The sequence below is a fragment of the Cyanistes caeruleus genome, chromosome 2, assembly GCF_971803275.1.
Source record: "Cyanistes caeruleus chromosome 2, bCyaCae1.hap1.1, whole genome shotgun sequence".
NCBI lineage: Eukaryota > Metazoa > Chordata > Aves > Passeriformes > Paridae > Cyanistes > Cyanistes caeruleus.
In genome coordinates this window covers 59,836,948-59,909,036 of record NC_141702.1, presented here as the reverse complement: position 1 = coordinate 59,909,036, position 72,089 = coordinate 59,836,948, and the positions used below count along the sequence as shown (strand labels likewise).

Below are 72,089 nucleotides of genomic sequence, written 5' to 3'. Positions count from 1 at the left end.
ACTTTCATGCCCCTGTGCCTTGTGAGAAGATGCACTCCCAGAGCTAGGTGTGAAGGAGGCAGTTTGGAAGCTGACACACACCTCCTTACCTGTTGGCATGGTCTAATGTGCAATAGAACCATAGACTCATTAAGGCTGGAGCCCAAGTCCACCACTAAACCATGTTCCTAAGCACCACATCTACGTGTCTTTTAAATACCTCCAGGGATGGTGACTCAGCTTACTCTCTGGGCAGCCTGTTCCAATGTTGACAACCCATTCCGTGAAGAAACTTTTCCTAATACCCAATCTAAACCCACCCTGGGACAACTTGAAAACAGCAACTCTTGTCCTGTCATTTGTGACTCGGGAGAAGAGGCTGGCACCCATTTTGAAACAACCTCTTTTCAAGTAGTTGAAGAGAGTAATAAGTCTCCCCGGAACCTCCTTTTCACCAGGATAAACAACCCAAGAGGGATGGATGCTAAACAAATACGGGACAAAAATACACTGCTTTTACCAAAATGCTTATCCTTGAAGAACAGGTAAATACTGACAGATGAGAGATGCAAAGGGTTAATGGGGAAACATTCACCAAATTTAACTTAAGAGAGCTAGCTGTAGTGTGTGCTATCTGCCAATGTGCTAGTAACAGCTGCATCGATAGACCTTGCTGTCAGGCTCCTGTGGGGGCAGCTCAGAGAATTCCTAATCATCCCTCAAAGGATACTGTCTGTCTTTATGGATTAAACAGAGAAATCAGATTGCTAACATGGTGAATTGAATTTGGATGCTTAAAATTAAGTGATGTGAATATTACCTTTCCTCCACTCCCACTTCCCATCTTCTACTTGATGGTGGTCACTTGCAACAGTGTCAAAGGGCTTGTGAAGCTTCATTTGAAGGGAAGTGTTTTTAAGGTCAGATTTGAAGAAAGAGAAGAACGCAATTTTGTGACTGTGGCAGGGAGTTTATGTGAAATCATAAAGATTGGTGTTGAGAAGTGTAGTGAGTGGCTGATGGAGGCTGGCACCACCACAGCTATCCAAGGCATGATATGGAGTGGCTGTATGCTTTCAGGCCTACATCTCAGGCACAGTTCCAACCCTCCTTTGATTAGGTGCTGTCAGATGCCTCTTGGAAGTCTCTGCTCTTCTTGGGCTCAATCTGGATTGGTATTAAAACATGAGTTCACTCTGGCATCCTTTCTCAGGTGCCTGTTACAAGGAGCAAATTCATCATCTTGCAGTGAACTGCTTGGGGTGAGATTCTCACCACTCTGTAAGTCTAGTTCACCTTTGGTCTCAGTGATCTCAAGATCCAATGATTCAGATCTAAACATTTTCATCTTCTTATATAAATGGGCATCCCTGTTCCAGTGGTGGCCCTTCCCTTCCCTTCCCTTCCCTTCCCTTCCCTTCCCTTCCCTTCCCTTCCCTTCCCTTCCCTTCCCTTCCCTTCCCTTCCCTTCCCTTCCCTTCCCTTCCCTTCCCTTCCCTTCCCTTCCCTTCCCTTCCCTTCCCTTCCCTTCCCTTCCCTTCCCTTCCCTTCCCTTCCCTTCCCTTCCCTTCCCTTCCCTTCCCTTCCCTTCCCTTCCCTCACAGATGGGAAGGATGAGTCTGTCTGATTTCAGATTCTTTGCATCTGTTGAACATGACAGTTAAACTGCTTACAGTCCTCTCAGTTGTCCAGCTTCTATTTTCCTTTTATAACCGGAGGAGCTGCCATTCACAATCACTCTAGACCTGGGGCAAATATTTAAAACCTTTATAAAATTGTGGTCTGGGATGAGTAAGGATTTCTTGGACTCTTCCCATGAATTCACGGTGGGAAACAAAGCTGTCAGAAACATCTGCTATTAATGCCAGGAGAGTGTGCTTCTGCTTTATTTGTGTAATTTTATTCTGACACCTTAGTCCCATGCCATCTGTACTTTTGCCCCTAGGATCAACACTGGATTCTGTATTGGAAGTCGAGAGCAGGTATTTATTGTAGGCTTTGAGCCATACCTAAGTGATGTTTGATCTCAATGCCATTATCATAGCATAGCTGTTTCTTTCTTCTTTCCAATTTTCTTTCATTCATAAGGCTGAAAGACCTTTTAATCTTTATGCAATTTCCTCTGCAAGGTTTAAATCACCTTGATATTTGGCAACATTGATTCTGTCTTTCCCTTCTTGATTGCTCAATCTTAGAGAATTTCCTGAATAATAAAAATTATGTCCATATATGCAAATGTGGTCATAAGGTCTCTTTTGGCACCTTTTCTCTATTTATTATATCTAATTTATATAGGATTTGTATTAGTCCAAATGTGTTCTTTAGCAGGCCCGATCCAATTTCTGTTTAAGTCTATGGCACTTTCATGATAGATTTTAATGGTCGTGGGATTTAGCCCAAAGCCTGGTGTATTTAAGTCAGTTTTAATCTGAAGGGCCTGTAATAAAACCAATGACTTTGATCTTCTTTTCTGGGAGTTCAACTGAATCAGAGACTTTAATTTTTCTTTTTTAACCTCAAGTAACTGCATGTTAGCTGGGTGACTGTGAGGACAGTCCTGTTCTGCACAAGCTGTTCCTCTTGTTTAGAACAATGCATAGGACTTTGGACTATGAAGGAAATTATTTTCATTACAGGCAATACATTACATAGAAACTTTACTATAAAAATAATTGTCTATTTCTACTAAGGCCTAGTAATTATATGCATGTGTGTATACATCTGTATGTATCTGTATATATCTGTGTATATCTGTGTATATCTGTATATTTGCACATACATACAGGGGCTATATTGATGAATTAAGTTCAATTTTTATTTTCTAACAGGACACTAAAGCAGCACTTGTCCTTCTAACTCTTACTGGACTCTTTCTTGGGCTGCATCATGATGTCTTTTATAACCTGGCCTTCTCAAATAGCAGTTGTGATGAAATTTTTTTCCTGATACGCTCTTCTATCCAGTAGGAATTGACTGTAGATTGCCAAACTGTTACCAAGTAGTAACAGATGCTGTCAAGATTGGCTTGATATGAACTGGTGAGTTAGAGGTGAGGGAATAACTTACTAACCATTCTTTTGAAACACATATTCCCCAGCACTGACAGTTTAGCAGAATTGCCAGAATGCTCATCTATTATAATCAGAAATCAGATGCCCAACAACCTTAGTGTTTTAATCTTACTCTACCTTTGTTTCTCCCCTTGTTTTCTGTTTCCCCTCTGCCCCTAACACATACAAACACAGAGACTTTCTGCTTTTATAAATACAATGGATGTTGTTGTCAGTTCAGATAAGAGCAAATGCCAGATAGGATAGCAATATTTTCAGTCCTGGCAAATGCAATCATAAGTTCAGTTTATTAATATTGCAACAGTTGCACTAAATGAGATCACTTGGATAACAAAACATTTATCAACAAAACGCTGCCACCTACTGAAGTTTTGCAAACAGCCCAGATGATTGGATAAGATCACAAATTCACTCTGTCACAAGCTTATGGTCTTTGCTGAAATCATTCTGAGGGAAAAAAAGCAAGAATGATACCCAGCAGAACAAGACAAGACATCTCTTTCATGCAGTCTGTTCAGCAAGTGTCAGGGTAAATCCTGGAGAGCAACCTCCAAAGAGGAAAGGAGATTTGGCTCTTTGTGCTCAGTATGCTGTGGATTTTTCAAGCATTGTGGCTAGGGAATGCATCTTATCAAACACTTTGGCTTGCAGCCCATTATAAACTTCCAGTTTTCTTGTGCTGATGTTCAAAGCTTCTGTTCAGGCCCTACCAAACTGACACTGTAACTTGCCAGTTTTTTGTTGTGTTGCATCACCCTAGATTATAAAGGCTTTGTAAGTAAATATAAAGGAAGTCTTAGTGATTACAACAAATCTTGTGAATTGTCTGTTGCAAGATCTCAACCAATTAAAAATTATCATTATTTCAATATAGGAACCAGGCATGCCATGAAACAAGAAGTCCTGCACACCATAAAGATGTGTCAACCAGCAGATGATTAGACATGCAAGGGCTGACAAAAGGCTTTGGATAGGAATTGTGCCCACTTGAAACTGCAGACAGCACTTCTAGACTGCCATAACCTAAAAAGGCTTTTAGGCAAGAATCTCATTTCCTAGTGTCTTGGGAGAACTGCTTTGTGGGTTTAGCTGTTAGTTATTGGTAGAAGTATTTAAAGGAAATCCAAACAAAATTATTCATAGTGCAACTATTTTTTTACATTACAGGTAGAAAGGAATATTTATGTTAATCAAATAAAGCAAACTCAAAGAGTCAGGACAGCATAGTTTAGGAATTGCAGTCTTAGTGCCTTTACTTCATGCAATGGGTAACCTACCTTACCCTTGCAATAATATTCAGTTTGTGATTTGTAATGATCACAAAATTAATACTTCCCCTGGAACAGACAGACAACTTACAGGGCATGAAAAAATGTCTGCTTTTTAAGATGACTACAACAGAGCATTTAAACATGTGCATAACTTTAAGCATGGGAGTAATTCCATTGATATGAACAGGACTACTCAAACATTTCTGATTTTGCATGTGCTCTGCTAGCTTAGGGGCTAAGAATGGATATGCTTATTTAACACAGTGTTTATCTACTAAGCCTATGCTCAGCATTAGTGATTCCTTTCCCTTTCATCAGACAGATACACGGAGTTCTCAATTTTTCTAACCTCCTGGGTCAGTGTCTTGGGGTGACTGTATGATACTGTATCCCCTATGCTTTTTTTTTTCAACCATTTCTTCCTAATTATTCTCAAAACCGAGACAGACAGTTTCAAACTTTCTTCTGCCTTTCAATGCATTTGCATTTTATATCTGATGTAGAAAACAGCAGTTATAAACCCAAACCCTGAGTCCTGAGGGAGTAAAGTAGATGACTTGAAACACTCGGCAGTTAGTCTAGATTAGGGGATGTAGTTGATATTGGGCTGGGGTTGGCTCTTCCTGACCTAATTTTGGACATTTTTGCACTGGGAAACGGGATCTACTTTCTTTGGATTTAGCTCTGCAATTTCCCTTTGGTTCCCCTTCACAACTTGACTAACCCTGGATTCATTCTCTCTTCCTAATGCAGGAATTTCCTTACTCCTGTGATGCCAGGGTTGTTTCATGCAGGACATGAACATATATATTTACTACTGTTTTGGGAAATCCCAGCTAGTGGCAAGCCAGACCCAGAATCTTTAACTTGACTTGGCCACTATGTTTAACTCTTTTGCAGTAAAACCTACAACATTTTTTAGTCTTCAATGAGTTTTTAAACATGGATTGTTTATGATGGGTTAGTTATCCTGTTGTATTTGTTATGTGTATCCAGTGCCAGCTCCACCATCTTTCTTGCTGTGCAAGCAGGGCAAAACCTGAAATCCCCACTGTGGGCCACCTGGAACTGGTGTTACCAGATATAAACTCTGACTAGTTTAGGTACGCTTGGGCTTTAAGCTGTGCTTTGCTGTAGCTGCTATCCAGCACAAAGGAACTTTAAATGGTTTTGACTCCACCTGGGGACACTGCAGCCAACACATCTGCTAGCTGGGGAGCTGAAAGCAACTGTTTAATGCACACCCTTACCCTAACAAGTGCACAGGTGCAATTTCTGGCTGGAGATCTTCACATTGGTCTGTCTGTATTTAACTTCTGTCAGGATTTGTGGTTATTTCTGAGCCCAGAAATCCTGGCCTGTCACTCAGTGACACCATTCCTCTAATAGCAGCTAGAGATTAATTCTTACATGGGTATCTGCAGACTTCCCACAGTTGTACTGTACCTTGCCCTACATCCACATTAGTGAACAGCTGTGAGAAGCCTCTCCTTTTGTGATAGAAAATGGCTCAGAGAAGAGACATAAGAATGTCTAGAATGTTTAGGTTTCTAAAGACAAGCTATTCATAAAGCCAAGAAAGCATGGATTTAGGGCCAAACTCCCACTGCAACCTATTGAGGGCATGCTCACTCTGCCCAGGGCAGAGCCATGTCAGCTGCTCCCAGGAGCAAGACAGCTTGTCTGTGGGGCTTTCCAGCCCTCTGGTGACACACTGCTCATGGCAACTGTGCTTCATCATTAGAGGCTCCATGGGGATGTACAGGACCAATCTGAAGTACATGTGCCCACAAATAGGTCTGGCAGCCTATTTAAACAAGAGTGTACGCAGCCAGGCTTTCATGCGCAGTGTAGGGCTTGGCAGGTTTTGCCCTTACAGATCCTACGTGTCCTGTGAGTTGGGATGGGGGGACAGGGATAATTTTAATAAATAATTTTATTCTGGAGTCTGGGGTAGCACCAGGATGATGAAATGAGCTCTTATTCCCTGTTGTGAAAGAAGTCTCCAAGCTGTTAGAAGAAGTTGTGGCTCTCAAACACAATTTTTAACCTTATGATCACTGCTTTGCTTTCCAAACCACTGGTGGGGTGGAAGGAGAGATCTTGTGGAGCTCCCTACTAGGCAGCACTGTCCCATTTGGGTGGTGTCATGATAAAATGCCTATGAAAGATGCTAGCTCTCAGGCTGGAGAAAATAACTGCATTGGTATTTCTACAGTGGGAGATCTGCTATCCTTGATGTGTATCTTCTGGAAAAATCACTGTTCTCCAACTCTCGCTGCGCAAGCATGCTAACAAAATTTAACATCAAAAAATCCATTATGATTTTCAGTAGCTAGTCAAAACAGTGTATTTTAGTGTATTATTTCTATTCAGCATCAGTGGAAAGAATATTTTACTCCATCCATTTACAATTTTTGAAGGCACCACATCTAGAGGTTCTCTCTTGCGTATGATCTACCTGGATATTTTACAAGTAACACCTTTTATGCATTAGATTTTCTAGTTACACCTATCAAAGAAGTTGATCACTATGTCATTAAATTAGCAATGCTTGTTAGTTTGCATTTTTTTGGTCAATAAATCTTTACCCTTGAAGACCAGAGTATGATCTCATTTTTCATGTGGAAGTTTAGAGTGGAGCACACATGCAAATATTTTCTCTTTGTTTAGCATAGATTATCCTGAGCTATTCCAGAGTGGAGGCAGGGCTTGTGCTGGGGAGAGTTAGGCATGGCTTGTCTGATTGTTGCTGATGGGAATAGCTCATGGGTGGCTGTTACTTGCCCTCTGAGCAGATTAGCTATGAAATAAAGGACTGCTATCTTCAGTTCAAGGTTCTCACAAAATTGGCAAGTAGGTAAAGTTGCATGAAGGATTTTAAATCCAAGAGCACTGTGACACTGCCAGGGCATCCAGCTTCCATGTACCTTGCTAGGGCATCAGATCCTACTGGACTCTAAAGTGTCTCTATAAACTGGCTGTAGGAAATATGGCTTCTACAGAGAAAAAACTCCAACTGCCTGAGAAACCACCTGAGCTGAAGCAAAAAACAACTGACACAAACAACACTTTGATACACAAGATGGTGTGCCTGACAAGAGATGGGCTCCTAAGCAGTCCAGACATGTCACCTTTGTGTGTCTCACTGTCAGGAACTTCTTCTGGAGGTGACTACATCTTGATAATTGTTTTTTTAAACCCAGCATCCATTTTTTTCTGAAAAACAAACATGGATATTGATAACCAAAAGCCATTACAGGCAAGACATATACCTAATTTCTGGAATCACATTACACCACTATGAATTAATTCTTCATTTTTCCTAGAAAGAATAAGCAACCCAGTCCACATGATTGATTCAGTCACTCTAACAAAGTCATAGACATCCTTCTGCAGACTATCTATTCTTGTTCATTCAGATAGGTAATCCATAGCAGGTCAAGATCATGACTTGCCAAAAAGATATGAAATTTCCTAACTGTGGAGTAAAGTTGTTCCTCTGTGAGTGCAGAGGTCCACATTTGGAATGGAGCAGTGCTGTGCAATGGGATGAAGAGAGACTAGGGCATAACAAATATGTAGCTGTGAGGTCCTTCAGCTCCTCCTCCTCCTCTCTACAACACTGGGCAGCGGGTGGAGAGGAAGGCCTGCTGTTCTCTTGTTTTCCTCAGACAGTGCAGCAGTGCCCACCTTGCTGTGGAAGTTTTGCCAGGAGTAAATCAGCGCAGCACCCCAGGCATGACACTGATTTGCACTGCCCAGTGCACAGTGTGTATAGGGCTGTACCAGTGGTGAACCCAATCCTTTCAGCTGGATTTCCTGTCTCTTCTCACTACAGATGCTCCAGTTTAACTAAATCAACATTTATATTACTTCAATGAGGTTTTTAATTTATATGGAGCCCAGTGTTCTCCACTTGGCACCGCATGAGTTTGTTCCCATTTCATGAAGCCAGCATCTAAATAATCTGTAAGCCAGCATTGTAACTTCCCTGCTCTTTGGCATGTGTTTAAAAGCTGCACTACACAGATTTAAGGCTGGTGAATGGTAAAGAGATTAAATTTTCAAGTGCCAACTCATCACATCAGGTTGACACAATTCCCACTGTGTTGCTGAATTTACTTGAACCATTTATTATGGTGGGGCTAAGGGGAGTCTAAGAAAAATGGTTTCTTTACCAAGACAGCAAATAAGGAAATATATGTTTTAAAGTGCAAACACTTTATTCTGAAAAATTCAGCATTGTGTCCTGTGTGATGTATTCCCTGTCTGAAAATTGCATAACTATGAATGTAAACTATGTATATGTGTGTGTGTATTTGTGGTTTTATTAAAGGAAGCTCAGAGTGAGACCTTAGAGAGCTGGGCACCCACGGAATCTACTAGGTGGAAATAATGTTTGTGATCTTTCCTATTGATGAGTTAGTAAATCTCAAGAGTTCCAGGAGGTCATTAATAAGGCATTCTCAGACTGCATGCCATGAAGACAGGGAGAAAGACCTGCACTTTTGTAAATGTGCTCCTTTCTTCAAGTAATGGCCCATGAGATGGGAACACCCTTGTAACAGCTCAAGTCACCATTTCTGGCAACAACTAGCAGGTTTCAACTCATTTTCATGCTAGAAGCTTAAGTGATAAAAGCCCCAACAACCCAACCCTCCATCCCCTGCCTTCTCCTGCCAACAGCTTACTGCTGGGTCAGGGAAAGATGATTAAAATTATGGAGGTCCTCTGCTCCCAACTGGAAAGACATCTGCTTAGCCACAGGATGTCATATAGGGCTTTGACTGAGGAAAGCTGCCAGTCAGGTTTGGGTTCATAACTTGCAGATACCAAAGACACGTGTGCTAACAGATACTCCAGCTCCTGCTATATCGTTTACAGTATTTGCAAACAATGCAATATAATGCAGGTATATCCTGATCCTTCATTAATCAGGAAAAAACAACATTAGAGGAAGCACTGGGGGACCAGTTCTGCTTTCCAACATGTACGTACCTCAACCTCCATTAATTTCAGATGGAGTCACATGTGTGTATCCTGAGGGAGTAATTGCATCCTACATCAGCTACAAGTGACCGAGAAAGGGAAAATAATCGGCCTGATACTGGTCATTTGGACAATGTGTATTTGATGTGTCAGAATCGTTCCAACCTTCCAGTTACCAGATGTCCGTAAAAATTCATAGCAGGCTATTAAATTTAGCAGATCCCATCTTAATTAGATTAGCTTCTGCTCAGCATGACAGCAGAGTATTTCACTGATGGAGGATTTATAAAGATTTCTGGTGGGAATTCTTTATGGAAGATGTAGTCTTTTATCCAATGGGATTTACAAATGGAGAGGGGGGGAGGGAGGAGAGAAAGCCCTGATAAGGACACACAAACATTGTCATGGCATGTTAAAACATAAATGGGAGCTTTTATTTTATGGATGTTCTCTTTTTATTTCTCTTTCACAATACGGACAGGCAGCATGAGCATTTTTTGTGTCCTTGCATTATCAGGCCCAGCTAACATAATGGCATACGGGTGGTGGAAAACTACAAGCAAATTCTTGTTGTCAAATTCCCTCCTAAAACTAGCACCAAAGGAGTACTCAACGTTCAGTTGCCTGTCAGGTCATGAGTTATTTTTTCACCTACAGGAAACAGAACTGTACAGTTTGTCTTGGGCTGGTTTTATGTGCTGCAATCCAGCATCTATCCATCCATTGCCCTTCTTTCTTTAAGGTCATTGGGAAAAAAAAGACAGAACCCCCCCCACCCCCAACAACCAACAGGCCCACTTTCTTATTAATTCTGCCTCTGTCCCAGTGCCAGTGATTTTCTGGTTTTCTCTGCACAGGTTTTTATAGAAGATATATACCGTTAATGGTGACACTGGTGTCAGTAACAGAACGTGAGCAGCAGCAATGCCTGCGCTCTATTCCCAGAGTGTAGATAACTTCATAAAGAAAAAAGGTGGGTGGAGGGGAGGGGAGATCTGGATAATTTTTCTTGTCATTTGATTCACCACTGAAAAGGTCACTCCCTGTAAGAAGAGACAGTCTTCTCTCTGAGATGTCTGGGGGAGGAGCAGGAATGGCAGAGCCAAAATGGGGGGGACCCTTGCTACCATGCAGCTTTTGTGAGGTGGCAGAGCAGCCCTTCTGAGCACAAGGGCATGCAACGCCCAGAGTATGCATGCTGGCAGCTGATAAAAACAGAAAGGGTCCATCCCTTGCTCACGCTGCGGGCTGATAGCATTCACATCATACACCGTTTGTTACTAGGCAACTGATTAAATATACGTGCTGGTCCTTCAAGCAGTGCTTGCAATTAATTAACCAAACCATTTTCATTTTGACTGTCTTCCGTCCTCCCCTCCCCACCACCAACCACCTTCCCAAAAGCTGACATCTGACACAAGCGAGAGGGATTTGATGCTCCTACTGACCTGTGGTGTAATAAAACAAAGAATGGAATCTTTGCATAGTGGATGAGGTGTATATCTGGGCAGTGGACACCTCTGAGCACCACTGGTAGGTCCAGACAACAGTGGGCACAGGGAACAGACATTTTACTTTGCTTTGCCAGGGTCAATGTAAATTGAACTGTGAAAACCACAGGGCAGAGTCCAGAAGAAGTTCTGCTGGCAAATCTGTTTGAAGTGCAGTTGAATTTGAAGAAGGATGGAGGTTGGGCCTTCTTCCTTGGTTTTAAAATTGGTATTTCTTATCCCTAAAGTACTCATTCTCAAATTTAAAACCACTATGGAGCACATTTGCATGTGTACATATACAGACACACACATATATATAGTGATAAATATAAATATTTATACAGCTACTAATGTATGTGAGTGGTGTTAAAGTCCAGATGTCACCAACTCTAAGTGCACACTCATCTGTCATAGCTGTTACACTGGGACCCCAAAACCAGGCAGTCACTGCGCCACTGAGCTCACAGTATCTAAATTGCAATGACAGGCAAAGTGGAAGAAGGGATCTAGACATCAAAGGTTGTTCAAGGACATACAGGGGGTCAGTAGCAGGGCTGGGAATAGAAAATGGCTTTTGTTTTTGAGATCGTATTTTCTAATAAAAGAGAAAAAAAATCAGTGAGTCATCTCACCCCAAATCCTCCCTCTAATTTTGTAATACAGTTGTCATATTAAACTTGTATGAAATAGACTGGAATTACACATGGAAAATGGGTAACTACAAGGATCCTGGAAGATCTGACTGTTCCTATTACACTTGATCAAATGCAACTGTCAGCTGCTTTGGCAGAGATCACCTTTGATGATTAAAAGGAGAGGACTACATTACAAGAGGGTTTGAGCACGAAACCACTTGCTGCAATCCACAATTAAACAGGAGAGGCTATTGTTCTGTTTCTGACTGGGAACAGAGTTACAAATTTATTGGAGTTCACAGGCTTGCTGCAGAGCTTGTCTTTTAACAAATTGTAGCCCCATTCTGTATCAGAGCTTCCTACCCCGCTCAAAACCTCGAGTGCATTAAAGAAGCAATTTAGGGTTTATTTGAAGGGGGAAAAATAGAATGTCGAGTTGGGTTTCTTTCTTCCTTCCTCCCACTGGCTTTCTGCTGAGGAGGGAGGGATTTGAATCAGCAGATTCTCAATGGCACTGTCGCCTATCAGAGCTGGTATAGATTCAGTAGAAATGGGTAAGAAGCAAATAATGAAGCACAGACTAACTGACAATTTAAGGGTTTTTTTACACACTGGCCAGCAGCTGATTTGGTGTGAACCATCTGTGAAGCCACGCTGCTTTGTGCTGCCTGTGCCTTTGAGTCAGAACTGGAATGGTACCTCTGAAAAAAGCACTCTGGGTTTTTTACTCTTTTGAATGTGTCAAGGCCATTTTCCACTCCTGATGGGACTCAGTTACCTTGGCCTGCTTTACTTTGACTCTGGCCTCTCATTTTTTTGGCCCGTACTCCATTTTGAATTAAGTAGGGCTTGTGGCTTTTACCTGCCTTGCAAGAGCTGGGTAAATCTGCATGGTGGCAAAAGCAGACCCCCAGCTGCAACCCTCTCTGCCACACATGCTCACAGCCTGTGGTGGTGACAACTGGCACAGGTTATCCCTTATGAGATAGCAGATTAAGTCCCTGAACTCCAAAAAGGCATGGCTGCTTTCAGCAGCCCCTCCGAGTTGTGCACTCCTCCTCTTTCACTGTGGCTTTGCTGACCTTTGAATGAGAAAAACATTAGAAAAGAGCAATTTCATGCCCTCATAAAGAGTTATATGTTACTAGGCAATAATGGAAGCAAAAACCAACCTGACCAACAGTGTCTTTCCTCTGCTTTCTTTAATGGTGCTGCTGCATTTTTAATTTACTTTGAGCTCGTCAGCGGCTGGAAATCCCACCCAGATGATGTGAAGATGGTTCACAGTGCCAGTACAGGCCCTGCTCCTCAGCCCTGCTAACACACAGGGGTGGAGGGAGAAAGTCAGAGAACACCTGTATTTCTTGCAGGTTTCTGCATGCTACTCCTTTGCTCTTATCCTTATAATGATTTATATTTCATTGACTTGTAATTATACCCACTTTTTCTTTTTTTTTTTTCCCTGTTCTATCTCATCTTGGTTTTTCCATACCCATATATGGTCGGTCACCAGCCTCAATTTTTTTTCCACCACAATGAAGCAATAAATCCTGTGGGGCTGGACAGGAAGCCCAGCTTGCCAAGGAGAGACAGGATGAATATCTCCTAGAGACAGCCAGAGGTTTGAGTGTGTATTGTCCATACAGCATATTTCAAGGAGTGCCCAGGGCAAGCCTGGAAAAAGTTTTATGTCTGCAACAGTATCTCTTTATGGAAAAACAGATTTTAAAAAAAGCCCACTGTGTATTTTTTGCTCCTTTTATGTGTGTAGAATTCATGTTATATAGAAGTTGGTTCATCTCAAAATTTCAACTAAGACCTGTTTATAGTTGAAACAACTAAGACCTTTGTTTATAGGCAAAAGATAATTACATAGAAATGTCTTCTTTAGAAAATATGCATTTTCTGTCTCTTCAGCTATATGTGTGCATATTCCTCCAGTTGGAAACGACTTCTGGGATCTTACTGCTCCAAACACCTTCATTAAAAACACTGAGCAAGTTTTATTAATACTTTCTTGGGCTTCCAAGCATGTCTAGGCTCATTCATGTTTATGTTTCACTGCAAACATTGGTGAACTCTCTGATCACATGTTCCACCCAGCTGCTTGCTGCTTTAAAGACAGCAGAGATCCTGAGACACTGGGATATTGTAATGAAACTCAGATGAGCTCAAGAGAATGGTGGTAGATGCCATGCTAATGACACTGTGACTAATCTGCATGTTCTGTATGAAAATACATATTGTGGATCCCTTTTGAAGGAATCCTTTCAGTAAGACTCATGTGGTATTTGTAGTCCAGAAAATCCACTCCAGGTCTTGGAAAAATAGTACCTTGCAATAAGAATATGATGGTGTTCAGACAAAACACTAACTCTGCATGCAATGACATTGCTTTGCATCCTGACACAGTGGTGAAAAATTTCCATATTTGAGAAAGCACTGCTTTCAGATATGAAGAAGAGGATACCATTGTTGCTGCTAATGTAAGTTCAGGGGAAACAGAAGCAGAAGCATTTGTGCCCTATTATAGCTGGCTACATTAATCACTATGTCATTCAAATTAAGCCACTTACTGACATAGGAGCTGGTTTGTAAACACCAGGAAAAGATCTGGGTCTTTGGTCGTCAGTACATGGGCAAATAGAATTCCCAGATATACACAAGTCTGGGAGTACAGCATCACTTAACTGTGCTCTCTTGCTTGCACACATACACAGCCACACTCCTAAAGGGTTTGCCAGTGCAGTCTAGTGTTGAATTATACAGGCTAACGCTACAAGCTAGCTCTATAGGAATTAGCTTGGGGACCAGAATAAGTCTAACGGCAGCAGGATACATTAGTTCGCATGGCTGAGTTAGCTTGTCTGGCAACCACTATGATTAGAAGGCTTCTAGGATTAGATTGCTGGAGCTAAGTAATGCAAGCTACCTTGGGTCTTTCGGTGTGATATGGTGAATTGTGACCCCCTCCTCCCCTAGCCCCCACCCAGCAAAGAGCACTTTGCAGGACGCAGACTATACCTAGTGGCATTCAAGACCTGGATTCTTAACGGAATGAACTGGCCCAGCTTCACCATGGAAGTCAGTGGCAGAGCTACACTGATTTACACTGACAGACTTCTGGCCGAGATGTTTCAGTCTGTCAGTTGTACTTACCATGCTCTGCCAGTCTGAGGGGGCTAGTCATAGTCGTATTCCTTTTAATGATGATTCTGCTGCAGTTGTCTTTTTTTTGCTTGTTGCAGTTAAGGCCAACAGGCACTATTATGGTCTTCTAGCTTGGTCTTGCAATGATTTTAGCTTTAAGGGATAATTTTGAATAGCATTGCAGAAGCAGTAGCAGCTTCCTTACACTGCCAGACGTCAAGGCTCAATCCCTCAGTCTGCTTCCCCCATGTTTCAACCTGCAGAGTGTTATGCTAATTTTGCTTGCAGCTTCAAGTCAGCTGAATTTCCGGCTGGCTTCAACTTAAGCTGTTTTTATTTCAAATAAGGTAAATTACCCGCTTCAGCCCAGGGCTCAGTTTCCAAGCTTCCGTTATGCCGGTTTTCAGGCTTCACTTCCAGCAGCTCTGTATAATCCCTGCAGAAGGCATGTCCTCTGCTCCTCCTGTGCCAGGGACATGCTGCTTTGCTTGGCTGCTCCCAGGGCTGGAATCCTCCTCTTCCTCCTCCCTCTTCTCTCAGGACTTTTGGTCTGAAATCAACAGAAGTTATTTTTAACCTTTATTTAAGACACTTCTGCTAAGAGCAGCTTGCCAGTCCCTAGACCCTCCTCCCTGTTTGTCTCCAGACTTTGCAGAAGCTCCCATTGCAGAAATAGAAAGTGTGCTTGACAGTCATCCCCATTACTGGCTACAATTGTGCAGTACACCTGATGGAGCTGAGAGCTCCCTAGCAGGCCCATGGCTGCCAGCTTGCCTTTCCTGAGGCTTAGAGGGCTTGTGAAAAATTCAGTAGTAACAAGACTGTGATGGTGTGAAGGAAATCCTAATCTGATACTGTAGGAGAAAGTAAAACCAGGAGCATCTGTGGAGGCAAACTTTGGTGGTTTGCCATGGAACCCAACAGTACATCTAGTCAGATTCCTCTAGCCATGGAGCCACCATGCACTTCTTAATATATCAGAGGACAGCCATTTCTGCCATTGTGCCTAAAAATCCTGAGACAGTTTCTCTCTAAAGGGATTACATTCAAATAAACAATCCAGATAAGTGAAGGAAAGCAAAGTACAGAGCGATGGGGTGGCTTCTTGTGGCCACATGGCAGATCAAAGTAATATTGAGACTGAGATATCAGTCTCCCTCACTACACTGATCTCATCAAGTGTCATGGCCCTATGGAGCAGGTTAGTGTATGCTCCTGCTTCAAGAACTTCGGGAAACCAAATATAAATGTAGAAGAAAACTGCATGAGGCATCATATTATAGCATAATAGCATTTCTTTTCTTGTTTTGTAGAGAGCTGACATTTTATGTGTTGTGTGTTGGCATTTCCTGTGATATTGCCACAGGCACAGGACTCAGATGGATTGTTCAGGAGCACATTAAATATTGCTTCATAGATATAACTTTGCACACGAATCTCTTTTATGCATGTGGGATGGATAGGCAAACCATCATCTGAGACAGAGATTGTTAAAATCCAAAAAATATTATTGAGGTGCTCTGCAGAAACTCCCCTCAATAAGGGTAATCCAGCCCACATTTCTCTATGGTTCACTCAAACATATCCTTTTTGGTGATATTTTAATCCCATTTTACAATACTTACATTTGTTTTGGTTCACTCTTCATATGTGCAAACAGTTCATTTAGGAATCCAGGATAATAGCTATAGTGGTGGATTGATCCTGTCCAGCATCCAAGCTCCCACACAGCTGCTTACTCACCCTTTCCCCCCATAGCAGGATGGGGGACATAAGAGGAAAAAAAAAAAGTGAGAAAACTTGTTTTGGTTGGTGAAGGAAAGAGAAAGAGAAAACCACAAGCAGAACAACCAGTCTCCAAGCACTGAACACTTTGGAAGCCAAGAAGTTCCTTGATCTTTCCCTATCCCTGTTTTCATTGCAAAGCATTACACTTTATGGCATGCAGCATCCCTTTAGCCAGTTCAGGTCAGCTTTCATGATTGTGTCCCCTCCCAGCTGCTTGCTTCCCTGTTACCTATTTGCTCCAGGAAGTGGGGACAAAGTGGGAAAAAGCAAAATGTTTGATGCTGTGCAGGCACTTTCAGCAATAGCTTAAACATTCATATGCTATGAACACTGTTTTTAACACAAACCACAGCACCATCAGGATTGCCATGAAGGAAGTTAACTCCATCCCAGCCAGGATAAGCACAGGTAACATTTTAAAGATACTCTGCTTCAGAGAATGTTATAACCATCTCTGAATCAATAGATAGAGGCAACAGGAAACATAGGATTCATAGGCACCTCCAGAGAACAGTCCCTTGGGTATGGGTTTGTCTCCTTTCACTTCCAATGCCAAGCTTTTCATTTCAATACCAAGCTTTCAGATAGGTGAAGTGAATTGAGATGACCCCTATTCTTCAGTGATCAGCCATGAGACTTTCTCCTGTTCTCTCTCTCTCTCTTTTGTTATGCTATACCTATGTGGTTGTTATCTGTCCCACAACAGGTTTCATGTAGCTCATAATTTTACCTTTAAATACAGTAACTTAAGTTAAAAGTTTAAGTCCCTCTTTCTCATATTTCTCCTCAGAACTCGATCCCAGAGGTTAAAAACATATATTTTTCTTTTAGTAGTGTGTATTTTTACTAAGCATGTCTTATGAATACTTCTTTGACCCTGGATCCTACCTTCTCAAATGTAGAGTGCAGCTTCTTTGCCTAATGTTAAAAGTGACCAAAAACCTGAGACTGAGCAAAAATTCTCAACTGTGATAACTGTTACCCCCAAATAAATATTAATTTTTAAGGATCAATTCTTAACAAAGACAGCTGTCAAAGCCCAATAAACCAAATTACAGTGCAATAAAATATATTTCATGACTCTTTAAATATGTGCCAAAGCTTTTATTGTGTAACATGGAAAGAGAGAGATTCTATTCAGCCTTCTTGGTACAAGAGAGATATTCATTAAATTTATCAGATATATATTTTACCAATATAGCCTCTGATTTCTCAGGCCCCAGAGAACCTTAGCACGAAGAACAGAGGCAGAAGAAACACAGCATTATCAGACCTTTTGGCAGCTCCTTTTATTGCTTCTCCTTTGAGCAGGGTGGGCTGAACCTAAATTTGTCTGGTGACTGGCCTGGTGATAGCCAAGGCAAAAACAGGTCATGCCATCTGCTAATATGAAATCACAGGACTGTAGTCTTTTCTTTATTGATTTGTTGGGGTTTTTTTTGTTGTTTTTTTTTTTTTTTTAATTTAAAAAAACCCCTCTTTTTCATAAGTTTTTCAAAAAGACTGATGCTTTCTCAACCACCACTGCATGGTCAGGAGTCAGTTCCCTTGAGCTGACTGTACAGATGCATGATTTATTTGGGGATGTTTAAAAAAATTCAAAACCTGCCCACACACATAAGTAGTTTGTAGTGTTCTTTACAAAGTGTTCTTCTCCTGCGTGTGCTTAATTTCATTCACTATCTCAGTTCTCTTAATTTTTTCATCCTCTGCAATTTTCCATGACACAAACTTTGTCACCTTTGCTCTTCACCATGGCCTTCAAATCATTAATAAATATACCAGGCATGTGTCATATTTTTAATCTTGGGGGTACCCTACATGGAAGTCCTTTCCATGCTGAGATAGACCATTTGTTCCTTCTCTTTGTTTCCATTCCCTCAGCTGTGGGCTTTTTTTCTCCCCCTATCCATGCAGGACTTTACCTCTCACCTTGTGGTTACTAAGTTTCCTTTATAGCCTCTTCTCAGGAACTTTATCAAAAGCCTTTTGAAGGTCTAAATAAAACACAGACACTGGTTGTCCTTTATCCACTGTTTTGTTAACTCTTTTAAAGGTCCTGAAGAGGTTTGAGGTTTCTTCTAAGACAGAGGTCATGCTGGTTTGTCCCTACTGGATCACCCTCATCTACTGCTCCTGCTTTATAAGAATGTCTAATGACTCCCTTGCACCAGGAGTGCTGCTTAAGAACAGAAAGCAGAGGGAGATACTTGTCTGTGGAGACTTTTCCTTACAGTGTTCTAGCTGGTTGGTTTATGCAGCCTTTAAGCCCTGAGGTAAGGAAACAGGAAAACAGATTAATAGACATAGCAATCTCCCCCAAGATACTTCTAGATAAACACAGCCTTGGGCATTTAGAAAGTCGGATTTATTGCACCTTAAAAGAGGTTCCTGAAAACCACGGCTGTTTTATTTTAAAGTATGCAGCCAAAGGCATGCACTTCTTTAATCTTTGCCACTCTTTCCTGATAGACAACCAAAAGCACAGGTCCCAGGGTTTAGAAACAGTTGTGTATAAACTGGAAACAATCTCAGCAAGCCTTTAGAACAATGAAGATCTCTTTGGGGGCACTGAAGTGGATTTGAACTAAAGCCAAAACACATTTCCAGTGCGCAAGCTGTACAGAAACAGACACAAATGCACAATTGATATTGGTAGGGTAATATAATTGCCAACATTTTCCTGGAAAAATGAGAATGCAGACAGTGATGTTTGAAGGTAGGTGGTTTTTTATGCTCAAAACAGCACTGAAGAGCAAACCCAGGCCTCAGTGTTTGGCTGGCGCTGGAAGTCTGGGATCCCAGCTGTGACCCTTGTTGCCTGCAAAATGGCATTACCAGTGCACTCACTTCTCATCACTGGTTGAATGTACCCCAAGATCTCAACATCTACTTGCACTGTACTGTTGATACTGGGTGGGTTGCATATGCCCAGCTCAGTTGCATACACCCAGCTCAGTTTAAGTATTTACTTTTGGGGACCATTGGAATTTTTCATTCATTTCAGCTGAGCTACAAGTCTTTGAAAAGATGGCTTTTCCAGTCAGCATTCATATCTTCCTTTACCTACATAAAGGCAGGAACATGTATTTGTTGATTTGCTTTTGACATGCGAAGGAAAGGCTCATAGTCTGAGTTACTCTAATTTTGTCATTTTTTTCCCTCTGTGTGATCCCATTCCCTCCCTTCCCTCAGTTCCCAACAAACAGGTAAGTACTGTAATCGGAAATGCTCTGACTCCTCAAAAGTCTCCCTCCTCTTAGAGTTTGAGGTCTATAGCATTTTTTTAGCAAGATAAAGATAATAAGCACCCACCACCATGGGCTTATGCAAGAAGGGACTAATTTATACCAATAAATAAATAATTATTCCATGCCAGCTTTATAATTTACTAATGAAACTCTGCAGATTCTTTTACAGATCCTCTGACTTTTGTTGCTCCTTTTTGACCATGAGCATCTGTGAATTTTGGGTGCTCCCTTCCCCTTAAGGGTGGGACACCACAAAAGGTATTTTTTTTACTTGCTAAATGTAATTTTTGTTACTTGTGAAAAGAAGGATTAAGCTCAGGCCTCTGATGCTAAGCTGATCTGGATTTTAAAAAAATATTCCAATATCAATGAGGTTGATCTCAGTTCTGAAAGGAACTGCTGGTCCCTCTGCAGATGCTGAAGGCTGCTAGAAAACTATAAACCCAGCACTGCTCATAGTCATAACTGCTAAAATGAGTACTGTAGTTCTGGGACTAGAACATGGGTGTTATAAGATTATCTTTTTTTCAAACTGATTCCTGCCTCAGACACAACCACCTGCGCATGTAAAGGACACCCACACGTGCAGAAGAAACCTACTGATAATGTGTGCTAGGGATTGGGGCTAGCACTTAATAATATCTTTTGTCTTCCCTTACAGTGTGTCTTCACAAGCCTCCCTGGATACTCCTTGTCCCCAGCATTTGGATTTGGCTTTTTCTGCACTGCCTGAAGCACGGTTTGCTCACGCTTAGGTGATTTACTAAAGGCTGCATAACCACTTGGAAATATGCAAGGCTGTTTTTGGCAGTGCTGGTGTAGATATTTCAGTGCCCAGCCTCAGATTGATAGTGTTGTGCAGGGAAGAGAAGGCAGCTCTGGAAAACATTTGAGTTCAAAAGGAAGAAGAATCTCTGTAATCACTCAGGCTCTCAGGAAACCCAAGACTCAGTGGGACAGTTTCCTCACAGTTGGGACTGTCCCAGAAAATCAGTGGCATTTGAAAGCAAGATCACAGCCAAGGAAAGCGCAGCAGTGATGGAGAGGGCCCCAGCCAGTGAGTGAAATGGCTACTGCCTCTGCCACAGCCAACAACTGGCAGGGAGACTTGGGGTTCAGTATTCCAGAAAGAACAGCATATTTAGCAATGTCACCTTTTCTTTTTGAAATATCTGTGAGGGTTTGGATCATATAATCAGCTTTTAAAATGAGTGTGGCGCAAGGAACTATTTGAAGTCTCCTCAGATTAAATTCAGGGCCTGATCTGGCAATTTCTTGCTTTCTTTCTTCTCCTTCTCCACCTCTCTAAATATACATATCCTGACTGACTCCTATGAGATTAATTTAAACAGAGCAACTGCTGGATTAGACCTTAATCCCTTTTCCATCCCTTTAAATCATCCTGAACGGCGAGGGATTGCCGTGTGTTCCAGCGCTGGCCTAAGATTCATTTTATTCTGGCATCTTGTTGTTTTGCATCTGTTTTCTGTCTTTTATTTATTTTTTTTTTTTTTGGCAAATTCTGTGTCTTCAGTTGTATTTGTAACTTGCAATCGTACCAATATGGTCTGGCAATGGCATTTGTCTTGAGGGTACTACTTTTCCCCAGTCTTGCTCTGCAGCAGCCAGTTGATTCTTATGAAACATCCCTCTCCCATCCGCCTGCCTCTGCTCGGCAGCTTCACGGGGTGTGAACTTTGAAAGGCTCAGCTCAGATTATCCACATTTAAAACCGCTTCTTTTCCAGCAGAACCCCCTCCCCCCAACCAGCCACTAGCTGCCCAAATAGCGGAGGGTGGGCTACTACACAGAAACCTCTTTGATACTGGAGTTTCGGCTAGGGAAGCGGCCGTCACCTCCCAGTCCTCAATCTGGGAATCAAGTTCAACGGGAAGCACCTCCCCGCACAGCCTGAGCTGCGGCGGCGGGACGGGCACAACGCGGCGACACTCGGCCCCTCAGAGCAGGCAGCCCGGCTCCGTGCAGCCCCGCTCCGTGCAGCCCGGCTCCGCGCAGCCCGGCTCCGCGCAGCCCCGCTCCGGCCCCTGAGCACTGCGCAGGGGCGGATCCCCGCACGAGGGAGGCGGCGGGCGGTGCGGAGCCCCGGTGCCCACAGGGCCGCGCTGCCCGGGGAGCGGCCGGGGCAGGGCGGCGGCGGGGCCGGGCCCGCCCGCCCGAACGCGGGGTCGTGACGCCCTCTGGTGGGGGCGGCGCGGTGCGGCCGGGCGGGGAGCGGGGCCCAGCCCGGAGCCCGGGGCGCGGGCGCTGCCGGAGGCGCCTGTGCCCGTGCGGGGCGGGCAGAGACTGGGGCTGACGCGGGCTCACCTGTGGGTGCCGGTAGGGACGAGCGAACGCCGCCGCCTCCCAGCCCAGAGAGCCACCTCGTGTTTCAGCCCTGCGGATAATCCAGTGCCCCGTCGCTCTCGGCCCCCACAGCCTCTTGAGGTCCCTTGTGTGGGGAGTGGCGACTGGTGTAATTTTAAGAGGAAACGACTTGGCCGTCCCTGTTGGGATGTAAAGCAGCCCGTGGCAGCACTCAGTGAGAGTCCAAGCCCCAGCAGGGGAGCCAGAGTGGACTGATCGCTCCAGGAACATCAGGAACACGATACAGGTGCATCAGGCACTAGAGGTATAATCACTGCCTCTGGAGGGTCTGCCCTGGCCTTCTTACACTGCCAGGCTGGAGTGCCATGTGGCAGAGGAGAGGATATAATCATAGACTCGTTTAGGTTGGAAAGGGCCTTTTAGTCCAACAATTAATCATAAAGTTCAACAATTAATGCAGCACTGCAAAGTCCACCACTAGATCATGTCCCCAGGTTCCACATCTTCATGTTTTTACAATTCTTCCGGGATGGGAAACCCACTAGCTCCCTGGGCAGCCTGTTCCAGTGCTTGACAATCCTTTAAGTGAAGAATATTTTTCCTAATATCCAATCTAAAACTAGTAATAAATCTAATAATAAACCTAAAAATAAATCGGATAGGTGCCACCAAAAGCCTGGTAGCAGCAGCTTAGTGAGAGTGTATGCCTTAATTTTCTCTCTTCTTATCACACTCGCCCTGCCTGGCTTTGGTGTGCTTTTCTTTTGCTGCATCCTGCTTTTGTTTAGTTGCGTCCTCCTGAAGATTCCTGCCTGTTAAAAACTGAAAGATTTGAAATGATGGTTGAACCAGCTGAGAATTGTAGCTGGTACGGATGTGGTTCTTGTGACTTACTGAGCTAGGTTTGCTCATTCTTAGACACTGTTTTGCATCAACTAGATCAGGAGGAAACACCTATGTGTCGATGTTTGGGATAACTATAATGGACTTATTTTTGGGGGCCCCAGAAAACAGCAATGCGTTGGCCCTTCCAGCCGCATGGAAGAGATATTTGTGGATTTCAGAGCTGAAAGCCTTTCTAGCAACAAGCTCCTGAAGTAGGGAGGGTGCTCTTTGCTATCTGGCATCAAACATGTTTTGAAAGTGTTGTTTGCTCATTGTCATTGGTGCCAGCCCAGATCTCTGTTTGCCAGTGCTGGTGGCTTGGCATCACTGATCTAGAGTGAGATCAAACAAGGGGGAATATGGAGCCAGAGCCTCAGTTTATTTACCCTAGTGTGAGTGAATGGAGAAATGCCAGTGTTAAATGTAGGTAAGCAAATACATAATCTGTCACTTAGACTCATTTTGACACTTGGTAAGAATAACTTACAAAGCATCCTGTTGGACTACAGTAAAAAAGCAAAGACTGTGTGTATCTACTTTATCCATACGCTTCTTACTAAGGGAGAGGTTTGTAACCCAATCCATTAGCAAAATGAAACATGAATGTTGCCTAGCTCCATATACCTGTCACCCCATATAACTTGCATCTCTATAATTTCCCTTCTGTGGAATGTGTTTATTCCTTCAGCAGGAAGAATAACAACTAGTATATGAAATACTTTAATTCGCTTAAATTGCTTATAAGTGTCAAGTAGAGATTGAACATAACCAAATACCATCTCAAAATACATTTTAATACACCAGCTGAACTATTGAACAATATAGAATAGTCGAAGTCTATACATGTATTTTCAATATTCTTTTATTATATATAAGATGTTTTTGGTTGTTACATGCTGACAGGATTCTTAGTAGCTTGACACAACTGATTTATTTTTTTCCTGGGGAACATTTGTAGGGGGTAAAGGAGCAACTCAGTCCATCAGGGAAGTTGGGAGCACTGATCTTTTGCTCCTGATGAGTGTGGTCAAGGTATACTATATTTCACCATTTCCAATTTGTATGTGTAGAAGTAGTAGAATTAGTTTTAGCTTGTATCTGTGAATCACTCTTTTAGTGTGAATTTGAAGGTATGTCCTGTAAACTCTGCTGCAGGCACCTGACAACTGTGTTTTCAAATTGGGAAACATTTAACCCTCAGATAATGCTGTGTTTAAATTATTTAAGTAGTTTGTTTGATTATTCATGTTTTTTCTGCTGAGTTTCACAAATAGATTTTTGAATGAATTTACTACCAGCTATTGAAACAGTAGCATTTAAGTAAATTTAAGTAAATTAAGTAAATATCACACAGTATTTTTGCAAGGCTATTTTCTGTGTCTAAATATTGAAGCAGAGACTTGATTCAAAATGTCTCATTTAGCTAATCAAGGAAAAGAAATATCTGCTCTCTGTCTGGTATTCTGAGTTTTAGCATTCTTTTGATTAGTCTTGCAATGAATTACTGTGGACAACAAATAACTCAGACAATAATTTCAAATGAGTAACTGAGAAACAACAATGTCTGCAGATAAAAAAAAGACTTTTTAATTGAGCAAGTTATTCACTGTGAACTATCCACTCAGCCATTACCGTGCACTTACTCTTCTTCATGTGGGGCTTTGGAAAACATTAGCACCTTGCTCCTGTCCCTGCAGGATAGATATGGCTTATTGCATGTCAGACCAGTGGTTAGGTAAGACATCCACAGTGAATGGTTTCCAGGATTTTCCTTCTAGGCCAACAGTTTTTAAACACCTTTCAAAGTGCTGTGAAAGTGGTTCAATTTTTCATTGGCCTCTGAATAATAAGTTGCAGGAACCCTGTGATTCACAGTGTCTTCCTCAGTTCTTCTGAAGGTAAAGTCCAGGGTTGGAAGGCAGTTTCTTTTTGGATTTCCTTCATGGTTGAAATTTGTTAACAAGAACTTGATTACTGCAGTGGAAGTAACTTAGGAAGTAATGGCTACTTCTGGCTATTTACTGAAGCAATCAATTGCACTAATAGTGTAGCAGCAATCCCCTGCTGCTGCTTTAGGTGTTCTTCCAATTTCAATAGCATTTCTCCCCTGCAGAGTGAAGGATCTTGCAACAAAAGGCATTGCATGCTCCAGGCATTTTGTCAGGCTGTGGTTGGGTGACAACAGCTTTGTTACACCTCAAACAGACTCTATGGGAGATCTACAACCTTCCTCAACTTCAAAGCTGAATGGTAGCTACCTGCACATGTCCCTGACTCTTTGCTTGGTCTGGGATGCTCTCTTTGTGTATATCAGGAACATGTTGAATGCTATTGAGTGAGGTTGTGGCAAGTGTCTTTGTTGAAGGTAAAAAATTACACTTACATTTTTGAGAGTGTGATCAGACCACAGTCAGAAACAGGAATATATTTTTATGAGAAGTGTGTGAGTATGAAGCAAAAAGCTTACTTCATACTTCTTGCTGTGGTACAGTGGCTGTAGGCAATAGTAGTTGGTTCAAATGAAGGGCAAAGTGATGATAATCAAGATGACTTTTTATTTTAAAGCGTGTCTTTCAGTTGGGTAATCCTATGCACTATTTTTTTCAATTGTGTTTAATTTTCTCCTTTATATTCTGCAGAGATTGTGTAGAACAAATTGTTACATTTCTTTCTCACCTTTCAGGTGCTGCCAAAGGCAAATTACCTTCATCCCAGCATTTTTACATGGTGAGCTTTGTCTGGAATTGAAGAAAAGAAAAAACTGAAATGAACAGCTCACTGTGACCATGCAGCTTGAGTCACTTGAACCATGTCAGATGGGAAACTATTCTTAGTGGTCTTTCTGTGCAGTTGGCTTATCTTCCAAGGAGAAAAGAAACCATTTTTTTTGGGTGGGCGCTTCACCTTTCACCAGAAGATTTGCTTGACCTCTTTTGCTGCTCTAATGCACTTGTTCTCTCATGTTTTTCATGTTATCTGTGCCAATAAAAGTGCTGGATTTCACAGAATGAAGACAGGCAAACAAGGTAATCACTGAGGCCTTTATCAGTCAGTTCCTCAAAATTAAACTGAGCAACATTTATCTAGGAAAACATAGCATTGCTCTGCCTGGCGAATTTCCATTACTCTTGCATAATGTGGATACATTTGGCATAGACATACCATGAGGTTCAAGTCTCGGGAAAGGATGCCAAGTAGTCACATCTGCTGGCTTGGGTGCCAGAGCAAACACTCCGCGTTGCCTGAGTCAGGGCTTATGCTTCTTTTGGAGTTCAGAAGAATAGTGGAGGGAAAATTGTCTGTGTAAAGGAATTTCAGCTGAATGTTTATATAGCTCTCAGATTTCTTTGTGCTGCTCTGAGGTCTCAGCACTGATTATCACCTAGATAACTGCTCCCCCAACACCAAGATGGCTCTTTCAAGATCAGTGAGACAATATGCTCGGAAAGCACTAGGCTGATAATTTAATGTGACTTTTATGACACAAAGATGTGGAATTCTGTGTTGTATTACTTGCAAGATCCCACCTATTTGTAAGTCATGGTGCATGCAAGTGATTGCTCTGAAATCCAAAGAAGCTAAATTTCCTCATAGTTCCAAGAACACTGCTGCAGTGGGAGGAAATGCTGGTAGTTTTCTCTCATTCACAATTGCCTGGTTAAGCTCATGTACAGTCATATCACAAGCAAAACTACTTTTTTATTTTTTAATTCTTCCTAGGGAGCAAGAATTGGACACAACCAATCATTTGTTAACTAAATTCCCCATTTGATTTCATAACTCCTGAGAAACGGCTTAAATGGCTTGCCTTACAGATAGTGGGGACTCACATATGTCCTGACTATTGTTGAATGCAAAAGTGTAATTACACAGTTCAGTATGATAAACTTGGTGCAAACAGCTGACATTGAGAAATCAGCTGTTTTCTTTGCCAGTGGAAGTAAAAGATATACAGTGAGAGGGTTTAAAAAAGTCAGTATAGAACTTATACATCTCCTATGCCAACAGCAACAACAAAAAAGCGTGCAGGTGTATGGCTGGAGGAAAGGTAAGGCTGGAGAAGTTGTCACAGTTCAAAACTAAGTATAGAAGATTCCCACAACTATCTCAAGGTATGTGTATCTGAGATTAATTGCTCAGATCTGTTGCACTCCTGTAGGCCTTCTGAAAACTGAACCAGCTGTAGGAGAATTACCAGGTAGATACTACCCAGCATCACTTCACTATAGCAGGGCTGCCTTAAGATGATAATTTTACAAGAATGAAATAGAGCATGCACCACATCACAAGCAGCAGCATCATGTAGATTTTGAGGGGAAGAGTCAAGGAACATTTGAGATGTTTTCCCTTAGGAGGACTTCCCTAGAACATTTTGTGGATCATAAGCTGCAGTTTTACTTCTTCAGACCTACTTCTGCAACATTTCCTTTATCAGTTAAAGGCACAGATGTTCATGAAGCTTAAATTTCAGAATGACAGGCACACATTTTTCTTAAACAGCCTGAAATAGGTATGTCCAAGTGTTTCTGGCAAAAATGGCTGATAGCCTTGGAACTGGAAATGAACCATGCCCCCTGAGTCAGACATATCCAGCAACTTCTGTGAGAGCTGGATTTAACACTTGGAAAGAACATTTTGGCAGTGACACATGGGGTTTGTGTCTCATACAAAAATAATTAATTTATTCAGATATTTGATGGTAGACTTTACTAGAAGCAAGCATAGATTCCATCCATGTGATACTTCATTTGCTGCAAGCAATTTACGCAGATGTTATTCTTCACCTCAAAAGGGAAGTTCAGCCAGTGTCTTCTGTGGGATATACTTTGTTGTAACTCTTTTCAGCAGGGATCAGCACAGATCTGTGATAAAGAGAGGCATTTGACTGTTTAATTCAGGTTTTGTCTGAACTAGAGGAGATGACAGACATGGTCAATGTTTAGAGGCAGATGCAGCTCAGTCTTGGTGGGTGGGTAGAGGAACAATGCAAGTCCTATTTGTCCCACAGACAAGTAAGCTTGTCTGTGCTGGGTGCTTTAAGCAGAATTAATGGAAGGGGCTATGTTACTTTTCTGAATCCCTGTACTTATTTATTTCTCAGTAAGCAGATCTGTGGATGTTGTCAGGAGTTTACTCTCCTTGGCTGACTTCTTCCAAATGTGATCTGGATCTGTGAGGAGACCTTCCCTTTGCCCCCCGAAGTAAATCCACGCTAGCTCTGTCGAATGGAGGGGTCAGAGAGGCTCCTCGAGACCGAGAAAAGACCAAAAGGGTGCTGCTTCTCCCTCCGGGGGATCAGAAGATGTTTATTCTGGCTAGCTGCCAGAGAGAGAAGAGGCCGGGTTACTCTTTCCCGGACTCTTTCAAACCTCGGGAGAGGGGCGGGGGGATATATAGCACCAACCAATGGGGTAACGTTTCAGGGATAAGGGAGGGGAGGGGAAAAACACGTCACAGAGAAACACAGTAACTCCCAGAAATATGCACTACCACAGATCTGAAGCATTCAGCTTCCTCCTGAAATTAAATACATGCTTTTTAATACTGAAACCTGAATAAGCTGTTTAAATAGAAGTTTGTATATTAGTTCTCAGTAGGCAAGTTAAGTTTGCAATGAGCTCAGACCAGGCTGCTCAGGGCTTTTTCTGGTTGGACCTTGAAAACTTCAAAGCATGGAGACTGCACAGCCTCTTCACTTTCATGGAGAAAGGACACTTTCCATAGTTCAGTTTGCTACCATCAAAGGTAGAAGCTCCACACACCTTCAGCCAGGCTACATCCTCTTTCTGACAAATGTAGAGTTTCCTCTTCATTACTGAGATTGTAGTTTTTCAAGATGCTTTGTCACAGGAAACAGATCCAGTAAAGCCAAGTAGAAGTTCTAAGAGAATTGTGAGCAGTTTTAGCATCAAAATCCTAAATACTAAAACTGTACCACTGAATTGTGCCACCATACCTGTGGACAGGTGAACCTAGCAATCCAGCTCCTTGTGTCATGATTTTAAAAGTCTCTAGATGTTAGCATGAGGTATTGTGGACTGTGTTTAGAAACTTGGAGTTTTCTGCTCATTCCAAAAATGTTCCACCTTGCTCATGTCCTGCAGAAACGGTGCAAATTCCCATACTTGCAAATGATCTTTAAAATCAAAATTTTGTTTTAATCCAGCAGCAATGATGGTACATTTGTATTTACTATGTTTTGTTAGGATTTAGGTTATTTCACATATCCAGAATTGCTACAAGTGGTCTACCAGACACAAGCCCCTTGCGGCAGGACTATTTTATGACATGGATAGTTGTAGAGAAAGGGCAAACACAATCCACCTGCAAAGCTCCATTCTAAAAATAATCTTGCAATAAGTTACATTATAAAAGAGTAGCCCTTAAAGCAAAAGCCCCCACATGGACAGTTCCTCAATTATTTCTCTGCCACCAGCTTCCTGAGTATGAAATGCCATCATGACTGACCACAGGGAAGTGATTTATAACTAAAATGAACCCTGCAATGACTAAAGGTCTACATGAGACTGGAGAGTTTATTTGCTGAATTACTATGCAAATTTAACAATTAAATCTTCTTTCAGCTCCTAAGGGAATAAGGGGGATTACTAAAGAGAAGGAATTTGACATGGTTTTAAAAAAAAGAGTTGGAATTGGAAGGATTCTCTGCAGTTGATCAGTTCTGCCTTGCACAGTAGGTATCACAGCAGTTAGTAGGAGTTACTACAGAGATTTCCAGGAAGATTTGTACAAAGCAGAGAAAGTACAATGAGGAAATATAAAATCTCCACTGCGTAAGTCAACTTTTATTTGTTTGTCTGTTTGCAAAACTGAACTATGAATTTATCTTTAAGACCTCAAGTGAACTCCACATTTCTTGCTTCTATATTCAACCAACTCAAAACAACCAGATAACTTCAGAAAAGAGAGAAAAAAAAATAAGTCAACCAAGAAACAACAACTCTCTTTGGTTTGACTGATCTGAGCCTTTCTAAACTTTATTTATTTATTTATTTATTTATTTATTTATTTATTTACATTATCCCCTTTTCTAAGCTTGGTAGTTTGAACAAGAGACTTCTGTTTTGACAGCCTGTCTCCTGGGTTCCCCACTGAAAAGGCCAAAGCTCCCAGCGAAGCAGCAGTAGCTGCCTTTAAACAGGAGCTGAGCGCTTCTTGTTTTCCTGTGCTGCATGCAAATGGAGAGGCTCAGTGTTACCCAGCTCGGCCGAGCTTCCCCCTGATGTGCCTTCTGCAAGGCAATGGCCACTACAAGTGATCATCCGGCGTGTCTGTGAGCGTGTTAATGTCCCTGACCCCGGTGCACTGCTCGCCCGCTGCGGCAGGGGACTCATCTGCACAAACAGCGTCTGCAGAGCCCGCAGCCTCCCGGCTGTACGTGACAGGGAGCTCTGCTTTATGCTCTGCCTGTTCAGCAGAGCTCAGTGAAGGGCAGCTGCCCCTTCCATGCTCGTAAGTAACACTTCCATGACAACACCTTCGGCTCATTAGTTTTGTTTGTTTCTTGCTAGAATGGCAGTATATTTTCCAGGGTTTTTTAAAGTGTGCTAAAGAATGGGCCATCATATCTGTTACTAAGCTACCCACGGGGTAATTCAGGAAAAGGCTGAAGGCTTTATAAACAGAGGAGAGATGATCACACGGCAGAAACTATATTTACTCCTTCAGCCCCCACCTCACCACCTGATCCTCTGCTGCAGTGCCAGTACCAGAGCCCGATACATACATTTGTAGTCACACGTGCATGAAAATGTGTTTAATAAAGTGAGAAACTCAAACCCCCAAATTGTCAGAATCTAAAGCTAAGGTAGTCATGATGCTGCCCTCTTCTACCTTGCTGTTTGTTCATTTCTCTGATGGAGGAAAAAGTGACGCTGCCTTCCCTCTGCCAAAGGGAAACCAAGTACCCAAGTAGCTCCAGAAAGGCCAGAGAGGGTTGGACTAATAAGGGATAGGGAAGCAGTGGGTTATCTGGGTGTTTGTGAAAGTAGATGTTTGAGTTGACGTGTAGTAGTTTTCTTGGGGCCACACAGCAGCTCTGGGCTGACAAGCCACAGGCCATGATTCACACCTCAATTTTGACCTGGCTGTGCCCCCCCCAGTCAGGGATTTGAAGCTGTAAAATCTTTGCCAGTATGAGATTTCAGTGCCATAGCTTGGGAAAAACTTAGTTGGCACCATGAAACATGCCCTAAATTGACACCCTAGACATGAAAAGAAGACAGAAACAGAAACGTGTGAAATCTCAATTTAATCATGTAAAATCCTTTGCTCATTGCCCCCTCATCCCCCCCCAAAAAAGTAATCTTATCATTATATATGGAAGTTTACTTTCCTCCCTAAACCTCACATAATCTGGTTAAATCTGTAAGTCTAAGCAACGATTTTTGCTGAATTTCACAGCACAAATATTTCAAAGTGCTTCTGTGCAGAAGGTCATGCATGTGCAGTGGATATTCCAATATTTTTTGTTCTTTTCTGCTAAATCTGAATGGCCCCTTTTTGATCCTGCTAGAAAGACTACACCCTAACTGGAGCATGTGGGCACAGATGAAGAACAGCAACACAATTGTTTTTCTTTTTTCTGCACACACCTACCCACAATGACTACAGCCAATTCTCATTGCTGCTATGAGCTGTGCACATGAGCAGATACAGCAGGCCAGGGATAAGGATTCATACAGCAGAAAATAAAGTAGGATTAGTGCAGGGGTGAAGGAGAGAGGCAGCAGTGTACCTCAGCTAGCCCTCAGTTAAAAGAGAGAGGAAAGGGTGCACAATATGCTGCTCCCTTGAAAGATATTGAGCAGAAAGGGGAGAGCTTTTCTTGACCACTGGTTAAAAAAAACAAAACACAAAGAAGAGAAAATGTCACCTTCAGGGAGGAGGTGGTTCTGTAAGTGCTGATTCAGGTGTTGTCTGAACCAAGGCAGAGAGATATTGAAATAAAAAGGCTTCTGTTTACTTTAAAAAATTGCTGTGCAATGATTATCTACTTGGGTCTCTGCCACTTTCTTCCCAGCAGTTTCTGCCTCCTATAACCCAGTGTTTCTTATTTGCAGTGGCAGTTTGGCTCACAAGCTGTTCTCTACTAGCTCACCTGCTACCCCAGCCAGCTTTCACAGTAGCCACAAATCCTCCACTGCTTCTTTTGCTGACAGCACTTTCTGGTGTAAATATGATCTAGTAGCTCAACTTTAAAGCCCACAAGATGTGGCATGCATCAGACCACACTTCCTTTGTTGTCACCAGTGTTCTCCATGTCAGGATGGGAATAAGAAGAAAAGACACAATTGTGACTGAGGTATGCTAAGCCTTTGTTTCCTAATTGCTGTAAGCCAGAATGCCCATTCTTTAGTTTTATAAGCATCAGTTTAACTCACAAAATTAGGTAAAAGGAAAAAAAAATTACACCTTGAGGCAAATTTTCTCATTCAAGTTAAACATTTTTCTCTTGAACAGCAGGGTCTATAAAGGAAACGCTGATACAACCTTAACCTTGGCAGCACAAGCACTGGGGCAGTGTTAATCAATGTAAAGAGCAGGATCAGTGCTTCAAGCATTAGTAAGAATCACCGAGATCTCTGCATAGATTGGTACAAAAAAAAAACAAAACCAAGTCACAACTCAACAAAAAAGGCTTAGAATTTTCTATTCCTCTGCTGAGGTTCAAAGGCTTCTTTCTCTATTTCTGATATGAAAACAATATGAAAATAAAGTGTCATTTATGCATAGTCTTAAAGATGAAGATAAGTCCTATCTGCAACAGATCTTGACAGCTCTGGCCAAAAGAAAGTAGCCACACATTATTACATATGTAGAAGCTGTGTGCATGTGGCAGAACAGTTGCGACAGGGACAGCCTGTTACTAGGAAGCAGATATGCTGAGTTTCAGGTTCATGTTACCAGGAGACTCGAAAAAGTTGAAACTCAGCCTAACCAGGCTGCCAATGGCCTCTAATGAAAATTTCCATTTGGAAAGGCTTGATGTTGACTTGGCATGACACCAAACAAGCAGCCTGCTGCAAAATTTTACACCAATTGTATTTCTCCTAATTAAACCCCGTCTGACCTCAGCATTAAGAAACAATTTGTTTCAGGATATAACCAGCACACATAAGCAATTACATTCTGTTTGCCCTATTAACATTTTTTGGCTTCTATGCTTTCCATTGCTTCTACTGTTTCAAATGCTGCGTGGGAGCCAGAGGTATAGAAAGTGTGGAGTGTCTAAAATTTTTTGTTGGGTAGAGAGGTAAGGGAGGAGAGAAACAGAAGCTTGAACTGAAAGTATCATCAACTTTTAATCATATGATAGGCACCCAGAAGTAGTGATCAGATGGTGCCTTCAAGTTTATTCAGGGACGATAAAAGACATGAAGTGTCTTTTAAAAGATAAAAGAAATGAAGTGATTTATGCAAACCACTGAGAACATATCCATCAATATCCTACAATTAAAAAAAAATTTAAAAAAAAGTGATAATAAAATTATTCTCTCTCCTAACTTGTTATTTTTCATTCAGTTCTCTATCTTGTGCTTTTCACCAGTCAGTTAGAAATACTAGAAAGGACAGCCTTTGGTGCCCTGGCTGTGAAATGCTACCCCTAGCAGGAGACAGGATGCACTTGTCTCTGTCTTTCTGAGGGTCAGGGAAAAGTAGCTGTCGGAAGACAAATGATTTAAAGGTGAAGGTGGGGCCATGCTGCACCTCTAATACTGAGGGGTATCTGTGGGGAATTTTCCAGTTCCTTAAGAGTCTTTCTCACTGACAACTTCAGTACCCCTCAGGCACAAAGAGGGTTGTTTTTTAATACTATGTAGGATGTAAGAATATAGAAATAATTTGTGCATCATGGTTTCTTCACAAGCCAATGCTCTGAAGACCTCTGTCCCCTGCATCTAGGTTGGTGCTCAAGGACCTACCTTAAGTGGTGAGAAATCTGGAGGAAGGAGGGAAAGGAGAAGGGGGTGGCCTGTTGACCACGCTTTCTGCAACATACACAGGATGGGTAAAATGTAAAAGACAATTGGAGACAGCAGAGGAAAGAGAGGAATGAAACAACCAAATGAGGTGTGTCCTGAATAGGACAAATCAGCTACAGTTTGGAGATTTCAGTAATTTTAGTCTACAGTGGGATAGCGCTAAAAGCTAGATTAGACCTTTCTGCATTTCTTTGCCATTATGAGACTGAAGAAGACTTTCTAGTATTCAGATATTCAAGGAACTGTCTGGAAAATAGCAGCAAGATGTGTTCGTGCCAAGGCCATTAACCCTCTATTCTTGCCAACATCAAATTAAATAAACTGAGAAAACAATTTGCATAACACTGTCACAGCGATATACAGTCAAGGCAACCTTTTGGAAGACTGAGCTTATGAAGAGGTTTAGTAGAGTAGACACAGTCAATGACTACGTGGTAAGACCTGGGAGTGACCAAGTGTGACTTTTGGAAACAGGCTCTGCATGTCTATGCACAGCTCTCACATACGGATATATTGGACTCCTGCGCGGCTCTTATGGGCCACTAAGTGCAGCCTTCTGCTTTGACCTCTGTGCAAACTGCTGGCAGGTTTCCCTGGTGGTCTTCTAGTGGCTGGTGAGATCCAGAAATGTACATAAATATGTGAGCCATTTGAAAGCAACAAGAGAACAGAAAACAAGAGTCTGTGGTCACTGGAGGACATGGAGTCAGCTTGTGCAAAAATGTCTAAAACAATCACTTCTGTCATTGTCTGACTTTTCTTGCTCTTTACAAGCAGTTGAACCTTGAGTTCTCTTTCAGCAGAACAGCAGCAGCCACTTCCCTGCCCTGCTTTCACTTGAACTAAGCACATGATACAATTCCGTACCAGATTTGTGTCCTGGCTATTTGATATGTTCACATGACAGCAAATGGAGTAGCAGGATGTGCAATCCAGAACACAAGATCTGAAACTCTGAGATGGGACACAAAACAATATAAGGCACATCTGGAGTCTGAAATCTTTATGCTAACCAGTTTCAGCTATTTACAGTTGCTTCAGATTTGCTATGTATTAGCAAAAAGAAATAAAAATGTATGTATGGGTAATTATCAAAGTATGCTTTAACTTGAGAGATTCTTTCAACTCTCAAGAAAGCATTTAAAACTGAGTAAATGAAAATGTGCATTTTACACATTGTCTAACTATGCACATTCTTTTCAATGTATTTGCATATTTAAACAATTGTCTGTAAAGAATGTGTTGTTCAATCCCACAGATAAGCCCAAGAGAGCATGGCTAAAATCTATGCTAACTCATTGAAAGCATAAATCTTAATTTTATTTAAATATCAACTCGTGTAGTTTAATTTTCTTTCTTGTTCTGACTTTGTTCTCCCATCTCAGTCTCATCAAAAACCAAACAACCACTCAAATACCTATCTTAGCATCTTGAAAAGCTAAGGAAAAACCCTATGGAAAGGGAAGCCCTCTAAGCTTTCTCTTGGAGCTGTCTGGGAGCACATACAACATTTTCTTTACAGTCAATTGTGTAAATATGAAAATACCTGGAAATGGAATATATTTAGGCAAGTTTTAAAATGCATAATATTTATTCAACTCTAATAGCTTTTTATTAGGAGTCAATAGGGTCTATCAACTAAATGGGTATTTCTACCATTTTCAATAGACACATTATTTGCTCAATAGACCATAATGATTCTGAAGGAGGCATTAGGGCCTATTATGCAAATCTCTATGTATTGTAGGTGTATTCAAAAATAGTGAAATTTTGACCCTGGCTCTTCTACAGATCCTGATGCCATCGCTCTTTAGAAAGCAAATTGTGTAAAACTAGTTTGAATGAAATAGAAAGGTTAGAGGTAGCTCAGCAGAAAGAATACATTTTTTTTTGGTTGGGCTGCAGAGCAAAGAATATAAAAAAGTTTTAGTTCAACTTGAATCAATCTTTTTCTTCAACAAAATATATTTTTTAAAAAAGGAAAAAACAATCGTGTCTTAGAAGAAACATTTAATTTCCCACACAATATTTTCACTCCTTTTTGACCCAGTAGCTACACAAATAAATTCATTGCATTTTTGGCTGATTAAAACATTCTCCCAGGAGACCTGCAATGAATAACCTGCTTGACACTGGATGTGAGCAGGAAGTATTTGAACAAGAATTTGGACCTTTTTTAAGATGGCAATGCCAGTCACCCAGCACTCTGGTTGGTCAGTCCTCTAATTTCTTTCCAGCTATACTGCGGACAAATTGTTATAGGCTGACTGAGAGCAAATTAAAAAAAAAATAAATTAATGCATGTAAAAGACCTATAGAAATGGCCCATCTGTAATGGTATGGGGAAATCCTAATAGCACTTGGTAGGTGGCCTGATTCAAAATAGGTAATAATGGAGATGTTTCATACAGTTTCAGTGGGGTTTGGCTCTGTGTTCCTTGTTGCATGCCAGACACAAATAGATTTCTTTAGGATTACTTATTACAATTTTAGAGGACACATATAACCAGAAAAGATACTTCTGACTCACATAAATGGCATGAAACTCCCTCAAATTCAGCTGCAATTGTCAAACAGGTGTTTTCATTCTTATCAAATATTGAAAAAACTAATTTTTGAAATTAAAAAAAATATAAAAATAGGTCCATACGCAACAATTCAACATAGAGCAATGAATCCTGGACTAAGACAGCCAGACTAATTCAAGGACCACAGATAATATTTTAAAAGTTTGGACAAAATATTTTGCACATGTGTCCTTATAGCTTGTGTAAAGTGTTTAGGTACTGGGTGGATGCTACTGCCTGGTCCTTTGGCTCTCCTACGTGTCTTTATAGAATAGAAAATAGCATAAACATGACATTAAAAAAATACCAAATTGACATTCCTTAATTTGCAGTGTACTGCAAAGTTCTTTTGATTTGAAGGGCTGCTTTTATTTCTTTTTATTTTAAATGCTGAAATATTCAAAGCCAAACAAATGACCAAATGACTGGGTCTGCTGCTGTCAGGAGCAGATACACAGAACACCTGCAGAAAAACTTACGTGTGACTTACATGCAGCAACAACAATGACTTAGTTACATTCTTTATCTGTGCATAATTAAGTCTAATCAGTGTTTTTAAGAAAGGGCACAGTCTCTGGTGAGGCAGGGTTTGTAGAAAGAAGCAATATTTTGTATGAAATCATACTGTTTGGAATTATGTGCACAGAATGAATGGACATACATTCTCGGTTGTGTACAGCTGGTGTATTTGGAGAAAACCAGATGGACTTCTGCGTTCAGACCCTTCATCATGTTCTGTTCATCAGAATTAATTTGCAATTACAGCCTGGAGGATGACCAAGATTATACAACTATGTTACATTGTATGGTGTACTCGTCATATCCTTCCCTGAGGACCACATGAGGTGAGTTTGCCACATCGACACTTGTAGCTTCCTTAGTTTTACTAGTGGCTGCAAGTAGGTTTTCTTCACAGAATAAGGTTGCTAACTAAGAGCTGACACTAAGAGCAGTGTGAGCCAAATGGCCATCCCATGACAGTAGCTGGGCAGATGTTCTTGCTGGCCCGGAGCTTAGAGGAGTGAATGTGAGGTAAAAATGGACAGTGCATAATGATCAACCAGAAATGAAGGTGAAGATTTGAGTAACTTGACAAAAGAACCCCAACCTTGCTATGCTTATCTAGATCTTATTTGTGCTTTATGATCTCATACCAGCAACAACAAAACTTCCATTTTCTTTTTTTTTTTTTTTTCTTTTTTTTTGTTTTACTCTGTCTTGTGAGAAAGAGTTATTGAAATGAGTTTTGGGGCTGATAAATGCCCTGGAGATGCTTTGGCCCATTGCTTTCTTCTAGACCATTTGCCTTTAACTCTCACTTGAGCTTCTGTTCGACAAAGTTAATAGCTGCAAATTCTTCAGGGATGGTTTGTTAAATCATGTCCAAGAAAATAAATATAATGAATGAACAATCTCAGGAGAAAGCCCTGACATTTAAAAAAAAAAGTAAATGAGTCTCAGAAGTATCAAGCCATGGAATAGACAAAGTACATTAGCAAAAATGAGGTATGTTTTAAAGCAATTAGAGGAGGAGATAAAGTCTTCTCCAGGGGAATGCACCTGAGTTCTTGAAAACTCAACCTAAAGCTAGTTGTGTACTGCATCCTGGCATCTAACAGGTCAGACATGAACTTTGCTCGTAGCTTCCCTCCCACTCTCCCAGCATTTCAATGTGCTTCATCTGCCACTGCATCAATGGACTTTGATATGAGGAATCTGGAGTATAGCTTTGAACTCCACTGAACCCAATTACAGCTGGTCATTTCAGACAGCTGTGGTGGTGCAACTCTGAACTAGAAGGCAGAGAGTTCACGACAGACTCAAGCACTGCAGATGGAGCAGCAAATTCATCTGGTGCTGGGGTATTGCAGGTTTTGTGCTCCAGGAAAGAACTGGCAATCTGAGCTAAGTGCTGCATTAATTAAAAGGAAGGTATTTTTGCAACTAGTGCTTGGTATGTGCTGGGGTTAATGCCTTTTAACTGCCATGGCACAAGTGGTAGGTTTAATCTCTGTGTGCTGCTGGAGGTGCGTAGGGGATTTAAGTCACTTACTAAAAGGGGCAGAATTCAGCTTTTCCCCCGCTACCAATATAGAGCATAACTCTTGTCGTTGGCAATGGCCCTTGTCGTTTAATGCTCGAGAGAGGATAAGCATAGAGGGGATCTCTAATTTCCTAGAGATATAGGGAATACCACATCAAAATGATATTAGAAAGCAGACTTAGTTTTGCCCTTGGCTTGTGTAATTAAAACCTAGTCTGGTGACAAGGTACTGCTACACATAGTGATAAAGACACCCTTGGGCAGAGGACTACTGAAGTCTTATGCATTGCTAAAGTCCTATTAAAGCCTTTTTTGCTTGGCTTTATTAAAACCAATTTAATTTCTCAGCCCTGAAAATGTACCTGTGAAATGTTTCCGTAGGCCTTCCCCAGTATTGATAGCTTTCAAATGCTTATTGCAGATTCTGCTCTCACAAAGACAGCGAACCAATCCTGATCTCCATTGCGTTAAGCAAGAGCGGCTTCTCCTTGGTTCTCATGCCTGCTAGCCATTTCCCTCAAGAAAAGAGGACCAAGAAAGCTTGCCTTTCCAGTTCTTTCTCAGGTGGAAAGAAAGAAATTGCATACCATGCTCATGTGCACAAATGCACAGTCCTTTTTCCCATTAAAAAGAAGTAAAAAATTGTGGCAATGTCTAGCCCTTCCACTCCAAAATTTAGTTACAGGTAAAGCTTTACATTAGATACAGAAGAGATCTGACATCAGCTCTTGTTTTGTGGTCACATAACTGGAGTTTGGCATTACCCAAATCTCTTGCTAAACCTGTATTTTTCTTATGCTTACTATAGCTACTGTCTAAGAGGTTTGGGCTCCTTTTCTTTCCCCCTTTCAATTGCTGGATTTTTTTTTCACTCTGTCTAAATATAATTTTAAATGCAGGAAAAATATTCTTGGGATGGACTCTTACCAATGCCCACTGGAATTTAAGCCAACTGTATTATTCTATCATATGGATTTGCAGTTCTGATTACTCCTTGTACTCCATATGAAAAGCTGCCACTAAATAATAGCAAAAAATGAACTTTCCCATGTTAAAATTGTGCTGAAAAGAAATCTGTGGTAAGAATAGTGAAATTCCCAGGTTTCTAATCACTCCCTTGCTCTTGAAAGGATCATTTTTAGGTAGTCAGACTGAAAGTGGGAAGGGACCGATTTAAAAAGAATATGATCAGGAGACATTCCAAATTTTTAAGCTGTAAAACTCAGCCAAGTTAATAGTTATTATTAGCTGAGAAAAAATTATTGGAAAGTAATTGTAACAGAATTAAGAGAAAATAGTTCTGCCCTAAAAAATCTCAGTATACAGAAGAAAACTGTACCCAAATGGTACTAATAGTCATAAAGGTTCTATCTAAGGGCTCCATCTTGCTTGGCATTTAAGGTAATGTGAAAGATACTGATTTTTAAAAAAATATAAATAACATTTAAGACAGAAAAAGTAGCAAGCAGAGAACAAAACCAAAAAATACCTATTGTCTTTCCTCCAGAATTGCCAGTAAAAATAATCTGTGTGCTCTTCAGGTGCTAAAGGATGATTTTTCTGCCTTAATATAATTTTACTAAAAATTTCTGTTATTTCTAATAACTCTCTTACACCTTGCTCTTTTAAAGACATCTCATGCACAAACAATTTGTGGTATTCATCTAAGAAAAGTGTACAATAGCCAGAAGCAGAAGTCAACTACAAGGAGTATGAACTGAACTTTCATAGCAATATGAAAATACAAGCAATATGAAACTGAGTCTTCCATATGTCTTAGGCTATGTACATATTTAAAGATTCCCAAGACCAAAACTTCATTTTTTTTTTGCCTGAAGAAATGTCATCTGCAATACTACAAAGATCAGGTGAATGTTGAAGATGAGAAGGTATTTTATGTCTTCTTTATGTCTTCTGATATAAGGAAGTTAATTTAATTGCTTTAATCAAGGCAAAATGCAATCCTCAACAGAGTATTAATCACATCAGTCTCAGCAGAAAGACATTTGGTCATGTAAAGTGGGATTTCTTCTGGATCATAGACAAACCCGACTCCAAAGTAATGTCAGATGCTGAATTTTTCTGTCTGTAGTGATAACGTTCAGTGTAGCAACAAATTAAATTCCAGGAAGGAGGAAACAGATCTGGTTGGCATTTTTATGCTCAAGCTGCAGATGCTTGATTATATCTACAAATATTCTGAAAGGGAATTGAATTTTTCTATTCTTTTTTTTTTTTAAACTATAGGATCACTTCTAAACATTCGAGTACATTATACTTATATTGCCCTTTTGGTCTGGAAGACATATGTGTAGTCCTGTAGAAGTCCACATAGTCACAGAATGCCACAGAACATGCCATTTTCTCATTAAGAAAAAATCTGTGATTTTTTTCATGTGTCTGGCTCTTCTCTCCAGTTGATAAAACCAATTACAACTCATTCAATTTTTGATCTACTACAGTTAGAGTTGACACAGTCAGAGGACAAAACTCCCACAGGGTATAAATGCTCTGAAATCAGCATATTAAGGGTATCATTTCAGAATGGTGAAGACCAAGAATTCCCACTGAGAACAATGGAAAATAATGTTTTCTTGTTTAATTGTCTTCTCTGATGCCTGAACAGGCTGTGTAGTCCCAAGGACTTATGAAAACAAGCTTCAGGTTCTAGCCTGGGAGCACGTATTGTGAGGGATCTTGTTTCCTGCCATATGGTCATGTGAGAAGGTCTTTTAATTTCCCTTCTACAAGCAAGATCTAACACCAGCTTCACTAACCTCACTTCTTTCTTCTCAGTCTGTGACTAGACTCACAAAACCTGTATCTTTTGTTTGCAATAAGTAAAAAAGAAAAATATTGTGGGTGGTCTTCTTCAGGTAATTACTGACAATAGATACATAACGATTCTGTTATAAAACTGACAGTTTTTCTCAGCCAGCTGTCTTAATCACTTGACAATGATTGGTCAAAGGACTGCTGTGGTCTTGCTTCTTTTAAACTGCTATTTTCTCTTTGCTTTTTGTTTGTTTGTTTGTTTTTAAAAGGGGCCCCTTTTGGATAAGGCAGCTGTTGCCCCCCTGCTGGGAGTTGTGTTTCTGACTGGATACTTGAGCTTCAGCACATGGTCATGAGTTGGTGGTGATTCCCTTCTCGAGGCATCTCTCATGCTCTTCAGTGGCCTTTTTTTTAGAGGCAGAGCAGTTTCACGGCTGACTTCAGGTGTGCTCTTTGAATACCACTTTTCCAGCTGCTCCATGGTTCAAATGAGTTCATCCATCCCTGACACTTGCACAGAAACACTCTAGAAATGTATTATTTAAAGCCTGCCTTCCTTGGTGTTTCTGAAATAAAGGTGTAAACTTTCTTTAGAGGCCTGAGAAAAGAAATATTTCCTTTGCACTTGTAGGAAGAAGTGAAAGGCCAGGCTTTGAGCCTCATGAGTATCCCCAGAGGGCCCTTATGGCAGGAGATGTGTGAATTTCCGGAGATGATATTGTTCTCTTCCTCATCTGAGGATGCTGAAGCCACCGAGGAGCATTGTGCTGACACCTTGCCACTACTGTCACCAGAAGGATGCTGTGATGTTACCGGAGCAATTAACGTGTCCTGTGTCATACCTTCACCTGGGCTGGGGAGGTAGGATCTGCTCTAAAAGGTAAAGGTCTCTTATAGATTTATGATGCTTCCATGCTTTCTGTTATTGCCTGTTTGTCTAGTTGCTCAAGATAGAAAGGAAAACAAGGAGTCTAAAATGAACACTATATGGTAAACATATTTTGAAGGGCCTTGTGAAGGGCTGGGGTCTGGAGACTTAGCATAAGGAGTATGAGGAGGAATGACTGGATCTTACTGGTATTTTCATTAAATATGCTTTTTCATTTTCTTATAAATGCTTTGTTGGGGATGCCCAGTTGAATAAGAAAAGCACTTTTCAGGGTCAAAGTTCCTTGTTCTAGGATATAAAATTCTCCAGTTTTCTAAGCCAGAGTTGGGGGTTGTCTTCTGCAAGTTAACATTTTTGCATAATATAAGCCTGTGAAGGCTCTTAATACATGGGCTTTTCACTCTGTTACAGAATGAAAACAAGTTTAAAAGCTTAGGAACTGGAATTGCTGGTCTCCTGGTAGCAGTACATGGTGAGCATTTCCCTTGCAAAAAAAAAAATCAGATAAAAACTCCAGAATATTGCAATAGCAATCCCAAGTAGAGCTGTAAAACCAATGTACAGAGGATGTGTTGGAGCAGAATGGTGACAAACCGCAGCAGGTTCAGGGAAGCATCTGTGTGTGTGGTGGTGTGGAGAACAGAGGCAGTTGGTGTGTCACATGCAGGCAGTACCTCTCATTGGAGCACGTCTCTGTAAAGCAATAGAAAGGAGCTGAGCTTTTTGAAGCATGGTATGTAAGAACATCTGCCCTTCAAAATGACAGTAATGCATCAGGTAAATGGAGGTGAGCTAGAGCTTCATGCTGCATCTGACATAATTAAAGGTGATGAAAAAGTACTGCTGTGGTAATGGAGGGGATATGGTTTAATACATCTGTCATAAAGAATGCATTGTAAGAAGAGCAGAAACAGAAATAAAGATGCACCAGCTTTGTACAAGCAACAGAATTTCCCAGCACAATTTCTGCAGCTTTCATCAGGCGCTTGGTAGCATCTTTGCAAAATTATTGTTATCTCTGGCCTTGTTTGAAGTGTTATGCTACCCTTCCATGGACTCTGTCAGGTTACATCTTGTTGCAAGGGACAAGTCCTGTGCAATGGCTTAGCCCTCCAACTTATGTTCTTAGATTAAATCTTTGGGTAACTCTCCGGACAGTATGAGAAGTGACAGCCTTAGATCAGTTCAGGAGACAAGGGTCTTGTAGTAATAGCCCCACATTCTGTGCTCATACAGTAGTTTCCTTCTCAAACACTATAATAAAATAGTTTAAATAAAACAAGACCTGTATCAAAATTTTAAATGGAATATGCAAAATAAGAATAATAAAAAAGGGGTGACCCAAGTAACAAGAGTTTCATGAGGAGATTGTGAAACACAAAACAGCAATAACCAGCAAACAAATAAACAAAAAAAATAAGGTTGGGAGATGACTGCACAGATTGCAATTTAGATAGAATAAATGCATTAAGACCAGCAAGAAGCCCATTTAAATATTCAAGCTGAGTAAGAACCAAAGCATGCACCACAGTTTTGGTTGCCTTAGTCCTTAACCAAGCACAGATTTTAAAGATGTTCAATAAAGGGAATGGACAGTTCTTTACAACAGTTAATATGGAATGAAATGACAAATTAGAGTAAAAGGTCATACCCAATTGCTGTGTTGTGGCCAAAGAAATATGTTGTGGTGATATTCAGGAAGAAAAAGGAAAAAAAATAAATGGAAAGGAGGCAAGTTAAGAGACAGGGCATATATAAATCTTTTGCCTTATCCACATAACTAGAAACAAAAATTAGCATCCATTGGGAGATGTCACTGAAGCAATGCAAAGCACAAGGAAAAGCATCCTTCAAAGAATAAAGGGGCAGCACCCACTGGGTATTTTAATGTAAAAGGTAGCAGATTTACTATAAATGTAGACTCCCAGCCAGCTCCTGGGTGAAATCCTTGGCTCAGTGCCATGGCTGACAAGTCATGGGACAAGCTAACTTTAGCACCCTCTCTGTCCAGGAGGGAAGGACTTGATAATACCTACTCAAAGCCCACAGTGAATCAGCTCCACTGTTGGCAACATTTGTGTCCTTCTTAAGCTGAAAATTTCCTAAGATGCTTTCTTAGTGGTCCCTGCTCCTCCCCACTCCACCAAAATTTAGACACGATTAAGCCTGCTATGTCCTTCAGACTTCCTTGGGCATTATTGGGTCCCTGTTGGTGGATGAGCAGTGCCGTGAAGAACCATGGTGTACCAGAACTTAGGGAATGGCATGAACAACTCGTTGGTGCAAGCAGAGAGGTTCCTGGCTGAAGCCTGCTGTTGAGAGGGCAGGAGTCTCACAAGAACTGTTGGCTCTGTGCCGTGGAGAGGGAGCTTCCAGCCAGCAGGGCTTGGATGGTGAGGTCCCCAGGTAGGGTAGCAGATCTGGAAATTCCTGAAGGAGAATAACATAACAATCTTTGCTGATGCTATCGCTTTTGATGCATTCAGGAAAATGAGTCTTCAGGTGCATTTTTTCCTCTGTTTTTGAAGGGGGATAAAATAAGCAAAATTTTTTTTAAGATTATACCAAGATTACAGTTGACTTACACTGCTGATTTCTTATGTAAATACTCTGTAAGAAACTCTGCAAGGCTTTGAAACTTTGGCTAATCATTCAGCCAAAATTGCTACTCTATATTAATAATAAAGACAGCTATTGATGATTATGTTCTGGATTTACTAATCCAATCACAAATGCCTTTTCTCTGTAGTTTTTTTGTACTCATATTTCTTACTCTTTTTTTTAAAATATAAAAATAATTGGAAAAACCTCAATAAATAGATTACAGGAACAGAGAGGAATTCCATTACTATACACGTTCTTCCCCTTTCAGAGTTTGCATGTTAATTATTTAATAGCAGAATACAATTAGGGCAACTAGAGAAAAGTGCATTCTCTCAACTGGACTTTCCATTGTGTGATATCAGCCTTATTTGCCAGTACTGTGGGTGCACAAATGACCCACAAAGATTTCACTTGAAAATCCAGATTGGACACTGGTGCAGGTGTTACATCAGGACCTTTTGTGAATAGAAATGCATGTCTTAGAGCTGTTCCCTGCTCTTTTTCTCCTCAAAAGAGAGAGATGAACTGAGATCGGCTGTTTTATTTTTTATTTTCCCTAGCTATTTTACAGACAGGATTATTTGTAATCCAGTTTTCTGGAAAGAACTACTTCATGCTCAGCTATTTATAAGTTTCCTGCTCCTTTTCCTTCCAAAACTGCTGTGCTGCTTTCTACACACAGCCCTCTGCTCTCGCCTCTCCCTGTGCTGCCTTCTCTTGTCAGGGTCTTCTGGTTTTCAGCTGGTGTAGCATTATGGATACCTTCTCCTGATACTTTCAGTTCCATAGAGGAGAAGTTATCACTTGACAAGAAAATGTAACACTGGCCAGAAAATATGTTGTTCCAAATCTTATTAATCAGATACAGAGGACATCTGTCAGGTAATTGAGGATAAAATAGTAATGGTCTGGAAACAATAGAAATGGGTAATTTCTGCTATGTCTGCCCCACCTCATTATCTCCTCCCATCTCCCTTCCAGACTATCACCTATATATCTACCATGTCTCTGCTGAGCTCAAGGTGCATCCTGGTGTTACCACACATCTCCATCCTCCCTTCCATTGCTTTTCATTTTATACTATTCAAGACACATCAGGAGGTCTTCTGGTCTTTTCTAGATAAGGGACAGACCAGCTGTGCTGCAGATGTAGAAAAGTGAAGCTTGCTACAGCCTTGTGACATCCAACAGGGTTGTTCAGACACAGGGCTGTCAGTTTCCTTTTCCTTATTTCCGCTTTTATTTTGTTTTTTTAGGGTTTTTTTTGTTTGTTTTTTACTGCTGAAATCCTTTTTCAGAGGGATACTATTTTGCAAAAATTTAGTCTCATGAGCTGTATTTCTCAACTGGGCAAATTTTTGCTATATTCATGTGATAAGATTATTTATAAGATCTTTAACAAGTACTATTCATTTCACAGATTATGACTGCAGCCTCCACACAATGGATAGTGTTGGCAGGGGAAACATAATTCAGTCAGAAGGCTCAAGAAATAATCTATCATGTACAAGGAAAAACTTAGTAGAGAGGTTTCTGGAAGACTAAAGTTTATGGTTTTGTGTGCATATGTTATGGAGTGCTGGTGGCAGTGGTGAAAATGAGGTTGGACAAAAGCAAAAAATGCTCAACTTTTTTTCACTTTGCTTTTGTGACAGTCTTTTCAACAGTGTGGCACTTCATCTTTTAGCAAAGAAGTTTATGGTTTTGTGGGAAGTAATTTCATATAGGCAGTAGTCTAGTCATACAAGTGTTGGGGTTGCCAAAGGACTTGGATTCTAGCAGTCTCCCCTTTTCTCATGCCTCTAAGGAAAGATGTGCCCTGCATTATCAAAAGGTGAATTTCAATGTCCTGCAAAGCCATCCCACAACCTCTAGTATTGTTTAAAGATGAATACTGCTGGTGAAACAAAAGCAGGTTGTTTGCCCTCTGCTGTTCCGGAAAACAACCCCGGTCCATATTCTTGTCTTTAGGGACCAGAGCCTCCCTGTGACTCTGCTTCAGTCCTTCTCTGCAGTGCAGTAGCATCAGCCTTCATACTTTCCTTCCTTGCTCCCTGCTGTCATTCCTGGGAAACATTTAGATCACTGCTGGCCCTGCTGTGAGTCAGAGCAGAGGCAGGGGTGCAGCAGGGGCACTGCATGGGCCAGAGGTTTCCCCTAGTGCCTCAGGGGAGCTTGCAATTGTCCAGATGCTTGTGAGCAAAGGAGGAAGAAAGGAAAGCATGTGGGATTGAAGTGGTGACTCTGCACATCCCACAGCTCCCAGGCTTTCTAGCTCCCAACTGCTGAAGGGCACTGGGCAGTGCAGACAAGATACTTTCTCCTCAGATAGCATGTGCAGAGGTCAATGGCAGTAGCTTAATGCTTATTATTTTTGCCTATAACTGGTATTGGTAATATTCAGGAGGAAAATGTGACTCATAACTTCTGGTTGCTTTCACTCTCTTTTTTAGGGTACACATATTTTTATGCCAGTTCCATCAGTTAAATAGCAACCAATCCAAGTACATTTACAGTCTGCCTTTAAGATGCCAGTTCCATATTGTACTTTCCAATTAAGCATGAGCAGATAAATGGGATGCATTGTTCTCTTGGGTTAACTCTACCATATTGTCATTAGGTGGATACGCCCTCATGAATCCAAGTTTTCTTTCTGTGAAAGGAAAAGAAAGTGCTCAAAAAGTAGGGCAATTTCTACCAAGCAGAATCAGCTGAGAGGAAGAAGAGAAGACAGTTCCCTCCCTCCTATTTTTTTATTTCAGTTGTTGTTTAATTGTTTCTTCGACCCAGTGGTTTAGTGATTTCACATCTATTTAATTAACAGAGAAATGGATAGGGTGCACTGAAAAACAAGAAAGGAAGATCAGATAGACAAATGGTCTCTGTAAGTTCACAGTTCTTAAAACAGATGTTCACCTCCGCTGGCTATGGTATATCATTATCTCCAGGAACCCTGAAGAGAAAGCAAAATCCTTCATTACTTGTAGGAAAATTAGAACAGTCTTACAGGACTTAACACCAACCCATTTCATCAGATCTCATCTCACTGCTGTTGTACTGCTCACAAGTGAACAAGTGTGTGTGTCTGGGGAAACTGAGACTGCAGATAAACATTGCAGATGTCTGTGGAATGAGGGACTGTGGAGATGTGATGATGAGGTGGTGTCTAAAGCAGAAGCAACAAAATTATGGGAGGCTGTGGCAATTCCTCTGTTACTCATTTGGTGTAAAGGCAAGATGTCAATTTTCTCTTGGACCTCTTACTTGCTTTTTGAACATGGTCAGCTTATTATTGAAGTAGGGCTGCCTGACTATTACCTCTAGCTGCCCGAGCCTCTGAAGGGTTAGGGAGTGTGTGGGAAAGCATGTTGCCTCTTGCTTTCTTTTTTCTTTTTTCATTATACATTTCAGACATAAATAAGTAAAATATCAGTCCAATGCTAAAAAGTCTTTATCTTTCTAAAAAAAATCAATAATTATGGCAATTCCTCCTCCTGTCCTAGGGAGATAGACAAGAAATAGACAGAAGAAGTTTGCCCATGCAGTCAAATGCATATGCAATACATGCACAGACCCACCTGTGCAGACTCCCTGGCCTTGAATCTGGTTTCCCCACCTGTGGGGCAAGGAGTGCTAGGTTCTGCTGTGTAAGCAGTTGGGATGGCAACCATGAAAGAGCCCCTTGGAAAATGTGCCCCAAAGACTTTGATTACCAGTGCCCCAGATTTAGTATGCCTTGTGATTATGTTTTATCACTCTTACTGTCTCCACTAACTTTTAATCACAGCTGAGTATTTTCCAATCTGACTGCCATTTCTGACGTCAAGTATATTAAAGGAGTAGTCAAACTCCCAAATAACAAGTGTGTGGATTTGCTAGGCAGGAGGCACTAGAGGGACCCCCTCTGCTTCCCCTCTAGCTCTCACCCTTCCCCCTTACATCAGAGCCCTGGTAGTAGAAAAGAAATGTTGAAATCAATATAAGAATAAATTGCCACGTGGTCCTTATTGTGGAGGCAAGGTTTCTACAGAAAATCCTTGTAATCAGAAAAGAAGGAAGATGAGATTAAACTGATTAAACTGAGAAAGTCAAAAAAGGACAACTTGAAAGATTAGCTTGAGGACGACTGAAAAGCATAATCCTCCATGCATGTTAAGTAGAACAGTCCCTCTCTGTTATCAGCCCCTTCATCTGGTGACCTTCTGTTGCATTAGCACAGAGCTACTTGATCCAAGGCAAATAGTGAAAATTGAAAAGCCAGAATGCCAGTGATTACAACAGGTATCAATATTACTGCAGTGATGTTTTGTTATCATTAGGGAGCTCCATCAGAGCTGATTCTGGAAGCAAAAAGAACAGAAAATCACAAGTCATTACACTTGTGGCAGGCAATAGAAGAAAAGACCTTGTGTTACAGTGGAAAAGCTTTTTTCATCTGTTTCAACCTCTAAAATTACAGCGTCAGAACAGGAAAAGAGGTGGGGGGAAGCAATACAGGAGCTCACCTGTGTTTCTCTCCCTGGGAACAGCTGAGCCTCAGTAGGTTGCACACAGCCAGTGCGTGCTACCCTTTTCTTCTGGAGTGTGAGGAAACAAAAGGCCTGCATCAGTTTTACTGGTTCAATGATTTTTTTTTGCCTCACACCCCCAATTTTATAGCAAATCTGTTCCCATGTGGTCCCAGGAGTAGCAGCAACAAGGCTTGCACCTCTACAGCCTTACAGCTCCACATTTCAGGGGTGCATGTCTGAGGCTGGTGTGGTGCTGTTCGAGGGCAGCATCTCCCTTCTGCTTCAGAGATATAGGAAGGTCTGGAAGAAGAAAGAAAGCAAGCCTGCTCTAGCCAAGGTTTGTTGAGCTCAGGTATATCACATATCCCATCTTAACTTATCATTCCTGATTAGACTGACAGTTTGTGGTTTGGAAATGCGCTTAGTACCACATTGGCATAGAAACATTTTTAGAAGATTATTTCGTTGTATTTTCTTTTAAGTTGGCAGAGACCACAGAAGCTGAGTGGAGAGTAACACAGGTTTGTGACTGTTTACTTCACCAGTTATATTAGCTAAAATGCTTCACATTTGTGCCTGTTTTTTCCTTTTCTTTGTTCCCCCTGCCCCCCAGATTCTGTCTTTTTGCCCCACTATTGCCCAAAAACATGTTATACTTGGGCACTCTTTTCTTTGTCAAAAGCCTGGAAGTCTACAGTGCTATTAATCTTTGTTGTAATGTTGCTGATGTAAATGGAGAAGCATGACTCTGAATCATTTAAATGTTTTGACTGAATCCTAGATTTGTCACTGAGTTGCTATTTCATTTTTTTCAACTTGCTGCAAGTCAGTGCTGCTGTTTCCTCTGCTGCCTTTGTTGGTCTCTAAGTTAGGCAGGATGGCTTTGTAGGTCAGAATGGTTTCTTACTGGGCATTTGTCAAGAGAATGTGACTCCAGTTAAAAATTGACAAAAAATAATGTGGTCAGCTGTCATTAATGGAAAAAGACTATCTATTCTTAGATATTTTTTCATCATTTTTAAACCCACAAAAGTTCACATTAAAAAAGCACAAAGCATTAGTGTAACAACATTAGGCTTAAACATTTTGAAAAATCTGGGGCAGAAAAAAAGGCCCTGGTACTAGTGAAATTTAATCTACCTCCAAAATCCAGAGAACAGACTCATTTCTGGCAATGCTCTTTATTACTCATTTGAAGGATCTTATCTGCATATAACACTAATGTCAGTAAGGGCAACTCAGTGGCATAGTCTTGCCTTGCCTTTCTTTACTGGTGAAGTAAGGATCCCACTACACTTTTGTTCCCAAAAAGCTTCTGCCCTTTTGTCAGTAGGTTGGGACAAACCTAATCTAGGTAGGATGAAGCAGTACTGTTGCCTTGGGAGAGTTCCTTCTTCTATCATGTCTGAATTTGTCCTCAGTTTGCTTAAAGAGGTTTTCAGTTCAGGAGGTAAAGGGATTCATTAGATCTCATTCCCAGAAATGTCTACCTGATTGAGAAAGAGTCCCCTCAGGGGTAATGCTCATAAGCAGGCAGAGGCTGAGGGGCTGAAAAATGACCCATTTTCAAGTTTATCTAATTAGCTTCAAATATATAAGTTAGGTGTTTTGCTAGATGGATTAGCGTAATTATCTTAGTGCACCTATTCATGCTAGGAATGTCAGAAAACCTGAGAACAGAGGAGCTCAGAAAAAAATCACAGAGGCTCAGCCTGTTGACTGCCCTGACTCACGTGTAATTGTGCTGCAGAGGAAAGAGAGAAAGCTGAGAAAAACACAAGGTGAGAGGAGCTGCTTCAAAGACAAAATATTGACAGCTGACCTACAAATAAATTGACAGGGATCTACCTCGGCCCAAGTTCCTTACATACAACTACTACAGAAAAATCATCCCAGGTGCTTGCAGTCATTGCATAAAGGCAGTATATTTATTTTCACACCAGCAATTTGATCTGAGGTACTCACTGTAAACTCTGTATCTTTAGTTTGGCCTCCATCACTGAGCCATATTTAAAATGAATGAAAGGCTTTTTCTTCATCTTGAAAGTTCCTCTTGTGACGGAGAGTGGATTACTATTTTATTGTTTGGTTACAGACATTTTTTTCCTACCCATTGATAACGTAGGTCCTGCACATCTTGTGAGATCAGTTAAAAATTCCCTTGAAAGACAGTTGACAGCTCTGAAATAGGTTTTCCCTAAAAGGGTTTTCATTTCTTTTTTGGAGGAAGGGGAAGGGGAATTAAAAAAAAAGAAAAAAAAGAGAAGAAAGACAAAAAAATAAAAAAGAAAACAAACATAGAAGTAGGGTCAGCTTCTGTATTACTAAGCTTGTTTTTGTTAGGAGTTTTTTGGGTTTTTTTTAGGTACACATCTGCCATGATGTATAGAAGCAGACTGGAGAAAAGAACAGCATTGCCAAGAAAACCTGAGACCAATCAATGGCTCTTCCAATCATTTCTTTTTAAACAGTCAGTGCTCCAGTTGTAAAGTTTGTTCCACCCATAGAAATTATACTGCAAATCTTGGGCTGATGGCCTGACTGCTTTAGTGCCACACAAAATCCAGTGGCAGCTGGATTTATTCACCTACCTTGTTGAACACCCTCTTTTGCTCCTAATTCACGCTGTCTCCATGCCCCCATTCTGTAGGATTAGCTGAGTTTCCAGTTAATGGCAATTCCAAGTGTATCAAGTGTGCAGCATTAATTTCCCCAGCATCTCATTGACTTTCTTGTCAATATTGCCGTGATCCTTTCAGAGCCACTCTTGTGTTCGAAATATTGTAAATGAGTTTAATCACTGGAATGACCTGGTTTTCCAGCAGGGTTGTGCACCCTTGGTAACCATGCAGTCACCAGGTGACCAGCACCCCCTCTGCCCCCTGATTCACCAGGGCTTTGAGTCACGTAGAGGATAACACCATGATTAAAACACCCTTAAGAGTGTTCAAAATAATCAGTTTCCACAATAAGTTATTTTTTTGAGTTGGAAAGGCCTGTTTTAACAAAATCTAAATTTTTCATGTGAAAAAAGTTAATTATTACCTTTTTGTCGTGAAAGTACATCTAAGGTCTAAGCCACAGATAGAGATCTTAACTGGGCCCAACCACTTAATTGCTTCATGAAACTTATCTGATTTAATTTGATGTATCATTTATAACAGAGCAAGTCACCTTTAGCATTACAGCTTCCTGTTATGTTTCCATAGTGTGAAATTGAAAGGATTAAAATCAGACATGATATTTTAATTTTAATAAAATTGAATGGTTGTGATTTAATAATCACAACTTGAAATAATCATTGTTCTTTTTCCTGTAATATTTTCCATCTGGAATTTGGAATGAAAATAAACTTCACAATGTGTCAGTTTCAGACAGTTTGAAACTTTCGAGTGACAACCAGCTTTATCTGCCTGTTTGTGCTGAAGTTATTTTACAGGTTTATGAACTTTCTCCCTTTGTAGATTTTTTTCTTGCTGCTTTAAAGGCAAACATTTGTCCTTGAGTCACAGCAGAGGGCAATCAAATGAATTGAAGACCCGAGTTCTGCCCCTAGCCTTTATTTTTGGCAGAGCAGGGAAAGTAGAGGGAGATGTGTTCTGACATCTGTGGCATGTGGTGGCTGGTGAACTTGCAACTTCACAGCTATGCTCCTTCCTCATATGTGCTCCTCTCCTGTCAGCTCCACTCCGCATCCCAGAAAAGTAACTGCTGGCACCTGGAGAAGGAGGGCTCGCCCTGGCTACAGAGGGACATTTGTTCTGAAGGAGTGGATTGGTGTAAACATTTTTATGTGCACGCACTGATGAGGGAAGAACTCGGAAAGAGAGACCCCAAGAGGCAAAAGGAGAAGAGAGTAGCTAGGAATTAAGTGGCTGGAAAGGAAAAAAGAAATCCAGACCCTGCAATTATATGTGCTTTTTAAGCCTGCTAGAAATTTCTGGGAGGTGTTATGAAAAAGATTTAGAAGGTTCCCACGAACAAGCAGGCTGCTTGCACTGCCAGCTCATGGCTTAGGGCCAGACTCCTATCCAGCTGCCACTGCCATTATGCCCTGCAGGATACCTTAACTGTTATACCTCTGGATGGGTTCACCTCTGGTTAAACCCCTTTGTTTCCTTAGTGGTTCTGCTTCAGAATGTGGTTTTGATTTGGGAAATTAGGGACAACTGTCACTTTTAGTGAGATTTCAGATGTCTATTTGACATGATTTATGCCATCTATTTAAGACATCATAGAAATCCTTTCAGCATGTTCCTATTTGAACATGGATGTGACATTTTAAGAGCCTTGCTTGTTGGTGCACTATGTTTATGGTCTACACATAAACTTTTTGGCTAAACACTAACAAATGTAGCTGTAGAAATAAGATGTGAAAAAAATGGTAACTACTGGAGAAGTAGTATCAAGCCAAGGGCAAGGTGATGAGTTCATGTTCTGAGGAAACTGGTGAAGAAGAGCTACTTTAAAAAACAATTAGGTGCTTTTAAGGACAGGTGGGCACAGGCGAGGTATATTTGGAATGCCCTGATATTCTTCATGATGCATAGACAACTCAAAAAAGTAAGAACATCTCTTCCTGTTATTACTAAGTTATTACTTACATTTAATTAGCACATTGTACCCTCTGAGGGCTGACCTTCAAAATCACACAAGCTGAATTCATACAGAGTTTTGTTTGACTTGACTTGATAGATCATAAAAGACCAGCCCTTATCAGCAATCAAGTCCTCTGTTAGCACTGCCTTTTGTGCATCTTCAGTTGTGTCCCTGCTACTCTAGCAGGAAACTAGCTTGAGAACACTCTTCTCATTTACTGCACACATCTCCTCAGGTCTGGGCTATTTCTCTTTCAGTTGACACTTTCCCCAGGGTACAGAGGTCTGTGTTTCTCCTATTTCCATTCCTTTGCAGATGGAGTGCCTGTTTGCTCCCGCCTTCTGAACAGACACGAATCTGAACTTTTCACATTTTAGGTGACAGTCAGAAGGATAGTATTGTTAGGGATCTGAGCTGAGGCTATTTTTGATTTAGCAGTTGAAACTCTTAAACTTTCAGAAATTTGAAGAAGCTAGTTTCACAGTCTGAGGTAATGTAGTCACGTGACACATAGGAGAATAAGACTTAATCCACTCTGTTTTGTTTAGCACTTGGTTACCTGTAAAGTACCTCTCATTTTAAGAACAGCCTGCTTTTGGTCCTGTTGGCATTGCCTATGTTTTTGAGAAGTTTTGTGTCAGCCATCTGTGTCATAGAAGCTGCAGGTGGATGCATGATGCCAGCAGGAGCTGTGCCAGACCTTTCCTCATACAGCACAAGAGCAGTAGTACTGATGCTGTGGGAATTAGTATTATTGTCAGTCACTTCTTGTTTAACTCGGTTTGAAATGAGCTCGCTAAAGCTGAAGAATGGCTTAATAGTTAACTGCAATTTGGCTGAATGTCAGGTAGTGCCTTTGGGTCTGTAAAAATTTGCAGTGATTAAACCACCTTCTTAAGAAACCTGTTTTGCTGAGCACTTTGAATTTGTGTTTTTATTGTGCCTTTGGTGTACATCATGAGTACAGGGCACAAGATGGAGGCAGTGTTGTTCTTTGAAAACAATGAACTAGATACATAAAAGATTAAGTGAAAGACTATTGACTTGTAGATCCATAATGTGCCTCACAGAGCTGGGGTATTCAAAATACTTATTTTGAGGATGGTGAGAATGGTTCCAAAAGAACACAGCACACTTACCACACTTACCAAACCCAGTGAATTTTACTTACTGCATGTTAATGTCTGCACTGGTTCAGTGTTGAGGATTAAAAACTAATTAATTTGCTACTAAAAACACAGAAAATGTTAAATGGTTGGAGCCTTGGAAGGAACTAAGCAGCAATTGCTGATCTTTGGGCTGGCATGTTTTCCCTCCTTGTGCCTTTGTTTGCTGGCCTGAGACATGCTTGCAGTCTGGAGGGAGATTTGCCTGTTTGCTCCCAAAATCCAGAATATGTGAGATCATCTGCGTTTTTGAAGGAATACATGATTTGAACCACTGTGGGTTCCTTAGCTATTGTGTGTCACTCACCACCACATTTTACAGTTACAGAGACAACATGGAGGGTCTGGTAGGACTGGTGCTGCTTCACTCTTCCTTTTAATGCGTCTCAATAAGGTTATCAAGATAATATCAATTAAAAATAGAGACCTCAGTAAAATTTTCTTTCAAAACTCTGAAAAAAATTACCTAAATGACCCTAGGCTAGAACTTCAGAATTTTATCTGATGTAATATAAAGTAGTTCATTGGGGGTTTATGAGTTGGACTAGATCTCCAATCATCCATTCCAACCCTAACAGTTCTGTGATTTATAGTGGCTGAAGATGTTTTCCAATGCTAGAAAACTGCATTCTTCATATCAATAGTTGCCACAGCTGTTTTTGTCCCCATACTGTACAAAGTAAATCTTTGTAATTGTTGCCCTGGAAAAAGCTGCAACTTTAAATTAAATGCTGGCAAAACATGTAAACATCAGCAGGTATTTCCAGATGTCTACGAATGAGTAAGTGCAAGAATAATGAGGCTGCGGCTGCTGATGATACTGCTGTGCATAAATGTGACCAGGAACCCTTGTTCTGGACTTAGCCCTCCTCTGTTACCTGCCATTCAATAACAGAGCAAAAAGATTATTTGAACAGCCTTTTGGACAGAGACCAAGTTTTGCATTTTCTGTTCTGGAGAAACATGTGAGTGTGAATAAAGGCAAATACACTGTTTGCTCCCAGCTACTGTGTACGTCTTGCGTACTGCAGGTTGGATAAGCATGTGCCATTTTCTGTCAGCACAGGTCTGTCTGCACAGAAAGGAGTTCTGTCACATGCAGATGTAGCCAGGGAAAACCTTTTGTTTGTACAAGAGGCTTACTGACACTAATTAAATATTTTCTTTATTTGGAAAGCAAAAAATTCGTGACTACCTACATGCTCCCAGATTTACACAAATAGTTGCTTACAAACCTCTTATGTTCTGGAAGACTGAGAGGGGATTCCTATTTTAGCCCTGCTGAAAATGACAGAGGTAGGCAATTCAAGTAATGGCCTGTTAGTCAGTTATTAAATATTGCTCTTCAGCAAAATTGCTAATGATGATGGTCTTTCTATGCTACCTTTAGAAGAGTGCAGAGTATATTGTGAAGAGAGATTATCTTGGATATAGAAGGCCACTAGCTTGAATGCTGTCCAAATCAACCAATTATCTGTGACAATCAGCTAGCTCTGCCAGGCCACACAGAGATTAGTTGCTATATAAAGTTCTGTGCTTTAAATTAAATGGCTAACGGTAGAAAGGTGAAATTGTTCAGAGGATGAGACTTGATTTTTAGAGGAAGGATAAATTTTTAGCAGAGGTGGGCTGCCTCCTGTGGGTATAAGGACCATTGTTCTGAGTGTCTTCATCATCCTTTACAAGCTGTTCATAAAAACTGTACAGGTATAGCTAATCTAAAATCCTTCAGCCAACATCGTGCTGTGCAGGTGTATGCTGCTGTGTGCAGGGAGGTGAGTGTTGTGGGACAGGTATGAGGTGCAGCAGAAGCTGGTCCTGTTGGGAGAGAGAAGCAGTAGGGCTGACTTTGGATGACATATTGTGCTAGCTTTGGCTGGGGTAGAGTTAATTTTCTTTTCTCTGGCTGGTATGGGGCTGTGTTTTGGATTTGTGGTGAACACAGAATTAATAATATAGATTTTTTTATTTTTTTACTGCTGAGCAGAGCTTACACAGAGCCAAGGCCTTTTCTGCTTTTCGTACCCACGTGCTGTTGAGGAGACTGGGGGTGCTTGGACAGCTGGATAGAGACACAGCCAGGACAGGTGATCCAAACTGACAAAAGGGATATTTCAGACCATGTTACATCATGCTCAGAACATAAAGTGAGGCGAAGGAGGAAAGAGTGGACATTTGAAGTGATGGTGTTTGTCTTCCCAAATAACCATTACATGTGATAGGGCCCTGCACTCCAGGAGATGGCTGAACACCTGCCTACCCATGGGAAAAAGGAAATTAATGCCTTGTTTTACTTTGCTTGTGTCCATAGCCTTTGCTTTCCCTATTGAATTGTCTTTATCTCATTCTGAGTTTTCTACCTTTTACCCTTCCAATTCTCTCCCCAGTCCTGCTGCTGGGGAAGTGAATGAGTGGTTGTGTGGTACTTGGTGGCTGTCTGGAATTAAATCAATACATATATTCAGAACAGAAAAAAAGGAGAAAAGCACATCTCATTCTTTACACATCATAAAAAACTAAACTACTGGTCAAGCACATGAGCATTAGCTATGATTGCTAGAAACATTTAGTTCTGTCCTTGCTAACAAAGCATCATCTGCAGCTATCGGCAAAATACTTGTCCTCTGGGCAATACTAGAGAAATATTGATTTGGGACAGTTATACAAGGAAAGAAATTTTGACTGATTTCTTCTTTAAAAGAGTTTAAAAAACAGTGTTCGGACATCTCTCTAGAGGTTTTGGAAGAAAGCAGACACAAGGTTCCACTCAGAGGAGCTTGTTCAAATTCACCTGCGTCAGAAAGTCCCGGTACAAGTGTCAAACCTCTGCAGGTACTGTCACTCCTGCTGCTGTCTAAACTAAGAGGTAAGGAAGAAAAAAGCAGGAGGAAGAAGATGCTGCCTTTGCCAGGAGGAGATATAAACAACCTGCCACCATGGATATACTTTGGTTTAGAGTGGATTTTTCACTGCTCCAACGTACCTATTAATTGCAGTAATGTTTTGCTGCACTCCTTTGGATTAAAATGCTATTTCTAATTGTCAGTTAATGGGTTTCAGTGAAAGTAATTTCTTAAACATTATGTACTCAGTTTAAATCTAACAGGGTAACTAAACATTAAAGTAACAGGGGGGAAAATCTATATTGCTCTAATTTGTATTGTATGTTCTTCTCACCAAGTATAATTGCTATTGAATGCCTAAAGCAGCATTCTCCAAAGCATGAATAACCAGAAAAAAAAGTTGCAATTGTATGTAAAAAGCAGTGTCATATCTTGCTAACATAAACATGGGATGAAGAGTCAAGAATTATGTAATATGATGCTCCTCATTAATTGCTGTTTCTCCCTCACTTAGATAGGGTTTCTATGGGTATCCAGCTCCCAGTGGTGTGAGGAAATGGTGAGAACAAAAGATTTATGCATGTTTTGTTGCTAATGTAAGCTACATGGAGCTAAATGGCTAAAGCCAGACTGGACCAGTGTCTGTAATTGTATGATGGACCACATATGTTGTGTCACAGAGTAGCACTTTTTTTCCTCACTGCTGGAGAATAAACTCCATTTTCATATTATCAATGATGGGTCTCCCTCCATATGCACAGGGGGTTATATTGCCATAGGCACAGGGGAGCAGTGTTCACATTTTTCTGTGTGAATAAGGGAGGAGCTGTTGTCCAAGGTATCACTGCTGCTAAGGCTTCCAAGAAGCAACAAAATGAAAAAATCCTGATTTTATCTTTATTACATGGAGTTGAAATTATCTCCCAATTTATCAATAGTATGATCAATGTATGATCTATATATTCCATCTAATATTTTATACCCAACAATAATTTGGTGTAAGAGGAAAAACTATCTTTAAGGGGGTACTCTTGATGCTTTGATGATCCTAATGCGCTAACCAAAACTTTGTTAAAGCCTTAAAGACCTAAAAGTCCAGCATAGCCATGCATAAATAATGTCCTGCAGCCTCAGAAAACTTAGCAGCAGCCTGTAAAGATGGACATCTTTAGGGGCCTTCATGACCTCATCCTCAAAGATTATCTGCAACATTTTAATGAAATCTAACTGACCAGCTATGAGGCACACACTCCCTTGTCTTCACTGTCATGACTGGAAGAACTGATCCCCGTTCTGACTCTTATTCATGGCTACAGAGTGCACACCTACAAAAGAAAACTTATTATTAAGAGAGGAGGTATGAGCTACTGTATAGCAACCTTTTATTCACCAAAATATGGACTTTAATATTTATCTGGTGTCTGTCCCTTAACTTCTGCTTCCCAAACTCTTAAACCTGATACTACTTTTCATTTCCTATAGTCAGAAAATTTCTAATGAAGTGTTATAGTTCTTTCTATGTTTAACTACTTGCTTGAAAGGTGGAAATGTTCATGTGCTAAGTGATGAAACTTATGTACTATGCAATGCATATCACAAAGTGTTTTGTGATGTATGCTTTACAACCTGCTTGCTCTATCACCTGTGCTGTGTCTGCAGATCGAATCCCCCTGGCAGGTACAGATTTATGGGGGATAAAAAGAGAACTTCATCTTCCTCACCCTCAGCTCTTGATTCACACCTTTGTCTCACGACATCCGCAGCACATGTTTTCCCAGAGTTATGCTGGAGATTATTTCTGAGTCCCTGTGCCTCATTTCAAAGGCAGACAGAGAGGGAGAAGTTCGGGCATTCAGATATTTTGGGTCTGATTCCCACTGCTAGCTCCCTCCCCTTCTTTGTGCCCACCACCACGTGGTGGGGGCATAGAGACAGGTTTCTCTTTCAGCTGACAGCTGGGAGACATCTGCTTCAGTTTAAGGTCCTCCTAATTTGTACTGCTCCTTAGCAGCAACCAGAAACAATCCTCAGTTCTCTCCTAAAAGTCAGCTTAACTTTTAAAGTATTTTTTATATTTTTATTTCTATAATTTTTTTGTGTCTTGTGTGGAATCCATTTGCTGAAAATTGCTGTGGTTTAAGACTCCCATCAGTTGATTTTGGAAAAGGTAGTGCACATTTTCTCCCAGGTTAATGTGAATGCTTTTTCACATATTTTTGTGGAAACCAGTTGAACGAAATAACCTATCTCTGGCCTATTCCTTACCTTCCCTAGCTGGGCCTGGTCAGTTTTCCAGGGTGAGTTTTACACCTGATTTTTGTGCTGAACTCAATGGGAAGTGTTCCATCAGCCTGTGCCAGCAAAAGGACAGTGACAGACAGTGTAGGGTAATGCTGTGTCAAATTGGCACAGACATTTCTGGATGAACTTGTCACCTTCTCAAGCAGAAACTGGAAGTTCAAGGGAGGTCTAGAGGCTTAAGTTGTTTTGTGGCACCACAGTGGGAAGACCTGAAAGCAGAGAAGCTCCTTGTGGCAGGACCATGTCTGTTTTGTTCAGTATTGTATCCAGCTTCACATTCTGTAAGTAAATAAAGAAAAACCAGGGATGCTACAGTGCATTAGTGTCTGTGTGGGGAGCCCTGGGCTGGCTGCTTTATGTGTGTCAGTGCAGACAGTGGAGAAACTCCTCTCTTAAGGAGCTGTGGACAACAAAGATTGCTCAGCCAGTGGTGTGACAGAGGTGTGCAGGATTGATTCTTACAGTGCTGTTTACACTTTACTAGCAGAGAGAGCAGATCAAAATGGCTTTAGACAAGAATTTCTAAGCAAATCTGGGACCTCATGTGTTTATTGCTTTCCCTGTATTGCAAAAGTATCTTTCAGTATCTTCAGTCCCCATTTAAACAGAATGAGCAAGAAGTTCTCATGATACAAGCATGCAAGCATGTGTTCAAAATAGCAAGAAATGAGGGTCAAATGAATCGACTGTAAAAAAATTGCTAAAAAAGACTGAATATTGATAACTACTGAGATTCAAATAACTTCTAAAAACTCATAAAAGGAGTTGCTATATATTTTATGGGTATTTTTAGTGAATTATGGGTATACTCCCTTGCTATCCAAACATTTAGATTTAGCTGTCCTGCTTTTTTAACTTTTCATCTCCTTCTACATATATACATATATACAACAGTCTCTGTTGACTGTTGATGATGGGATCATCAGCACCATTTTACTTTCACTCTGTCTTCTCACAAGTCAGTGATGACAATGGAAGGGTTTGTTTGCTACTTAAAAAATGGTATATGTGGGAACAACTTTGAGAAAGGTCTCTGGATCTGAAATCTACGTGTGTCAACTTTTTTAGTTAATTTCAGCAGTTTTTAAGCTGCTGATTGCCACGAGCTGGGACAAGTCACAGAGGAGAGAATCACTCAGTTCTTTCTGCTGTGGCTCATATATTTTTTCCACCAGGCAGATACTGGCAGGTGTTGGAGACAGGATATTAAGTTAAATGAAATTCTGGCCTGACCCCATAGGGCAGTTCTTTCAGTTTTATTTAGAGCCACATCTCAGCAGTGGAAGAGTCTGCAGCCTGATCCATTACCGAGTTAAAAGAACATGTTGCAACTCACTTAAAAGCAAATGCAGTCCTAAATTACACATACAGAAGCTAAAAGTAGCCTCAGCTTAAATTAAAGGGTATGCTTTCCCAGAGGGGCAGCCAGCTCTGGTCGCCCAGAATGAGTCTTTTCCTGTGTGGGAGATTCTTTTTTAAGGCCGTATCTACTTATGCCAAAATGCTTCCTGATTCAGAGGCTGTGCTAATGCAGGCAAAAAGGGAAAGGTGAAGCATTACACACTGCTATTACACACTATTTAAACAAATATTCTTTTTTTGGAGTTATGGAGGTTTGTGGTTTTGCTTCTTGTTGGTTTTTTTCTCTTTCCTTTTTTTTTTTTTTTTTTTTTTTTCTTTTTAAAGACTGAGCAGGCTTTTGGCAGGAGGATAATAAGGACTCCAGAAGGAATTCAACATGATGCTTTTTTATCACGCTGCCAGGGTTTCATGGGAAAGACAGGGCTGTGGAAAACATTTTCGTTTGTGGTTCACAATAACACCTATCTTCTGCTTGCATGTGGGACTCCAGTGAGGAGGTACACAAATGCTTTGTGCCAGCCAGAAAAAATGAAGGTAACTTAAATGGCAGATTACTGCATCTGTAAGAAAATTCTTGGGTAGGAGGCAGCCACCTGGACTAACAATTATTTTTGTAACAGATACTCTCAGCAGAAAAGGTTTTTCAGGTCATTTACAAAGTCTAGGAAGACAGGGGAGGAGAGATGGGGCAAGAATTAGGTGAAAGTTGGACAGCATTTTCAGAATCAGAGGTCTGAATTCAAAGGCCTGCCCTTGGATAAGTATTAGGCATCTTTGTTGGATCTGTTCCTAAAACTGCAAGACAATGACTAGAAAGGCTTTGATGTGAGGAAGACAACCTCAGATATAGAAATGTTTCTCAGGGTTAACATGCCTGTGCAGTCTAAATTAGCAATAATATGACCCAGAGGAGAATGCATAATACAGATCTGCCTGTTTTACTTTTCCTGACCTCTTCCTTCTGAAAGTTAATCACACATTTTGCTTCATTTTTCTATACACTAACTTCAGACCCTCATTTGTTGCTCAGTTTGCACTTCACCTCTTGGGTGTATTTTGTTTCTGTTGTTCCATTGTGCTGGCTAAATAATGCAGGAAGACTAATAAATTCAAATATAATTTCTGATTGGTTTGGCATCAGTTAACTATCTAGAATAATTAAGTGTTATTGGATACTTTATATGATGAGTCCACGATGTTTAGACTAGAAAATAATAAAATGCACTCAATTGATTAAGCTCTTTGTAGGAGTCTAAGAATTAGCATACTGTCTAATGGCAAATAATTTATAATTACCAAGAAGAGCTGATAAAAGGGTTCAGTGCTATTGACTGCCTGACTTGATAACCTTGATCAGCAAGCTTCATTAAAAGAAAAGTCCTAGCTTGAACATAGCTCTATAAAAGACACGAGATTACTTTAACACTTTGTCTCTTGAATGGGATGCTGCTGTTTTGACAGACAGTCCCAAAGAGCTGCCTTTGGAGACCACACACACTCCAGATTGAGGGGCATGTTGCTAGGCTGACTGGCAACACATTCCCAAGTGGAAGTTTTCCCTGCAAGTAAAATCTCTGTTTTGAAACTAAGTAGTACAGGATATGTATAAAGCAACTCTGCAAGATTTTGGCCTGCACTTCATTAACTACACTTGTCAGAGTAGGAAGATGAGTTCTGCAGTGGTATTTGCTATACTCTGTAGACTGTAGTTGAAGACACAGTCTGGTTCCTTTCACACATTTCTCTGAAGTGACAGTTGTTTGAGCCAAATTTAAGGTTAGAGATAACTTGTAGAAATGTAGGAATGAGTACATCACAGCTTTTGGGGTACACCTATGGACACCTGATCTTTTCTAAACTGGAGGAAGGTGAATAAGCATGACTTTCATGGAGAGCGAAAGGTATTGCATAGAAACTGAAAGACACTGATGTGGCAGAAAGGTTGACAGCTCTGCCATTTAAATATCTCTTTTCAAGCACATTCCCCATTCCCATAGCTTAGTTATGGCTGGCAAGTTCTCATTTTGTTTAGAATTGCCCCCATCTCTGACTGAGAAGGTTGAAAAAAACTTCAGGTTGTTCTTTTATTCTGATGATGTGGGTCTGGGCACACCAGCTTTCTGCTTTGCCCCCCACTCTCTACTGAGCAGAGAGATCTAGTTAAGTGTTTCGCACATGAGCAGAGTAAGATGAAACTGTGGCTGTCTCTCATGCATAGTGGATTTGCCACAGCCACAGATTTGTCATTTCACGTCAAAATACAAAACACTTGAATGTTTTCATGCAAAGCCTTTGACCTGCAGAACAAGATTAAGATGATGAAGGAGGGCAAGTCCTTGGTGAGTTGTGCATTGAGGAGTGTTTAAAATGCATCTTATTTATATATTTATATATTTATTTATTTATTTTTATTGGCATGGATAAATATCACTGCTTTTGGAAGCTAGAAAAACTTGGATTGTTACCCTCTGTTGTTGAAATCTTCAAGATATTCAAAATGGACCCTTTGAATGTGTCATTCCTTCTGCCCTTGTTCTGACACAGCAGAACAATTGGTTTGAACGCTTGCCTCTAGCCATGCTCTCTTCAATCACCTACTCCAAGATTTTTGCAGTCAGGTCAAAGAGATGGAGCTTTGCAGAATACCTTTTATGGTTTTGAAGACACTTCTTAGGAGCACTGTGCTCAAGTGACATTTATATCCGGGCACTCGACAGACACTGATAGGAATGGGAATTGCTGTCACTCTATGCACAGAAATGTCTGTTTCCCCCATATTTTCACTGTGTTTGTGAGATGTCACTTTAGAAAGGCTGAAGCTATGATGATGGACTCTCTGTCAAACCAGTGCAGCAAATCATGTAGCAGCAAAACTGCTTTGCTAAGAAACAGAAGAATTTTTGTTTTCAAAAATAAATTTGCACTGGTTTTAACATTGGAGTGAAGTAGTTTGAATGTATCTTTATGTGTCACAAGGTGTTAGTCTGCATGAGTGAGCAGAAGCTGTTTTTGTTTCATTCTAAGATGATAAAAATTTTCATGTTTCTGCTAAATAAAAAAAATGCTTCAGAGAATATATTTTAACCTCAGATTTCTAAAAATGAGGAATTGAAAGTAAACTTGGAAGTTGAAACTTTCAAACTTGAAAATTTCAAATCTCCTTAAACCTTGGGGTTTACATTTATCTAACCGTAGTGCAGTATAAGTCTAATTTATATAGTAAAACAATTCAGCTCATATATAGCAAATCCTTAAAATATCTTCAAAGTAATGGTGATTGGTTTGTCATAATATCGAAGAGTTTATGACAATAACATGTACACATAGTGTACTACTAATACTAATACTAAAGACTAAGCACTTTGGTTGGATTCAAATACCTAAACTCATATTGTCTGACTGAGTTTGAAACAGAGAAGGTAGGAGTTCACATGGAGAAGCTATGCTATCTTATAATCAAGATTCTTCCTGCTCTTTGAATGCCTGTTTTGATTTTATTTGCTCTTGAAGTTTATTTGAAGAATATCTCACTAAAGGCCACTCTGTGGATAGCTTCCTAATATTTGGCATTTGCAATTGGTTCTGTTCTCATTGATCATATCAGTGATATCATGTGAGCTAGTCATGCTAGACTCCCTTTTTGCAGAGATATAGGCAGTTCTAGAATATGAAATATGACTTCTCAAACAGATATCTAACACATCTGGTAATGCACATCTAGCAGAGTCTGCTTTCCTCCTTTATCTGCAAAGGGATCATAGAGTGACTAGCTTGAGTGTTGATGTCCACATTGTGGAAGTCTGAAGCCAGATGAGGGAAATACCACTCTAGATAGGTACAAATTTGCTTACATTCATAGTGGAGAGTGCTGTAAAAATATTTTGCCAGAAACTTTATTGTCCTTATAAGATGGACATGGTAGAAATGTGAACAACTCTCTAGTGAAGAGTGATAGCCTGATACTCAGCAGAACTGAGTTCAAGTAAAGTAGATTTCATGTCTGACCTTGGGCAGGTCATTTGAAGTCAGTTTCCCTGAAAGGAAGAAATGCTTTACAGAGCTTCTCCATCTCACAAGAACTTTGCTGTGATTAATACAATGGAGGCTGTGAGCAAGAATTCACATCTGAAATACACTGTATGTGCCATCTCAGAATGAAAGAAAAGCGATCCAACCTTTGAAAATGTTAGTACCCACTGTTGCATCTCCCTTAAGACTGAAACCTCTCCTGATCACCATGACCTTTCAAAGATGATCAAGACTGGCCTCACAATGGCACTGGCCAGCTTCCTGAGCATTTGTGGGTGACTCCCATCAGATCCCAGGGACATGTGTATGCCATTTGTCTAAGTGTTCCCTATGTCTTTCACAAAGAATAAATTTTCCTTGCTCTGGACCTTCCTCCTGGCCTACAGTATGTGGGATACTGGATACAAGCAGATAAAAGAGATGCAAAAGTCATGGTGAACTTGACCTTCTTTATGGTCAAAGATCAATTTTGTAAAGATCCACGTTCCCATTCAGCAGCAGGTTCACATTTCCCTAGCATTCCTTTTGCTGCTGTTGTACCTCTATCAGCTTTTCTTGTTGCCCTTCATGCAGTTTGTCAGATTGAGATCCCTGTGGTCTTTGCCTTTCGTAATCTCAGCACACTTGCACGGTGTCTTTATTCCTCATGGGTTGCCTGACCCCTCCTTTCCCTCCCTTGTACACTTCCTTGTAGTGTTAGATTTTTGTCAGGAGCAGCTTGTTCATCCCTGCTGGTCTCCTATCACCTTTGGTCTGCAGGGCAGAATGAGCTATTCTAGATATTGGAAGATGTAGCCCTTGAAAATCAATTAGGTCTCCTGGGCCCCTCTTCTCTCTGGGACTGTTTCCTTGGGATGCTTCAAGCAGGTCCATGAACTTCCTCCTGAAGTCCACGGTTGTGACCCTGCCTTTTGCCTTTTTTTCTGCCATTAGTATTCCAAACTCTAACCTGTTTCACTTTATGAATTTATGGTGCTGGGGTACATCATTCTTTTTCATTTTTTAAATAGAAATTTAGCTGGTGAAAATTTTTCTAATCCATGACTGAGCTCTGCCTCCATTTCCCATTGCTCCGTTGGGCCAGTACATGGATTTACCCTGCAATAACATTGGAGTAGTTCTACAGGATCAAACGACTTGGAATAAATCTGACCTGAGGTGAGAATCAGTCTCCTCAGTCTCTGTAGCAGAACTACCACTGACTTCTCTTACACAGTCTTCTCAAGGATTCTCTGAAATTGTTTTGTGCCTGGACTACCTTTATTTTATTAAAGTAATGAAATAATACATCTTTACCAACTCTTCAATGCCCTTTATATTAACAAAGCAGGCATTATTTCATCTCTGTCTAATTAATACCCTGTTTAATAGGTATCTCACTTCATGTTAGGTTTCTGTATTCTTAAGAATTTTTACTAATTTAATTGAGAGCAGTCTCAAATTAATTGTATAATTAATCTTGTCAAATTAGGTAACATTCATACAGCACCTTATTAAAGAAACTTGAATATTTTAAATTACCATGCAATTAGGCATTAATAAAGAAGTTCTTCATCTTATTGTTCTGCTTTATATCACAAAGAAGGTAATTGCAATATAAATTGCAATATAAAAGCTAAGTTCTATAGTACATTAATAATTAGATACACATTATTCCCCACTGAAGCCTTTTCTCTTATTAATTCAATTGTAGAATGGATAAGCCTTTTATAAAACAGGAATAATACACCACCCAAAATACTAGGAATGAACTATTGTGCTGATGCCTGAACAACAGGATGGTTAGAGCCCGAGTTGTTGCTTGAGTGATGTCTCAGAGAAGCAGGTTTCTGAGAAACCTAGTACTGTGCTGCAAGCAGCTTAAACACTTGTGTGACTGTGGAAAGCTTCGTTTGCATCTCACGTTTGGGAATAAGTGTGTGTCTCAATTTCTTGACTGAAAGGGAAGAGGTGGGCTCCCTGACATGGTCCTATGGCTTACAGAGAACAGCAGCCTCCCTGTAGAGCCTGAATGAGGTGCCCCAGACACCCCTGGAGGTGACCATAAGACTGATGTGCAGGAACAGGGAATCAGAGGTGGTGGCTGTGATGTGGGAGAGAAGGGTGGGCGGGCTGAGGAGAGGGGAATGGATAATGAGAAGTGCTATCAATTTTTAATGAGTATATGGAAATTGTGCTCAAGGTCAAAAAGCCCAAATACTATATTATATCTGTGGGTGCCAAAGAGATTTTCATTTATATAATATATTGGTCTAGTATTTTAAATCCTTAATCTTAGTGCCTGTAGCTGTGTATACTAAAAGTGCCCATTAGATTAAATACTTGAGGCACAAGAAATCATCCACACACGAATGCTGAATGAGTAAAACAGCATTTCACATAGGGACATATGCTTGGGTATAATGTGTGGGATACAATAAATTGCAGTGTCAGCTTTATATGTAGAATAGCCTGTTCTGATAAATTCAAAGTTACCGCTGAGAGGAGAAGCCGTAAAACAGGAGAGTGAAATCTGCAAACATTACTGGCCTCTTACAGGTGCATCACATGGGAGTTCACAAGGTTGTCTCTGTGAATACACTCTACCATGGGGCAGTGTATTACCTGCCCTGGGAAGATGACCATGCAAGGAAACGCTGGGAAGTGCAGTTTCTTTCCCCTCCTTCTCCTTTCAGCCTTCTCCTTCCTCTCCCCAAGTAATTTCACCCCTGGATTACCTGGAAGTGCACCGAGCCACTGCCTGGTATACATTTGAAAAAAATTCCGTCATACCCTGCTATAGCTCCCTCAAGCAGAGCTTTATGGATAAAACAGCTCATCTGGTTTTTCTTTTTATTTACACAGTTGAACAGGAGAAATGTGTTTTAAAATAAAACAGAACATTGCATATATGGCATCCAAAGTAAAGGGGGGAGAGAGAATCAGGGAAAAAATATTGAACTGAAACATTGCATTCAGCCTGACACTAAGTGTTCCCATTTGCTATTTGAGGCTAGACCTTTCTCATTGTCTTTTTATTTAGCTTTCTTTTTCCACAGACAAAACCTATTTCAGAGCTGAAATCCATGTTCATTTTGAAATCTTAGAAAAAAAGTCATCCTTCATTTTTCTTGGCTGAGATTAATCACCAAATGTGATCAACATTTGCAAATAGGACTTATCCCCCTCTTCTGTCCAAATCGGCTGTTGCTTCTACTTGGTCTCTCTCTGTCACTCTCTTTTGTTATAATTGTATTTTTCTTTTTTCTTATTTTCTTTTTTTCTTTTCTCCCTCTTTAATGATTAAGCTAGCATTGAGCATTTCTGCCTAACTCTGCCTTTAGGTTCCCATTATCTCTACAACTAGCTACTAGACTGATTAGATTAGCTGGTCTCTGGAATGGGGATCCATTCCAGACACTTCATTTCTGACACTTCATGTTTGTTTTGCAAAAATAGGATGTTCCTAGGATGCTACATCAAAGAAACCTTTTCCTGCTTACTCCCTTCTGGGGACAAAAGCTTCCCAGATTTGTTCTTGGGTCATAGGTGCTATAATAAAACGCCTAGTTAGTGCAAACAATGTGTAATAGTCCATTAAAACCTAAGAGGGAAGGCAAATCTGCAAGATGCAAGGTTGGGAAAACCTACAAGTTCTCTTTCCAACAGAAGTGTTTTAGATAAGATGAGCTGCTGCTGAACACTGATAAAAACTACAAGAATTCCAGGACTTCATAGCTCAGCAGGCAGTTTGCTGCCAACCTAAGGAGTGGCATGAGGAGATGGCTTCTGAAGACAAGTGGGAGAAAAAAAAAAAAGAGATTAGCACAACATGTTGAGAGAGACAACTTCAAAGTTTTAAGCACAAATACTGATTTTTCACCATAATAGCAAAAATACCACACACTGTGAAAATCTAATGTGCTACACATCCATGTAGCTGTTACTTGAGTGAGTAATTGCTGTGGGAGTGATATTGCCATTACCTGATAACTCTTGGACACTCAAACACTGAGCAGGAGTTATGTGGTCACTGCAGAATGCAATGCTGAGAGGGTATCATGTTGGACTTCATCCATCACTTTCAGCCTGAACATAATCTAAAGGCAGCAAAACTTGTATTTTTACAAGCATGTGAGCCCTTTGCAACTCTATCTGCCCCCTTAAAGGAGTGTGAGATGTAATGCTTGTCTGTTGCTTGTGATATTTTTCTTTGTAATTCAGTATGATTTGAATCAGATGGAGTTCATTTCTTGCTGCTTTTTTGCAGAGCTGTCATCATGATTTGTTTGTGGGTTGTTGTTTCGGGGTTTATTTTTGCCATATATAATGGTATCTGAATAACCCTTGTGCATTCCTTCTCCCCCACATAATCTGTAATATTGGCCATTCTGCACTGTGCTACTTCTCTTGGAGGTTCGACTTCAGTCCTGTCAGACACGCTGCTCAACCTGTCACTGCCCTCCTGCTGGCAAGACTGACAACACCAGACTCATCACATCTTACCCTCCAAAGAGGAGGGGGGCAGAAAATGTCCCAGAAATGTATTTCTTCTGTTGCTTTTATTAAAATCAATCTTGCTCACCTGCAGGGTTTCTCTTTATTATTTTAAACATTTTTTCCCTCACAGTCATTCCACATTATCATTCAATGTTAATAAAACTGATTGCTTGCAGTGAGGAGAAAAAAAAAATGCTTTTTATCAGGTGTGTATTAGCAGATCATGCTGAGTCCAATTGCTGCCTCTTGCAGTTAGTCATTTGTTTCTTATGGCTCCTCTCCCTCCTCCCCAACATCTCACCTTTAAAATAAATGGATTTTGGGAAGAGAAACCTGATCGCAGATGCCAAGCCCTGGAGTTGTACTCCAGTCAATTGCATCACAGAGGGCGCCTGTTTCCGGAGGGCCCAGAGCTGACCCACTTCTAGGCTAAGACTTGGACATGGGCTTGTCTTGAATCCTTCAAGTCTTTGTGCTGTTGGCCACAAAGCCCAGCTTCATAAATTTCTAGTGTCAGGAATCAGATGTGAAGTGCAGGGAAATACACAGTAAAAGGACACATTTATATAAATATTCAGACTTCCTTCAATTTTTTTGGAAGCAAGATTTTTCATAGGGTGTTTGGTAATACAAGAAAAATCCTCCACTGAAAACAACCCCTAAATTCACAATTTCTCTAAGACATTGATCTAGAGAAAATCTCACATTGATATTCAAGTAATTAGCTGAAATGTTATCCAATTTTATGATATACACAGAAAAAATATTTAGGTTTAGGTCATCCTGGTTCTGAAACCTTCAGAGACTGTGGTATTTAGGGAGGAATTGAAGTGATGCTGTTCAGAGCTTTTAGATCAGAGATGAGAGCAAAAAACCTGAGCCTTAAGAGAGAACCTACTTATTTGTGCCACACTTAGATTCTACCCCAGAGGCAATTCCCAGCACCTGCCAGGAAAGGAAAGGTTGCTTAGCCTCCACCCTTTCATGAGACTCAAGAAAGTATGATGAAATTCCATTGCAAGCATCAGCAAGCACAGCACAGTGAGCTTTTTTGACAAGCAAGTAGGAGAGATGAAGTAGTTAGTTGTATGGGGAATGCGTGCTTGGATGGAGGAGATTATCATGGCATCAATGGATGGGATTGGAGAAATAATATTTTCAAATAATTTTAAGGTGAACCGGTGAAGGCTTCACATGCCAAGTGTTTTGGAGAACAGAAGACTGATGTGGGCTTGGCTTTTTTCATAAATAGAGACTTCCCATGGACCTCTTAACATCTGACTGATTTTTCCTCTTTTGAGTGAAAGTGAACCATATATGTCCAAAATGTGTCCCAGCTTCTAATTTGCCATATATGCTTCCGGAATGAACCTTGGCTCACTCAGGTTTCCCACTAGAGATCTTGAAGTGGTCCAGTCCAAGCTGCTGTTGAGCATAAACTCTCAGCTCTCTGCTGCTATTCTGAACCATGGCTGTTTTCTTAGGAAGTAGCATTTCTACTCTCCCTAACTTCACCCATCATTCTTTTAAACAGAAAATAAGTCAGCACATACATTCTGCAGTCATACGGAGTAACTGCCCTGACACAGAGTCAAATGGCCATCTCAAATTTGGATTTTTCCTTCCCTCTCTTTCTCACTGTTACAGTTCCTCATGACTCCAGCAACAGGAAGCCCTGTCTGCTTTTACAGGCCCTCCCACATCTGCAAGGAACACACTTGTGGAAATGGTACAAGAAGGCCCAGCATGTAGCTTTCCTTCTGGCCATTGCTGTAAATGAGAACTGGAAGGGGAGAATGGGGGTTTGGTCCTCTCCCAAATATTGTCATCTTTCCAAGAGACCCAGCAGCAGCCAAGATTCCGCTCACTATGGGTATGGTCTTGTTCAATGTGGCACAAATGGAATATGCTGGCCATACTGAGTCTATATTGCAACTCAGACAAAGCCTGTATATCATGAAGGATGTGAGGTCACTGAAGACGTATAGTTCAGTAAGGATTTCAGAATGAATATTTCTCTTAAAGCGATTCTGTCTTTGTGAATCTGCTTTCAGTTTCTTTCAATGTGCATCTA

At 40.8% G+C, this 72,089-nt stretch overlaps 3 long non-coding RNA genes across 5 annotated transcripts; 2 read left to right on the top strand and 1 right to left on the bottom strand.

Annotated features, from left to right (window-relative positions):
- Positions 1–13,424: 13,424 nt before the first annotated feature.
- LOC111926731 (uncharacterized) lies at positions 13,425–22,196 on the bottom strand. 2 transcript variants are annotated; one of them, XR_015283269.1, is made up of 3 exons: positions 21,956–22,196; positions 16,217–16,335; positions 13,425–15,141 (listed from the first exon to the last, which is right to left on the bottom strand). It is a non-coding gene; the product is annotated as an uncharacterized LOC111926731 (long non-coding RNA). The 2 variants fall into 2 exon arrangements; XR_015283270.1 differs by lacking the exon at positions 21,956–22,196 and adding an exon at positions 21,446–21,792.
- Positions 21,872–28,436, top strand: LOC111926730 (uncharacterized). Of its 2 annotated transcripts, none has more exons than XR_015283271.1 (3): positions 21,872–22,259; positions 25,524–28,012; positions 28,336–28,436. It is a non-coding gene; the product is annotated as an uncharacterized LOC111926730 (long non-coding RNA). The 2 variants fall into 2 exon arrangements; XR_002863144.2 differs by having other exon boundaries at positions 22,169–22,241.
- Positions 28,437–41,507: 13,071 nt separating this feature from the next.
- Positions 41,508–42,594, top strand: LOC111927016 (uncharacterized). Its single transcript, XR_002863336.2, has 3 exons — positions 41,508–41,676; positions 41,864–42,093; positions 42,533–42,594. It is a non-coding gene; the product is annotated as an uncharacterized LOC111927016 (long non-coding RNA).
- The last annotated feature ends 29,495 nt before the right edge of the window (positions 42,595–72,089 follow it).